Source organism: Ictalurus punctatus, chromosome 11 (assembly GCF_001660625.3).
Source record: "Ictalurus punctatus breed USDA103 chromosome 11, Coco_2.0, whole genome shotgun sequence".
Lineage (NCBI taxonomy): Eukaryota > Metazoa > Chordata > Actinopteri > Siluriformes > Ictaluridae > Ictalurus > Ictalurus punctatus.
The window spans coordinates 5791626-5863714 of NC_030426.2; the positions used below are offsets into that span (position 1 = coordinate 5791626).

Here is a 72089-nt window from a genome sequence, read left to right on the forward strand (position 1 = left end):
TATACATATTTATAATGTATGTGTGTATGTATATGTGTATGTATGTGATACAGTTATAACTAGAGATGCACTGATACATTTCTCAGCCGATACCGAAAACCGATTATTCAGAGTGATATCATCCGATACCGATACCAATAGTTCTGCCTTTTATGCCTTCTTCTAAATGAATAATAATAAATTCCATAATTCTGAAAGAAATGCAAATAAAAACTTTATTCTCTCCGTTTCAGCAGGTTGTTTCATGGTAACTGGCCTCATCAACAGAAAACACATTAATTAACATTAACACATGAACTCAATTCTGAAGATTAAAGTAAGATTATTAACTTATTGAATGTTATTAATTCATATTAACAGAATTAATTGACTGAATTCTAAAAAAACCTCCTGTTAGTCTCACATTCACTCACCACAAACAAAATCATTTCTACTTCATCACTGAACATCAAACTGGTCATATATAATATCAACTTTTTTTTATATATTAACATTAAATGGATATGAAATACACTACTCTACAAATATATGTTTCTGTGCAATATATATATACTTTTTCGTCAACTTGTCTTCATTTAAATCTTTCAACATTGTACTGGTGCTTTAATTCAGCTCGAGCAACGCGGCTAAATAAATTCTTCTAAATAAAGAATTTAGACTCGACGCAGAAACTCCCGCTTCACTGCTGTAGCGTCCGGTGTAAAATTTTATCAGGGCGGAGATTAGAGATTACAAACTGCAGTTTTGTCGTCATTCCACACAAGAGACATCTTCTTTTCACACAGCACGAATTCGATGTGTTTACCCGCCCTCTTTTGATTGACGGGATATAATCGGCCCTGATCGTCGGATGTTTTTAAACTATCGGCCGATAACGTGAAAAATTGCCTTTATCGGCCGATACCGATTATTGGTCAATACATCGGTGCATCTCGAGATATAACCCTGCTATGATATTCTTCGTTATCACATAATAGTAATTTTATGATTTTAAATGTTTCAGTCTGGCATTATGAGTTCATGATTTTTTTTTTTTCCTTCCAGGTGGTGACTAACAGGGAAACACAGGAAACTCTGCTTTGCATAGCATTTGTATTTGAAGTGTCGACGAGCGAACACGGGGCACAGTACCACGTCTACCGTCTCATTAAAGACTAGCCACTCTGCCAGAACGGGTTTTACCAACGGACATTCTGTCTTTTTGTCCAGACGTCAGAGCAATACACCAGCATGTAGCCAAGAGCGGAGGCATTATTTGTTTCCTTACTGTTCCGAGTAAAAGTGGATGGAGGCTCAAATAGAGGGCCACGCACAAACGGAAATTAGAAATGTAGTATTGCTCTGTTAAAGGACAGTGTTTTTTTTTTTTTTTTATACATATTTAAATGCCTTAAAAACAAAGTGGGTCTCACAGGTTTTATTGCATACAAATTCTAAATTTTTTTTTTTTTTTGTTTTTTTTTTTTGCTCTTTCTGTTTTACTGAGGGACTATGAATGTTGAAAATGTTGGCAGGAGGGTGAGGTTTTTGCATTGGAAGACAATGTGTGTCCTTAGTGCACAGTGCATATTAGAAGTAAGGACAAGGGCTCACAAAATCAATTTTTTTCAATAGGACAGGTCTGATGAAAAGATACTGCTACTGTTTCTCCTACACGGGAACAATATTGAGCAATAAATTGAACTTTGACATTAAGTAGGAAGAGCTACGGCCATTTTGTCTTTTAAGTAAAGGACAAACAGTTTCATATATAGTGAGCAATCTTAACAGGCAACACATTTGTTCCTGCACATTTAGAAAGTGAGAAACACTGCGACACATTTACATTGGCCTGTCCTTTATGTAACAAGGAGGTGTCAGAAGTAAGAAGGTTTACACGCCTACTGTATAAGTCAGTGAAAATTGCAAGTGCCTCTGTCCAAAGAACTCAGTGTGGGTGACAAGTGCCTTTTGACTACCTCTTGACATAAATCAATACAAATATTCGCTAGTGTTTTGATACTAAAGCATGATTGAGCATTTAAGCCTTTTAATCAAATTTCAGTTCAGTTTGTTTGTTACTTGTAACGAGTACATTGAAGCACGAGTAAGCATTCAAATGGCCTTGTTACAAATGGATAATGGCACATTGTACTAAAGAGAGGTTAACTAAGTGGATAAGTTCAGCATGTAGATGTGTTTCGTGTTAAATTATCTTCTAATACAAAGAAGATGGCTTAACTGTGTCTGCCTATGGGTAATTTTGTGATGGTAGTGGTACTTTACCCCTGATTCAAATGTATTTGTTTTGTTGTTGTTTTTGACAATGGAAAGTCCTGCCTTTTGTTATTGTGTTCTCTGGTGCTTTTGGATCCTTAGAGGAGATTCATCATTATAAAACTGTGCCTAATATGAGATTGGCTTCTCACTGACTTCAAACTGCTAAATGTATTTTAATCAGAAATAATAATTTTTTTAATGAAAAATTGACAAGTGATTTCATCCTTGCCATGTCATTTTACCCTTAGTCTACTTGGTACTTTATTAATATTAGGGTACTATATTGTCTGGCCCTTATAAAATATTAATTAAGTCTGGAAAATATCATACTGTGTTTAAACTGAAGTGCCACAAAATGTTCACTATTTGTCTCCCAGTATAAACTCCTGCTTTCACTGCAACAGAAGAGGGGCAAAACAATCAAATATACAGTTGCAGGGCTTTCTTGTGCTGACAGTATTTGTTGATTCATTTAATTCCTTGTGAAGGGGTTTGCATAAGCTTTAATTGAATTTACTGAAGATTGATTGAATGATTTTTAGAAATGAAATTTGTCCAGAAATCCATTCATCGATGCTATTTATGTTAAAAGGTACTTCATGGTAAACGGACTGTGACAGGCTTAAGCTGTCATTGGATTGGTACACTCTTAGCATATAAATGGTGGTGTCTGTGAACTTTGATGACCGCTTCCTCAATTGTACTTATTTTTTACAGGCTCCTGGTTTTTTTGTTTTGTTTTGTTTTTTTGTTTTTGTTTTTGTTTTTTTATTATTATTAATTATTAATTTTATGTTTGCTCTTCGACTTTCAGTTGATGCTGTTTGCATCAATTGAAAATTGTGTGTTACTGTTGAGATTTTATATAATAATCTAAATGGTGTTGGAGTTCCCCCCCCCCGATTACCCAGTAACGGTTCACTGTGACCTTGGTTACCAAATGTGCATTGAAGTCATTTATGTTATATACAATGTGAGGGTTTTGTACAATATTATCTAAACAACAATACCAATACAGCAATACCAATAAAAATGTCTTGGTTCCCCTTGGGACATTTGTGTGATGAAATACTGACTTGATAAACCTGTATTTTCGTACTCAAAACACTTCTCTGCTGTAGCCTCAAATTCAACTATTTTTGCAGCAATAGTCAGTGAGTAGTTCTAATGCAACGTAGTAGTTCTAAGCCTATATTCACTCATCCTTAGTATTATGAAGTGGGCTTTTATTAGACATCTGACTGACTAATTGACAGCTAAGTGATAGCTAAATGGCTAAAATAATAAACCTGTCACACTGTACAAACTTTACGAGATGTCCGTTTCCTATAAAAAAAATTTTCTTATGAAAGTATACAATTTTAGTCAACCTTCTAAGCAACATTTGGTATTTTTATTAGACTTTTCTGACCTCTGACAGTCTCAACCTAGTTTGAACAGTAGGGTACAGTATGCAACCATGATTCTACAATTAAGCAGTACTGAAAAATTGATTCTACAATTAAGCAGACTGCCAGTACTGAAAGTTTTCTTCTTGGAACTAGTAGAGTTTTCTTGCTGTTTGTACTAATAACAAAGTGTGTAGCCTATAAAAGGCTCCTCACTATGTCACACTATACTCTGCTCATTCTGGTCCATCTGAGAGATGCAGATGGCCTGGCTGTCCTCTTTGTAGTCATAGAATCATGGCAAGTTGGGACAGTATGGAAAATGCTAATAAAAACTAAGAGGAGTGATTTGTAAATGTACCTTGACTTGTATTGAAACAAAAAACGTATAAAGACAAGGTATTTCATGTTTTATCTAATCAACAGCATAGTTTTTTGAAGGTAAAGGTTTATTTTGAAATTGATGCATGCAACACGTTCCAAAAAAGTTGGGACAGCGGAATTTGGGACTAATAGCATGTGGGACAAGTTGGAATAAGAAGGTGATGTGAAACAGGTGAGCCAATTGTCTAATCATATTATATAAGGAGCCTCTAAAAAAGGCCTAGTCCTTCAAGAGCAAGGACGGGTCGAGGCTCGGCAATCTGCCAACAGATGCGTCAGAGAATAATCCAACACTTTGAGAACAACATTCCCCAAAGACAAATCAATAGGATTTGGGGCATTTCAACTTCTACGGTGCACAATGTAAATAAAAGATTTAAGGAATCCGGTCAAATATCACTGCGTAAAGGGCAAGGCCAAAAACCACTTCTGAATGTGTGTGTGATCTCCGATCCCTCAGATACCTTGCATTCACAGATGCAAGTTAAGACTTTACTATGCAAAGCAGAAGCCATACATCAACATTGTGCAGAAGTGCCACCGACTTCTCTGGGCTCCTTCTTGTCTGAGATGGACAGTAGCACAGTGGAATCGTGTTTTGTCGTCTGACGAGTCGACGTTTCAAATAGTTTTTGGAGAAAACAGCCGTCGTGTTCTCTAGACCAAAGAGGAAAAGGATCCTCCAAGCTGTTATCAGTGTCAGGTCCAAAAGCCAGCGTCTGTCATGGTATGTGCCCATGGCATGGGTAACTTGCACATCTGTGAGGGCATTATTAATGCAGAAAGATCTGTACACATTTTGGAGCAGCATATGCTGCCATCCAGAGCAGGACAACGCCAAACCACATTCTGCCCAGATTACAAGCCCATGGTTGCATAAGCAGAGAGTGCGGGTGCTAGCATAGCCTGCCTGCTGTCCTGACCTGTCTCTGATTGAGAATTTGTGGTGCATTATGAAGCTGAAAATAAGGCAACGAAGACCCTGTACATTTGCGTAGCTGAAGAAATGCATAATGGATGAATGGGGGAAAATTCCACTTGCTAAACTTAACCAGCTGGTGTCTTCAGTGTCCACACGCTTAATAAGTGTTATTAAAAGAAAAGATGATGTTACACAGTGTTAAACAGTCGACTGCCCCAAACTTTTTGCAGTGTGTTGCAGTCATCAGATTTGAAATGTGTATGTTTTCAAAAATAAATTAAATGTGTTAATAATGTGTTTTCAATATAGTAGAGGGTGAACTGAATTTTCAAATGATTCTTTTTGTTTGTTTGTTTTTGCATTTTCCCTACTGTCCCAATGTTTTTGGAATTGGGGTATATTAATCTATCGTTCTACTTCCTCATGTCATGGACCTCAAGGGCGGTATACATTCAGAACCATGCATTTCCAAGACAGTGCATTTCTTAGACAGTGCTTAATATAAGTCCTGATACCAAAGTACAAGTGCTGGATTGGGCAGACTTTTATCTGAAAGTGAGTCATTGACAAATATGAAATTTGAGAGGGCATATTTTAAAAATGAAAAGTCAAGCATAAATTTGGCAATTGTTAAATATTTGTGGTCACCTGACCAATCAGACCCATATGTGCTTGTCGACTAACCCATCCATCCATCCATCCATCTTATACCGCTTACTCCTTCTTCAGGGTCGCGGGGGAACCTGGAGCCTATCCCAGGGAGCATCGGGCACAAGGCGGGGTGTCGACTAACCCATTCCAGATTTTGTCCTCCATTTTGCAGTTATAATAACCTACACTCTTTTGGGAAGTATTTCCATAAGATTTTGGAATGTGGCTATGGGGAATTATACACATTCAACCACCAGTGCATTAGTGAGGTCAGGCACTGATGTCAGGTGAAAAGGCCTGGGGCGCAGTCGGTATTTCAGTTCATCCCACAGGTGTTCTATGCTATTGAGGTTCTGTACAGGCTAGTCAATTTTTTCCACACCAGCCATGGCTAAGTATATCTTAACAGAGCTCGCTTTGTGCACAGGGGCATTGTCATGCTGGAACAGGTTTGGGCCTCTTAGTTCCAGTGAAGGGAAATTGTAATTCTATAGCATACAAATACATTATCAACACTATTCAGTACATAGCAGTTGAGTGTCACCCTTTTATGTTCAAGTGATAAGGAATGTTTCATCCTAGGCTAGTTTTTTAATGGTGCACAATACTGGGCAGCCAATCATACTTCAAACCTTCCTTTTCTTCTAGCAAGATACTTAGATTTACTGTCAGAATTAACGTTTTTTTCCTTTGCTATTTAGTTTTATAATAGATTAATAAATACATTTTATCATGAAATTGTGCAAAATATAAACAACATATTCATCCACAAATATCAGCTTTAAATGTTGTAGAATTTGTAAATTTTTAATTAATCTGTAACAAAGAAATGCATGTATATAAATGATGAACTGAGTGTAAAAGCCCAGAAAGAGCCCATGGAAGACATAAAGACGGAGGTCGCACCACATGATATTTTTCGAGTTCACTCAAATTTAACAGGCACAGAATTGACCACTGAAGAAAAAACAGGACTTCATCCTACCAAATTAAATGAGATGCTTTTCCAAGCCTTTACTGCAGCCACCTTCGGTTGCTGCATGCTTGTGGGTCTTTCTGCCATCAGTTTTGTCTTCAGTAAGTGAAAAGCCTGCTCAGTTGGGTTGAGGTCATCGCACATTTGATTTGCCTTAAGAAGCTCCTGGGTTGCTTATGCGGTATATTTTGGGTCATTAACCATCTGTATTGTGAAGTGCCGTCCTATCAGTTTTGCAGCATTTGACTGAAAGTATAGCTCTATACACTTCAGAAATCATCCTGCTACTTCTACTAGCAGTCACATCATCAAGAAACACCAGTGACCCAGTTCCATTGGCAGCCATACATGCCCATGCCATAACACTTCCTCCACCATGTCTGACAGTTGATTTGGTACACTTTGGATCATGAGTCCTTTCTTTTCTTCTCCATACGCTTCTCTTCCCATCATTCAAGTCATGCAAGTTTTTCTTGAATCAGAACTAATATATATATAATTTTTTAGCAATGTCTAGTCTAATCTTCTTCTTACATCTTGAGGTAAGCCCGCTGTACATTCATGAAGGCATCTCTTGATTGTAGACTTTGACAGTGATACACCTACCTCCTCCAGAGTGTTCTTGACTTGGTTAGATGTAGTGAAGGAGTTTTTTCTTTGGCAAGGACAGAATTCTACCTTCATCCACTTTAGTTGTCTTCCGTGGTCTTCCAGGCCTTTTGGTGTTGCTGAACTCGCCAATGCATTCCTTCTTTTTAAGAATGTACCAAATTGTTGATTTGGCCACTCCTAAAGAACAGCTACCAAATGCAAATTCAACACTTCATCTATTCCAGATCTTTTACCCTAATTTTTCATGAAATAACAAGGAAACAGGCCACTCTTGTCCATGAAAATGCTTATCAGTCAATTGTCCAATTACTTTTGAGCCTGTGAAAATGAAGGAAAAAATAGGTTATAATTCCTAAATGGTTGATGCAATATTTTTGTTAAACCCTTTGAATTAAAGCTGAAAGTCTACACTTCAATCACATCTTGATTGCTTCATTTCAAATCCATGGTGGTGGTGTACAGAGGTGAAATGACGAAAATTGTGTCACTGTCCAAATACTTATGAACCTGACTGTACTTCTGACAACCCCCTTCTTTCTCCAAAGTGCTAGATGAGTATTTTTTTTTTTTTAACTTACATTTTTTAATAGCACATTTCAGCCAGAATATGAGTCACTGGAAGCTGCTGTAAACAGATATAAATTAAGTCTATCACACTTCACAAAAATATTTAACTCAGAATGTATTTTTGGAACTTAGTTTATATGAGTAATCTGCTTGAATAAAAAGATAATTGATTTGAAATCCAGGATTTTATGATTGACAGGTTTAGTCACATCCTGCATTGTAGTCATACACTGGTGTAAGGAGCGAAGAGAAATATTACCTGTAGCCCTACATGCAGTGGACACGTACTGTCTTAGTTTTGTCTGCAGTCAGAGAGAGCTCTAGAACCTTAACTTCAAAATAACTCAGCACTTTTAATTTTGACACTTAAGTGTACTACAAAGCTGGTACTTTTGTAATTAACTCAAGTAGAAATGTAAATAGAAGACCTCTACTTTCACTCAAGTAGCCTACAGGATTTTTGTACTTTGGCCACCACTAATACAAGTATTGGGTAAAGGAAGTGATGATATTATTTTAATTATATTATTTTAAATCAAATTGTCCGTAATGTTCATTCTGCATCTAAATGATTTGCATGATAGAGTACACTTTGTGTTAGGTGGTCAGTCAGGGGTTTGATGATTTACCAGTGTGCAGTCAAGGATGGTTTAATGAACAGCTCCACTGGGCACAGGCCCAGGGCCCCAAGGAGTCAGATGGTCCCAAAGACCATCCACTTAATTTCGCTCTTATTAATTACCCAGAGCCCAAAAGCTTCTCTGAAAAACTGAAGAAACAGCCTACACATTAACTTGGAAGATGTCACAAGAAAAAAACCATCATTACACTTTCAAAGTGAGTGTTTATCATTTTAGTTTTCTGTAGGAATTTGGGAGTTGAATCTTCTGTTAATGATGCCATTTAGTATGTTTTTGTGTGTCCGTGCTAAGGGGCCCATTGTCTATAATCTGGTGGCAGTACTCAGCACAATATAATAAAAAAAGGCATTATTTAAACACACGAATTGACTAATTTGATACTTGAACTTCCATGATGCATGATGTTTGAATCATTTAATGTCCTTTTCTTTGCATGTTACACCAAAGCTGTGACGCTGACTTGTTCATAATACTATGACCTATTCATTCCACTACTGACTTTTAACTCGTTAAAATCCTTGCAGAAATTTCATATATTGGCATTAATATACAGTTCTGCTTGAAAGTTTGTGATCCCTTTAGAATTTTCTACATTTCTAAATAAATGTGACCTAAAACATCATCCAAAACATAAACAATGACAAAGAGAACATAGTTAAACAAACGAGACAAAAATGGCTTATTATACGTGATGGATCCTACACCTAACTCTAATTTCACCTTCAAATTAACTGCTAAACATGACATTTGCTGCTAGGTTCACATACTTTTGCCATTCAGGGATATGTAATATTGGATCATTTTCCTCAAATAAATAAATGACTAAGTATAATATTTTTGTCTCATTTATTTAAGTGAAATGGGTTCACTTTATCTACTTTTAGAACTTGTGTGAAAATCTGGTGATATTTTAGATCATATTTATGCAGAAAAGTAGATAATTCTACTCACAAACTTCCAAGCACCACTGTACAGGACTATTTCTAAGCCAAGCAAGAACAAAAAAAAGACACACAAGGGGTAAAGAACTTGGGTTAGTTCGCCACCAAGTGGATGAAATGCTATCTATCTATCTACACAGCCTATCGTGCAAACACTGGTTCAGTAAACACATGGTGGTCTGGTGGCTAGCTGTGTAGTGGATGAAGTCTTGAATATCTTGGTGTTGCTGGAATTGAAAAATTAGAGCACCAGTCAGTGGACTTGCAGGTCCTGGACACCTTAGTTTGCTGCGAAATACACAGAGAAGTGATGAGACGAAGAATTATTCCAAGTGGAATAATATATGGATGGTCAGAAAATCATATTTCAGTAATACTGCTCTTGAGTTTTAAATATCCACTTACCAGGAAGTTCATGAAGGTGCATGACAAAGGTCATTCAGTGTAGATGTGTGCATTCAACTTTCAGATAGAGCAAAGGGAGTGTTTATCACAATTACTCAAAAAACTATTTTGGAAATGAGGAACAAAAGTGAAAAGAAGGGGGAAAAATGGCCCATTGTTGAAATTGATGTTGGCTTTACCTTGAGGCAGAGTTAATTAATTAATTAATCATCCTGCATCAAGGTAAAGCTAACTAAAGCCAATTAATTAATGCTATGTCTATCACTGTTCAAGTGTCTTGCCACAGAAAAGGAGAAATTCTTCATTCTGATGGTACGTAGGTGCTGAACAAAATGATCAGCTAGTCTCCTCTAGAGAGGTAGGTTGTGGAGAAGGAGCTCATCTACAGTCTTCCCTGCTGAAAACCCCCCAAAACAATAGAAAGCATTTTCTTTGGAATTTGTAATGGTTTTAATGGTTATAATGGGAATTGGATTGGTTTTAATGGAAACTGTAATGGTCCCTGTGAGTCTCTAAAGGTAATTTGTTGCATTCTATTGGTGGCATGTTATGTCTAGTGTATACTAGTAAGGACCAATAATGGTAATGGTTTTAATGGTTAGCTGTTGGTTTGTAATGGCATTTGTAGTGGAAACCCGTAGAATTTCTGTGAGGATTTCTGTTGTTATTTTCAGCGAGGTTGAAACTTTAGAACTCCATGGCATAAATAGCTGCGTCCCAGTTTGCCTACTGTTCGTCCTAAACAGTTTCTGAGATTATAATTTGTGTGTTCCAAATCATAGTATATTGAAATGAGTAGAGTATCCCAAAGGTACCCAGATGGTCTAGTACAGTGTTTTTCAAAATGGTTTTCAAAATTTCACTCAACAATTTGGTGTGAAAAATAAATAAATGTATGTTTTCTCTTTCTCACTCTCGGACAACCACACACACACACACACACACACACACACACACACACACACACACACACACAATCAATTCCTAATGTAATGTAAAGATGTAAGATGTAATTATTAAAAAAAAAACAAAAAAAAAAACGGGGATATATTCAGAAGTCTGTATTTTTAATGTGTTTTAAAGTCATCTTGCAAAAGGTAAAATGTCTACAGAACATTGTAACTAATAGTTTGGGAACCCCTGGTCTAGTATTTCCAGTAGATTTTCGAAGTGTGGCTCTATGGACACTTTTTCTGCTAATATTGCCCACAACTCCTTGTGTGATGGTTTGATCGACTTCAGCCTGGACGAGTGTGACATCTGTGATGTGCGTTTTAGAGAGGTGTAAATGAAGTGGAAAAATAAATAAAGGAAACGATCAATTCCATTATGTAGTATAAATTATATAAGGAATAATAAATGTAGAAAAGCTAGAGGGTTGTTTGTATTTATTTATTTACAGTGACAGTGTGCCTATCTAGGCAACAATGCTCTCTTCGGTTACACGACGTGTTAGTATGCCTCGATACTTGCATACTCTTTTGCTACACACTCAAACGTATGTACTTTTTCTTCACAAAATGAGTACATACTTGTAGAGCGTAGTATAAGTAGGCAAATTGGGACGAGACAAATGTCATGTTTTAAACACATCTATTACATCATGAAGCATTTCCAATACCAACTGGTTTCACCATAGCCTCAGAAGCACTGATGAAGTGCTCGTTCACAGCTGATGAAGGACTTTTTTTGCTCTGTTTTACTGGAAACTTGTGTACTATTCTGATATTTTACCACCTTTACTTGGATTATTTAATCCAAGTTTTTCACAACTCCACATATTTCATGTTACCAGACATTTATTTAGGCAGGTCAGTTCTAATTTGTTCACATCAGAGGACACGGTACTGATGTGGAAATAAGCAAAGTAACCCCGCCCCCCGTGCTGACGTCACCCAGACCCGGAAACTGCGTGGTAATGAATCGATGTAGTGTTACTCGTCTCTGACAGCCAGCACTACAGTACACAGCTGACGTGTATCTTACCACGTTAATTATTCTGGATACATTTCCCCACCCCAACGGATCTTTTTCACCGTAAACGCGTTAACGAGTCAATTAAAGGTAATCGTAAACTAACTGTGTTACCTTTAATCTGAACCGGCTGAAGTTATTCTGTAGCTAGCTAGCTTCAGCTACTCTATGAGTAGCCATGGATGGAGGATGGAGGTGTGTGACAGTTTTGTCAGCTCGCTTTCTAGATAGTTTTATCATTTTATTGATAAAATCACAGTTTGCCTGCGTATTTACTGACGTTTCGGGATCAATTGACTTATTAGTGAGAGGTAACGTTTCCACAGAGCTTCCTGTTGTAGCCGGAAAGAGTTGCACGTTTCCGTAAACAACTCTTCTGAACATGTCACGTGTAGCTTGGTGTAAATATTGTTTATAGTCTTATTGTTATATAAATATTGTTTATTTAGTCTAAGTGCTATTACTGATGTGAAAATATGCACAAAGCCACAAATGACCTGTGTGTAAAAAACACTTGTTGATTAGAGGTACAGGGTCTAATACCACCACCACCACCACCACCAACAACAACAACAACAACAATAATGCACAGGTTTACAATGTGTTTAATGTACAACTATCCTGTTTCCTGGTGAAAATTATTATATTATAGTTATTTCTGGCATTGGCAATTTGTAGCTTAAAGTTTGAGAAACACCTCTTTATACTGTTTCCACTCTTTACATAGCTGATGAGATCAGATAAGATAAGATAATACTTGATTAATCCCCAGATGGAGAAATTTGGGAAGCACAACTGCAGGATTTTATGTTCTTGGTAATGTGATGTGACTAAGCACCATGTTTTTCTTGCTGACCTTTTTCTTTCTCTGCTGATCTTGCACTTACTGCACAGGGGATCACGCTTCCCTCACGGTCCTGTGACGGCCAGCATGCCTGTAAGACTACGTATCTTCTCTCTCAACTGTTGGTGAGCATGCGTACAAATATCCCTTACACCGCTGCTTTCTATAGTGAACGGAAAAAGCACAACTAAGCTGCTTAAGGACAAAGAGAAATGCCTGAAGGGAATTTAATCAGCCTTAGATTTTGTCTCCTAAGTCTGACTACTTCTAGGGTAACCACTGAATAATTTAGACAAGGCCGCTATCGGGTTTATCACAGTGCTGTGCTAGAAAGGAGAGGTGTGGTGTTTTTGATAGAACACAATGCACCAGAAAGTCTTATCCTGTTCAGTTGTGTTACTTCCTCCTTGCTTTGATCTAATTTAATATTGGCTTGTCATACATGCATGGTAAATGTGTTTCGTCAGCAATGTGGTTTAATGTTCTGAGTGTCAGTATGTGTTTATATATATATAATGTGTGTATGTGTTTGTGGTTTTAGGGGAATTCGCTACATTAGTAAGCACCGTGCTCAGCGATATGCCATGATTGCAGATCTGCTAGTCAAGGAGCAGCATGATGTAGTATTGCTGCAGGAGGTGAGATACATACACACTGGCACAAACACTTTAGTCACTTAATTAAAAAAAGAAAATGTAGATTTTTACCCACTCAAATGTACATTGGAGGATTTTAGTGAATCAGAGCATGCAGGATTCATTGGCAGTAGAAAAATCAGAAGTAGAAGTGTGACTCAGGACTGGTTTCCCTCGGGACACAAACATCACCCTACCACCCCCCAACCCCGGAACGTTTTACTCGCAAGTGAACAGAACACAGATTGCAATTGAAAGAAAGGTGACTTGTTATGGAAGCCAACATGAAGCATATTATAATTGTTCTTTTTATGTCGTCATTTCCAAGTGACAGAATGCAATATAGCAAATGATAAACCAACCAGCGCCTGGGATCCTGCAGGACCCATCCTTCACCCTATCACTGGAGATCACGAGATTGAATTCTGTCGATGCCACAGCCATCCATGGCCTGGACTTAAAGAGAGCAGAATTGACCATGCTTTCTGGGTGCGAGAGATTGCATTACTCTCTCCCCTGTCAATTAATCACTGCAACACTAACCAATTGTGGGTCTCTGCGAGGTTATGAATATGTAAGAGGGTAGATATCACTTTCCTCAGAATGTGTTCAGCTGCCCTCTGATGTAGCACGAGAAGCAGTCTGAAAAGACGCAGTGACTGGCTTGACGTGTGGAACCTAGCTTGGGGTGGAAATTGGCAAAATGACCAAATTGGAAGAAAACTGTGTAAACCCCCCCCCCCCCCCCAAAAAAAAAACAAACAAAACAAACAAACAAAAAAAACAGCATTTGGGACTGGGATTTTTAAGAAATGCACGTACCATGAAAATGTACTGTACTTTGTAAAATGAAATACATATATAAATATTCATATATTAACTATTAATAAATATTAAGAAAGGAAGTAACGGATATATATCCTAACTGAACTAAAAAGTAACACTCCAAGTAACAAATAAAAATAGAGACGCCAAAATGAATAAAAAAAAAAAAACACTTCAAATACCACAACAAAATTAGTCAGTGATGGTTGTTAATTCGTCCACTCTTGTACTGTATAATGACAGCACACCCTTCTCAGCCGATCTCACAACACTACGCAACCAGGAAAAACTATCGGTGTGGATTTTTGCCGATAACCGATCTGATTTAAAACTGTTAGTTTGGTGTTCAGTAAATCTTTGATAAGCTGCATCGTTGGTGTTTGGTGTTCATGACTATGACAGACCAGTATGTCCTCCATTTATATGGTGGAATTTCTTTTGTTATAACTGAATGGCTATTTTTTATTTGTCTTAATTTATGGGTTTATGTTGGCTCGGTTTCTTTGTATTTTTTGGTATTCTTTAGTTAATGCCAATAATACAAAACAAATGGGTTTCATTTTACTCTACCTACAATCGTGACACTCCTGGACTGGCATGAGCATGTAAATCACTCTGGATTAGGGTGCCTAATAAGTGCTGTAAACGTAATAAAAAGAAGCAATTTAATCTCTACAGTTTAATCCACAATTTAAAAGTGAAATTTTCTATGCGATTTGAAGTCGATCAAGTCAGCATTTACATTAGTTAATCTTCTTATGTACAAACTTGCACACACAAGTAGTATATGAATGTCATGCCCCCCCCCCCTGAAATTCCAGGATTTTCCTGAATACCATATTTCTTGTGTAAATGCTCCTATGAGCAATTTACAAACAAAGCCCATTGTCAGCGAACACGAGTGAACAAGTTTTTAACTGTAGCCTTTTCCAGTAGTGTTGTAGCATGTAATGAATGTCTGAGCAGTAAGTTAGCTCTACCTGCACCCTAATGATAAGATTGTTGTTCCATTTCCATGAAATTTCTATTGGTTTGAAAGAGGTGGATAATCTGCTAAATGGAGGAATACTCATTGCTTTAACAATCAGATCAGTGTGCTGACCAACATGGACGGGTTTAAAAATTGGTTCGGTAAGGGCATGTTACTATATTACAAAGTTACTGGGGATACTTGGAAGGGGATGTGCTCCCAATTAATATAATGATGTGGAGAACAATGTTTTTTTCTTCACAGTCTGTATTTGGAACATGTTTCTCTGGGACTGACATAATTAATAACCCACTAATGGCCCTAAATATCTGGTGTGCACTCAATACAATAGTAAAGAGAAACAGAACTTTGGGAAAGCCGAAGCCCAGCTTGGGTGCACAATAGCATAAATGTTTGTCCATGTTTCTATCTTTATAGCTGGAAAGGTGATGGGTTTTATTGCTTTATGGCTCCATACTATAGCACAGCATACTCATTAAAGGCTGTGGAACATCGCCCATCTGTGTTTACAGAAACGACAACGTGTTATTGACACTATGGAATACTGAAGGGACCTTTCTTCTGACACGTTAAGGTTAATCAAGCTTTCCTGTATGATCTTTAGACTTTTAAGACTTTATACAGGTCACAAGCAGTGTATACTCAGTAATACGTAATGCATTGTTTGTTAGCCTAGGAGCTTCCCAAAGTGTTGCAGCATATCACTTAAAAGGATTTTAATGTTACTAATTCCATGCTTTCCGTACTGATTCACTTAGATTTCCAAGTGCAGAGTCCTTAGTGTTTCATTCTGAAGCATTCTGCAATGCTACAGTACATTTTTGTTTTTTTGGTACATGATAACCCATAGTACACTCTGCTATGATGCACATTTTTTGAGTAGACTAGATTCACCTGTCTTGAAGGAAGTAGTACAGTCATGTTATTCAGGAGAAATAAACTCTGAGATCGCAATTTGCTTCTTCTAATTCTGAACTGTGTTAGGTTTGGAGTGAAAAAGACTTCCACTTCTTGAAAACGAAACTTGGCAGCACACATCCTCACTCCCATTATTTTAAAAGGTAAGATCTAAACGTTGCATTCATGTATTTAATATTAGTTTACTATTATGCAGTACTGTGCAAAAGTTTTAAGCATCCTACTTTTTTTTGTACAAACTTTCTTATAGATTTTTATTTGATAACTTCTACATTATCGAGTCAGTACAAAAAGAACATGTTAGATTCCCAAACATTAGTTTTCCAGCACAAAAAGGAAATGTTACAGAAAAATGTGTGTATGTCAGTAAAGAAAGCAGGATATTAAGTCGTAAGAGACACTTTTCAGACAAAAAACATAATGATTGCTGCTGGATTTTACTGCAAAAATAAGAAGCAAGTGTGATAAAGTCTCCAGAAGAACTGTGGCTGGTTCTGCAAGATGCTCAGTAAATCTTAGTTAATTTCCTTATAAAAACGGCACTAATTCTACTGAGACTTTTTTTTTTTTTTTTTTTTTTTAAAGCAAAGGGTCATCACAACGAATATTGACTTTGTTTCAATTATTTCTGTTTACTGCTTTGTAGTATTTTTTTTTAAATGGAGAAACATTTAATTTAATTATTTTGAAGGCATCTTTACTCTAGCATTTCTTTGTATGTGCCTAAGACTTTTGCACAGTACTGTATGTTGTGTAAAAGGTAATTTTATTAATTAAATAGTTTTACTGGTTTACACCCAGGGGGCACGGTGGCCAAAATTTTCCAAAATTTGCGATGCAACTTGCTGAGTTTTTGTTCTTTTATTTTGCAGAAAACTGCATGAATTGGTGAAATTGCAATCGCACAAAATTGTTCCATGCTCTTTCGTGGTGATGCTTGTGGGTACATGTGACCTTTTAGTTGTACTCATCTTCGATGTGTTTGAGTAGAAGCGGGCATGTTGTGAGGACGTCACATGATGTCCCAAATCTGTGGAAAATCTGCAGTAATTTTGAAAAATTACAAGCTCCTCCAAATATTGCGGCATTTTCTTGATTTTGCGTTCATTTCTGCGATTGCAAAATCCTGGAGGGACTGTTTAGCGGTTAGAACGTTTGCCTCGCTCCTCCGGGGTTGGGGGTTCGATCCCCGCCTCTGCCCTGTGTGCACACAGTTTGTATGTTCTCCCCATGCTTCGGGGGTTTCCTTCAGGTACTCCGGTTTCCTCCCCCAGTCCAAAGACATGTGCTATATGCTGACTGGCATTTCCAAATAGTCTGTTCTGTTTGAATGTGTGTGCTGTTGTTCCCTGCAATGGTAAGGCCCGCTGTCAAGGGTGTCCGCTGCCTTGTGCCCTGGGTCCCCTGGGATAAGCTCCAGACTCCCTGCACCACTGTGTTGGATAAGCGATACAGGAAATGGATAGATGGTTTACAACCATATGCATTAAATTAGCATGAAAAAGGATGGCCACTCTTAAAGTTGCAAAAAGTTACAGATTAATTGTGATGAGAAATCAGAACCGTTATTATATTATAATATATATACTTATTTTGCTTTGAACCTCTGCTTCTCAGTGGATTTTTTGGGAGTGGATTGGCGGCCTTTTCCAGGCATAGAATCCATGATGTCTTTCTCTACAAATACTCCTTAAATGGTTATCCCTACATGGTGAGTACAGTCAGACTGTTTTCTGTCAAAAGTTCTTCTGACAAATACCAGTTTGGCAGATCCTTTAGATTAGACTGCTGCTGTTATCCAGACCAAAGCATTAATTCGAGGAGTGATCTCTTAAATACATTTTCTATAACAACATGGTCCTGACAGTAGTTCCAGCTGCAAGGCAAATCACATGTGAATAATTAATGGACTCTTTAAAGTAGGTCATAGTTTCTATAGTAACCGCTCACTCAAATGCACTTTTATGGCAGACACGCCACATAATGTAATAATAAACAGATTACAAAACATGTTTTTTTTAACAGAGAAAAACATTCATTGTTGATCTGGTGAAGCATTCTGCAAGGAGCTGTTTAGTGTGTCAGCAGTTTATAAAAGTCAGAGGTAAAGAGAGGGGGGAAAAAAGAGAAGCTGGTGAGGAATGAATGTTTATATCAGCTGTAGGTGATAACAGGGACTAACTTGTTTCCTGGAGAGTTCACATAATTAGATATAACTGTAAACTGATAGTTATTTTTAATGAATAAAAAAAATTTTGCCCGGCAAATTGCTATTGTACAAGAGTAATTAAACACTTTGGGATGTGGTGTTATTAATAAACTTTGGGATGGTAATCATCCCACTCTGTCATCTGTCATCTTCCTATGATAGCATGCCTCAAAGTGTTTTATTCCTTACATAAAGCCAGATTATAAATCTTCTAGCTGGGTGGATGAGTGACTGTCAAAGAGTACTCTCTTCTATGTCAGGCCCATCATGGAGACTGGTTCGGAGGCAAAGCTGTTGGGAAATTACTGCTGAATATCAGTGGGTTGATGGTGCATGTCTACGTCACTCATGTGAGTCCAAAAACAGTGTTTTGTTAATTGTGTAGGTGTGTGTTCAGTCCTGTGTTATAGCACTGTGTCTTTTCCCCAACAGCTACATGCTGAGTATTCCAGAGAGCAAGATTCCTATCTCCCTCACAGAGTGGTGCAGGCCTGGGAACTCCAAAACTTTATTCGGTATTAAACCACTCTCTGTTTTTAGACCAAGAGTGTCAAACTCATTTTAGGTAACAGTTCACATTACACTTAATCCAATGTCAAGTGGCCCACGCCAAAATAAGTCAGTTTAATAGACAATTATACATCAACAAGGTACATTCTGAATGTACTAGCAAATAAACAAAGGATATAAACAGACTGCAATTCATTACCAAACACACATTTTCCAAATTATAGTTTTACCATATAAATGAATGTTAGTAGAAGGCATTGTAAAATAGCCCATGATAAACTTGACATAATTAGCAAAATTATTTACATATAAGAACATGTAAAATTTGTGATTACATAAGTATTTACCCCCATTACTGTGAAATCAGCAAATAAATTATTATGGAAAGAGTCATATATTTGTCAATTGCAGGGCAACATGCAGACACACACATTCACACACTCATTCACATTTAGGGGCAAGTTAGCATTACCAGTCTACCAATACCTGCATGTTTTTGGACAGTGGGAGGAAACTGGGGAAACCCACACAAACACAGGGAGAACATGTGAACCTTCCACTGTGCAGTTGTAAATAAAAAAATACATCATTCTGCACACATTTTGCTGCCTTACATTGAGTACTACCAGGGCTGAAGCACAAATGTAATGTTTTTAGCTGTGTGCTCTATGTTCATGAGGAAATTAATCAGAGGTCCACATGCTTCCATGACTATATGTTCGAACATCACTAAAAAAAAAAACCTTATTGAATTAAAATACACATTCTTCTTTTTGAAACAAACATTGCAAACAGGATATACTGTTCATGTGATACAGCTAAGGATCTTATTTTGAAGTGAAGTCTGCATTTCCTCCCACTCAGGCACACATGTGCTGGGGCAGATGTAGTGATATTAGGGGGGGATTTAAACATGCATCCTGAAGACCTCGGTGTAAGATTGCTGTGCAGCTACAGTGGACTCCGGGACTGCTTCATTGAGGCAGCCAGTTTTGATGTGAGTACATAAACAGTAGTCATGTCAAATTTCTCAGACTGTCCAGTATATGATGTAAGATGTATGCGGAATTAAATTTGTGCCAAAAGTATCGAATGTAACTTTTCAAGAAACGAACATAAATATACAATGAGAGAGACGAAAAACACTCTGAACTCAGTGGCAAAAAATTCACATGGTCTTCAGATAAACAGTGTTCTTTGTTAACTGTTTTTTAAGCTTAGTTTTTGCTAATCATGGTTCATGAATTCGCCGGCAGAGTTTTCATTTACGCTTCTTGTTTACGCTCTGCAAGTTTATGTTCGCCATTCTGGCACAAATATCTAGTGTGGGTGGGGCTTAATCACACTTTACTGTCATCAGCTAGTGAGATTTGGATGGATAGCTCCCTGACCTCAAAGTAGAGACTTCAGTGGCGTGAATTTTGGGGTGTTTATAGTGTTTGTATTTTGTAGTGGAAATTAATTACTTACTTACTTACTTAGTCAGTATATTAGTTCGTAATTAATATTTGAGGTTTGGGTTGTCTCATACAGTATGACTGTTTTTTCGAGTTGAGCTCTCAGGATCGGCACGGAGTGGTGTGGTTGTCATCATCGAGGTCATCCTCCTCCTCCTCAGCTTTTAGGTTACATTCGATACTTTTGGCACAAATTTAATGCCAGGCAGTCTGTTTTAATGTAACGGTGACTCAGTTGTTAACACTGTCTTTACACTGTGTTGAATTTTCAGGGATGTGCACAGGGATTCACCCATATAACAGACAACCCCTTCACAAACACTCATGAACTTCTTCCGTTTGGAGAAGGAATCCGTATCGACTACATCTTATTCAAGGTTACTGCTTGATTATACTGTTGGACAGATCACATCAATATTGCACCTACATTCATTAGCCCTTTTTTCAGGCACACCCACCATACCTTAGGTGTATTTTCTAGGTATACTTATATTAGTGATTGTAACCCGTCTGTTGCTGCACATTATGCCTACCCACAGCACTGACGCCGACATGGAGCAGTGAATTCTTAGTGGGTCTTGTGCCGGTACGGGTGTTTCAGACACAACAGGAATTAAACAGTGAAAGTGCTGATATTTAGCAGGTTTTCCTGATAAATTAAAACTGAGTGCAGATAAAATTGAGGCGTACATAATAAACTGACAACTAAGTGTATTATTGTATGGAAGCAAAATGAATATGTTTTAAACTTCAGTTAGTATAACATGATATATGTTTGCACTCTTCCACAGTTTGGCTAACTTGTACAGTATTTACATGAAGATTAAAATGTTTAAGATTTCAGTCTTATGACTAACAAAGAAAATCGCAAATAGCATTTGTTTTTTATTAACAGGGATCAGGGAGAGTGGATGTGAGCTGTGAATCTCTGTCCACTACTAAGGGCTCTGTTCCTGGCTATGAATTCCCTTACTCAGACCATGAAGCTCTCAGCACTGAACTGCTGCTTTGCCCTTTGAAAGACGAGAAGGGAGAAAAAGATTGCACTGCAGGTAATTAAGTGTAACTTTAGAAAATGTTTTTTTTTTTTTTTTTTGTATATTTATTTACTAAATCCTCCTTAGTCATCCTGTCAAATGCTTTCTCTGTTTCCCGTTTTACTGTTTATTAGTTAGTCTTTCTGGGCTGATAAACACTGTGACTGAGGCTCGTACAGAGGTGAAGGTGGGACTGCATTGTGCTGAGCGCATGCGCTACACGGCTGCACGCACAGGGTTTATGGGCCTGGCCTTGCTGCTGCTGGAGATAGCCATAGCTGCTGTACCTATATTCTCCCTGGGAGTTGAACAGCCTTTCCCCAAAGCTTCCTTCTACCTACTAGGGGCGCTGTGCTTCGCCATCCTTCTCTCTGCCGCCTTCCTGTACATCTTTTACAGCATGGAGGTGAAGTCCCTACAAGGAGCAGAGGACCACATGAGGCTTGCAGTAGGCAGCCTGCAAGAACGTCTGAAGGGGTTACCTAAGGTTATAGACGAGAACCATTCTCAAAGCGAGCCTGACACTTTGGAACCGGAAGACTGAACAACCAGGATTCAAGGCAGTGAACACTGCTGAACCACTTAATTAAATTAGTGGGATGTTTCCTTGCTTCTTACAAGTTGACATGTCTGCTTATTTCATAGTCTTTAAACAAGGCTTTGCTGAACCACTCTCCAGACCGGTCTGGTTGAATCTGCCTCGTTTTAGATGGATCAAATCTGCCTCATGGACCTGATTCTCTTTATGGGCCCGTTCAAACCTGGTATAAACATGCATCCTGGATGGACAGCGCTAAGTACAGCTGTGAACTCAACCACATTTGGAGGTGATCTGGGACGCATATCCCTTTTTTAGTGTGAATGCAAATGCGTCTCGATGCTTCCCAAGAGCACACCAATCATGTTTTATCCCTTACTAACTCTACACTTCCATGCCTCATTAGAAAAATGGACCAGTTACTCCTCTTATTTAATGCTATTTCAACTTATTTTTTGTAGTCATTAAGGCGTATATGCGTTTAACGTTGGCATTATGCATGTTTACAGATCTTACAAAAGACTTGTATTTATCAGCCACAGTAGAAATCGCTTTTTTTTTTTATTTTTATTTTTTTTTTTTAAACCAGACTGATCTCAATCCTGCAGGGCAGGTTACTTTAATAACCACTCATTTCTCTTACATTAGTTTAATTTCCTCCTTAAATCAGATGTTTCCTGCAAATGTATTTGAATGTAGACAAATAGTATTAGATAAAAATCACACATTTCTATTTTATGTCTGTTAATAGCATCTACACTCAACTCTGTACTGTAATCATTCACTCCTATTTAATCACACACATTAATATTTACTGTATACATGTGTTATGAATGTTGAATGCAGAAACAGGTTTTGTTTGTTTTTTTGACCAAGGACTTAAGTAAAGCTAACACAATGCCAGTTTCATGTATCTATGCATTTATACCTCATACAGTACATCTCAGTACATCTCAGTAAAAATAAACTGCTGTCTACTCTCTGTAAACCCTGTATGCATTAAATTTTACTCACTTGTCCGTGTGTGTGTGTGTGTGTGTGTGTGTGTGTGTGTGTGTGTAAACTTAAATGACTCAATGAATTAAGATTTAAGCCAAAATGATTTTACTTGTGAAATTGAATTACTGTGAACTATCAAACATCCTTTGATGCGAATAATGTACCTTTTAAAAACTTAAACTTAAAAACACTTAATACTGACAAGCCACTATCTGTCTTCAAACCAAAACTTGAGTGCAAACACCATCAAGCCCGACATTAACAAGCTTAACTCTCTTGAACGTTGTACCATTATGATTGAAGTTAACTAATAATATTGTAACTGACAGTGTTAAAACATTGTACTTACACTGGCCAGAATTTTGATTTAGTAACCGTGTCGACTTTTCCTATACTAACAACACAAATTTCCACAAGAGCATCGTGAACAGAAGTGTCACTAACACCTAGTGGTGGGAGTGAAGCGTAGCAGATGATTCTCCTTGTAAATAAATGAAAAGTTCAATCATGAGAGACCGGTGAATTAAGTAATGAGAATTGTTTATTGAACAAATGATGATTTGATTTGTCTTGAAAGTCTTCGGCAATTCGACTCTAAAAGGGTGCTCACTCCGGGGAGATTTGCGCCTATAAGTCAATATCTAATATTTTAAAAACGGGAGCAGCACAAACGAAAATTTTTACGGCACAAACCAGAACAAACGAATCACAAACGATTGAGACTATTTTGCCGACGTTCTGCATTGGGTTGTGGGCCAACTTCACGCAGGTCGCAGACGTTAGGGTTGCTGCCTCACAGCACCATGGTACCTGGGGTACCCGTGTTACTCTCTGTGTGGCTGTTCTCCAAATATGTTCTCTCTGTCCCTGTGTGTGTTTCTTCTGCTTTCTCCAGTTTCCTCCAATCTCCCAAAAACAACTTGCAAGTCCTTCCTTCCTAGATACCTACCTTTGCCTAGTGCTACCTTGGGCCCCCAGAAGCCAAGAGCCCCCTAAAAATGCAAATTATATATATATATATATATATATATATATATATATATATATATATATATATATATATATATATATAAATTCCTAGTTCTAAATAATGAATGCTGAAATATTTTAATATTGATGATAAAAGACTGAATAGGACCCCATTCCTATATTTTGCCCAGGGCCCCCAAATCACTGAATCTGCCCCAATCTCAAATCTCTCCTATGAATGAGTTTATGAAAGTGTCTCTGCATGGTGTAACCTGGCATCCCTTCCACTCAGTTTTCCTGGGACAGGCCCAGGATTCACTGACACACTGACCAGTATAAAGCACTTTCAGAAAGCGTGAGAATAACTAATTGCACCAAAACACTTACGCCACAAGAGTGCAGTCCTAGTATTCAGATGGTTTCTGGTTCAACCAGATTTGAAACTTGATTTTAAGCCTCATCAAAACATCATTTAAGCACGTTTACAGGAGACATGTATAATGCTAAGGTTGGCAGGTGTGCCAATTACCCAAGGTAATTGTGAAACTCATGGCCCCATACCGAATAGTCTGATGAATAGGAAAATGATGTAAATCATGTGTTATGGATGTCACAATCTCAACCTAAACGAACACATACAAGAGATTTATGACAGGTGTGTTAGACAGTACTTTCCATCCCTATCATCGAAAGTGTTATATCAGAAGGAACATCTTTTGGAAACGTGATGTTCATCCCTCCAGTACAGTTCCAGAGACTTGTAGAAGGTGCATTTAAGCTGTTCTGGTGGCTTGGAGAGTCCCAAACGAGTTTCTTTCCCATTCATACAAGTCACACACTTGTGTGAACATAAACCTTAATAAAGCATAATGGTGTCTACATTAGTCTGAATATCTTCTTTCCCACGCTTATTCACGAAGTCTCTTCTCACATTTCCTTATTCTGCTGAATGTGTCACGGACATGTTGTAACATGGAGGCTGCTTCACTGAGGCCCCATTTGCTCAGAGGACCGCGCCCTACAGTAGAGTAAATCAACACAGTCCGCCGACGTGCCCTAGTGTGTGGTTTTGGACAAGGCCCTGGCCCTACCCATGGGTGTGGCGGAATCTTCTGGATGTTTACCTCTGGGATTTCCTGCTCTTTATTATCAACCAAGCCCAAGCCTGTCTAGTGAGAAACGTACTGTCTTGACATTAAGGCAAAATAAGACCCCCCTTTTTTGGTGTGAAATATTCTAAATGTGAGCAGTTTTATAAAAATTAGTCATTTTTAACACCTAACCTACTACATGTCCTTCGTCAGGAAAACAACAAAACAACAACAACCCGCTTAATTACACCTAACACCTGTTAAGCGAATAAATATCTTTCCTTTTTTTTTCCTCCCCTGATGATCACAGAGCCCCAGACCGGGTCGTTTTATTTAGTATAATCTTTAGTTGCTAAAAGAAGTCCGTTAAATCGGTTAAGTTTGAAAATGGTGGCGCTGCTGACTGAGCTGTGTCGGGGAGGAGGAGGGTGGGGGTGAATCTATGCAGGGAGGGAACAGGTAAGCATTAGGTTACTTTAGTCAGTCAGTGGATCATCAGGGACGTGCAAGCACACCCGCGTTTGACTGTCGTTTGCTACGAGTATCCAAAAATGACACTGGAACCCTTGAGGTCGGCTTTATCTTATGGGGACATCGGAGAGACGTCGCTGGCGCTTCCGTCAGACGGAGCTTCCCACTCGGGCCAGAGGCGCGTCATGGAGCAGGTTACCACCATGAGGAAGAGCAAGAGCAAGTACACCAACAGAGGATCAGCAGGAACACTGTCCCCCACCAGTAAGCGCCTTCACTCATCATCCCAAACACCACGACTTAGAACTCTTTGTATCTCTTTATATAGCCCACTACAACTCCTTATATACTAGACCTCTTTATACACTACAACTCTTTATATACAAGAACTCTTTATACACTAAACTCTTTATATACTAGAACTCTTTATATACTAGAACTCTTTATACACTACAACACTTTATATACTAGAACTCTTTATATACTAGAGCTCTTTATACACTACAACACTTTATATACTAGAACTCGTTATATACTACAACTCTTTATACAATAGAACTCTTTATATACTAGAATTCCTCATATCTCTTTATATAGCCCACTACAACTCTTTATACACTACAACTCTTTATTCACTACAACTCTTTATACACTAGAACTCGTTATATACGACAACTCTTTATACACTAGAACTCTTTATACACTTGGACTCGTTATATACTACAACTCTTTATACACTAGAACTCTTTATACGCTAGACCTCTTTATATACGACAACTCTTTATACACTTGAACTCTTTATATACAAGAACTCTTTATACACTAGAACACTTTATACACTAGAACTCTTTATATACTAGAACTCTTTATACGCTAGACCTCTTTATATACGACAACTCTTTATACACTTGAACTCTTTATACACTTGAACTCTTTATACACTAGAACTCTTTATATACAAGAACTCTTTATACACTAGAACTCTTTATACACTAGAACTCTTTATATACTAGAACTCTTTATACACTAGAACTCTTTATACAATAGAATTCTTTATATACTAGAGCTCGTTATATACTCAGGTGGTTTGCAATGTGTGTTTGCCACAAGAGGTACACTGATAAACACGCAGTGCTTATTACAGTGTAACAACAACAACAACATTACTTAGCTCTATTCACAAACACTTTGTTTTCCTGTACGTATGTGGGTTTTAAAAAAACAAAACAAACAAACAAAAAAACAACAAAAATAGCACATAGTCCAGAACCAACACAGCTGAGTTGAGTGCGCAGCTCAGCGACACCGAGTTGTCATAAACTGTTTCTCTGATAATGCCTCGTGATAATGCCACTTTGTGTTCCTCACGGGAAATGGTGAGCACTTACTAAGGTACTCCTCTCAGCAACAATGCATTATTGTAAGCTATATATGAACTAAAATAATTAGAATGTTTATAAAAAATGATTTAAACACAATTAAGACCCGGTTCCATTTGTAGCCGCAATCTGTCTGATGTGTAAACACAAATTTGACTATAGTAGAGGTTTATAACTCTATAACCCCGGTATATAACTCTATAACCCCGGTGTACAACTCTATAACCTAGGTGTATAAGTCTGTAATCCCGGTGTATAACTCTATAACCCCAGTGTATAAGTCTATAACCCCACTGTATAATTCTGTAACCCCGATGTACAACTCTATAACCCTGGTGTATAAGTCTATAACCCCGGTGTATAACTCTATAACCCCAGTGTATAATTCTGTATCCCCAGCATATAACTCTATAACCCCAGTGTATAACTCTATAACCTGGGCCGGATTATCCAATGGACATTATGGGCATTATGGGCAGGGGCCCATGCACACTTGGGGCCCAAGCAAGGGGAAGAAAAAATTATTTTCTTTTCATTTCTAACAACAATTTGCACTTATTGCAAAGAACCGCTACTATTATATAGTGTAAATAGAATATATCGCTATTTATTTTCACTTAGTGTAAATAGCATATCGTTAAGAAAATTCTGCTAATTTCACTTAGTGCAAATAGCTGCTGCCTTCAGATAATGACACCATGTATAACCATTAAAAAGCACGGTGGGGGGATGGGCTACAAGACATTGTGCCCAGGGGGTTATAGACATACCTGGAAATCTTAATCCAGGTATGTCTATAACCCTGGCGTATAACTCTTTAACCCCAATATGTAACTTTATAACCCCAGTATATAACTCTATAACCCCTGTGTATAACTCTATAACCCCAGTGTATAACTCTGTAACCCCAGTATATAACTCTATAACCCCAGTGTATAACTCTATAACCCCTGTGTATAACTCTATAACCCCAGTGTATAACTCTGTAACCCCAGTATATAACTCTATAACCCCAGTGTATAACTCTATAACCCCTGTGTATAACTCTATAACCCCAGTGTATAACTCTGTAACCCCAGTATATAACTCTATAACCCCAGTGTATAACTCTATAACCCCTGTGTATAACTCTATAACCCCAGTGTATAACTCTGTAACCCCAGTATATAACTCTATAACCCCAGTGTATAACTCTATAACCCCTGTGTATAACTCTATAACCCCAGTGTATAACTCTGTAACCCCAGTATATAACTCTATAACCCCAGTGTATAACTCTATGACCCTGGCGTATAACTCTTTAACCTCACTATATAATTCTATAACCACAGTGTATAACTCTATAAACCTGGTGTATAACCCTATAACCCCAGTATATAATGCTATAACTCCAATATATAACAGTATATGACTCTATAACCCCAGTGTATAACATGCAGGATTAATATGGTCTTCAGTCTTTAGGCTGAAACAAAGAAAACCTGAGACTACAGAGAAAATTAACCGTATATTTGTAGATAATATGTACATCTGCAGCTTTATTGGTATATGTGTATGTATTTGTTATTTTATTTCTATTTCCGCAAATACCATACTAATATACTTCTGCTAATATTTCCACTAGGTTTCTGTAATGGACCTAGATATTTAGACATGTGTGTGTGTATATATATATATATATATATATATATATATATATATATATATATATATATATATATAAAACATTGCTGTGTGTGCACATAAATTGCAGCAGAGTTTCCAAAGAAAATGTCCTCCATTGTCTGTGGATAATATTATATAATTAGATTTATAGATTGAATACCCTTTTACTTATCCAAACATTTAGGTCCATTACAGGAAACCTTTTTATTTTATTTGATCAGTTACAAAAAAAAATAAAAAATACTACGGTTGTGTCACATGAGTTTGTCTTTGTTGACTGCAACCTACTGCAGCACTACCGCATATCACATAGGCCAAAACACTAATTACATTATGTCAGGTGTTGTTTGTTAAAGCAAGCCAACGATTAACGATGCGCTAACGTGTTTTATTATTCAACCTAAGTATCTAACTATCTGTATGAAGTGTGCCGTGCCACACCTCTTAAAATATAATGTTCTGCCTCCATCTTATGGGGCATTCTCCTGTGTGAGATCAAGTGCCGTTGTTGAGTTCATTATTGTGTATGTGTATGAGAACTTTATAGTGCATAATATAATTCCAGAAATGATTTAACCTATTAAAAAATATCTATAAACAACTTCACTAACTTCTGCAATCTCCTCTCTAATTAGGCCCCAAGAGTGACAGTGTGTTTTATGAATACAAGTTCCCCTCCTCTAATCTAAATGGATCGGACTTTGCGTATGAAGGCACCTCGGCAAATGGACACACAAGAACGGTAAGCTTCATTTTTGTACTTAATAAATACCCTTCATGCTACTTTTGTTTTATTACAGGATAATTAACATATGTCCTAACTAAACGTTAGGTATATGTAAGGGCTGAGCTTGTATTTCAGTGTGCAAGTCTGAGCATATACAGAACTTTTTTGGTTATATAATTACTCTTTCCACACATACATCGATTGAACTATATTACTGCCACGTATACATAAACTCTCATTTCATGTCCATTAGCTCTGGCTTAACAGTTTATTTAAAAGGTTAATAGCGTAAACCTTTATTGTGCTATGGTATGCAGCGCTAGTGCTGTGCAGTAAAATTCTACTAAATTAATAGTATTTTCAATGAGTTGAATGATTTTAGGGAAAGTAACATTGCAAAATGCTGAGAGCTAAAAGATTAAAAATTAATTATATATATAATTATATAATTATATATATATATATATATATATATATATATATATATATATATATATAATAAAAGACCATGACATAAGAAGGTGTTTATATATCAGATATATTTGTATCAAATTTAAGCATAAAATACAGTTCATAAGCTTGAGTCTTTATAACGAGAAGGAAAGGGTTAAAAAGAAGTACATTCCGTCGGAGTGGGATGATCAGTGAAAGGTGAGTCATGATCATGAGATATAAACCTCAGCCTTTAAAACTTGAATCAGATTTATTTATTTTGAATACATATATGTATATATTTTAACCAAATAATTTTTATGCACATTTAGAGATACAAACAACATTCGATGGATCATGTCAACATGTTACTGTATAATTATGCTGCGTTCGGGGCTTCCTCGGGTCCTTAACGTCTTAAAATGTCTTAAATTCCTTAATGTGAAAATAAGATCTTAATTAGCACGTTTCAAAGGTCTTAAAAATGCAACTGTACCGACACCGTAAAGCAGATTTTATTTTGGCTTGTTGCTTTTTGAAATGGTAAACCAGTGTGACTGTGTCGCACTCAGACTGTGTGTGTGGCGCCTCTGTGTTTCGGAGCGGCTCGGTTCACAGAAAATTCCACGCCACACCAGTTTCATCTCTGTCTGCGCTGTGAGTTTGAGTCGCTTATCACATGCATTTAGACACGACACGCTCAAGATTCACTTTGGTTTTACGTTAGTGTAATCTCAACATTTTTGTGGGCAGAGGTTTACAGCATTTCACCCGACTGGTAATGAGAAGTTTAAAAAAAAATAAATAAATAAAAAAAAACTCTCGCCAACTAAAAGGAGGTCTTCCTGCTGTTTTCTGACTAAATAAAATCCACAAGGTCTAACGCATGAAAGTGAATTAAGTCAGAAATATATTACTATTGTTATATTACTATTTGTACCCCAAATAAAATATTATTATTATTATTATTATAATTATTATTATTATTATTATTATTATTATTATTATTCATTGCAATAGTAATATTACAAAATATGAAAGGGCTTTTTTATAAAAAAAAATTTTTAATTACAATAAAACTTCTGAACACTGCTGCGAGGGGATTTCTAATACAGCTGCTGAGGGAGCGATGGTAAATTTTATATCTTTTTCTCTTCTGACTGCCGTAATCCATCTCTCTGTAGTTTTTTTTCCCCCTTTCTTGGAAAGTCATGGGAAGGAAATACTTGATTTTTTTTTTCTTTCACTGTTGGAGCATAATGGTAATGCAGAACGCTCTGCCATATACCTCTATAGAAGTTTACCCTGCTATAATTTACTTAAACCCAGAAATGGATGTATGTGCATGAACACAATCAATTATAGCTGATGTATCCTGCAGCATGATTGAAGTGACGTGCCGGTCTTAAAATATTTTGAAATGTCTTTAATATGGTATTAAAAAATACCATAAATTTGAAGTTCTGACACCTGCGGATACCCTACTGTGTTCTACATCTCTTTGTGCGTTTGTCACGAAAATGCTTAACAGTCTGTCAGACGTAAACTCCTGATAATGATGGATTGTGTCTGTTTTTGTGTGAACGTAGTTGGTGCTTATGTAATGTCACCCTCAGTGTGAAAAAAAAAGATGAGACTGTAGTGAAGTATACAGAAATCACTCATTAGTCTGTGGTGGCATGTCTGGCAGATCTTGCCCTGTATGTGAACTCCCATTAATCTTATTCAGGAAACATTTGTGGATAAAAGCTAAACTGGTAGAATTGATCAACTTGTAGATACTTGTAGAGAGATAGAATGAGACATATGACTAGGGCTGGGCGATAATTTGATAATGATAATTATCAAGATATAATTGTCCTCCATATAATTTTAACAAAAGTTTGATATATGTTTACGCATCGCGCGTGATATGCGCACAAAATACTGCACGAGTGCGCGTGCATGTTGCAGACTAGGCAGCTAACATGGTGTTGTTTACCGACACGGTGGTGGCTGACAGGACTGTAGTTAGAGTGGAGAAATGAGCGACATTGAAGCAAATGTAATGCTGCCAACGACCAGCTTGAATGTCGATGATAACGTCAACAGATAAGGTCATTCAACTTTTTTTAATTTGGAGATATTTTGACATAAAACAGAGCAGCGTGCACTGCAAACTGTGCTGCAGATCCGTGCCAGCAAAGACAGGCAACACGTCAAACCTATTTCATTTAAAACAACATCACCCATTAGAACACGCAGAACGTAAAAAATTACAGTCACAAACCAGTGTTGTTAGTGGAATTGGACCATCTACAAGCACCAGGCCAGTATTCAGTGTGGCTACACAGCAGCAAACAATCATAGCATCATTTTCGAGCACTTTCGAGTACCTTACGACAAAAAAAAAACAACAACAAAAAGACACGAAGACATCACAAACGCAGTTGCATATTGCACTGCGAATGGCATGCTTCCCATTAACACTATCGAAAATGAGATATTCAAGAAGCTTGTCAGAGTCTTTGACCTCAGATACAAGCTACCTGGTCGGAAACATTTTGCACTGACTGCACTTCCTCGGCTGTATGTGAGCGTAGGGAGACAGTAGAGCGGCAGCTGCAAACGGCACCATTCTTTGCCCCACTACTTCTGATATGTGGTCTAGTGTAATCTGAGCCTTATATGAGCCTCACTATTCACTTTATAGACAAACACTGGAATCAAGTTTTAAATGGCTTTGCTTGTTTAAAACTTGAACAGAAAATACTGACCACACTTGAGATTTTTCTGTTGTCTGTTTATTTTATTTGCATTGTCAACTATATTGCCCAGACCTACACATGAAACCCCTCACATGTCTCTCTTCTTTAAACAAAATCCAGTTATGCTATGATTTTTGGGGTAATTTCTAAGTGCACAGCAGGCATTGAGCTCCTGATATGTTGTATTGTGCAGACTGTTGTGGGAAGTGATATGTGCAAACGAACAATCATTGAGAACCTGCACTACAACAACCTTGTTGTTGTTGTTGTTTTCTTCTTCTTCTTTGTATTATTATTATTATTATTATTATTATTATTATTATTATTATTATTATTATTATTATTATTATTATTATTATTATTATTATTATTATTATTATTATTATTATTATTATCGGGGCGCACGGGGGCTTAGTGGTTAGCACGTTCGCCTCACACCTCCGGGGTTGGGGGTTCGATTCCCGCCGTGCCCTGTGTGTGTGGAGTTTGCATGTTCTCCCCGTGCTGCGGGGGTGTCCTCCGGTTTCCTCCCCCAGTCCAAAGACATGCATGGTAGGCTGATTGGCATGTCCAAAGTGTCCATAGTGTATGAATGGGTGTGTGTGTATGTGATTGTGCCCTGTGATGGATTGGCACCCTGTCCAGGGTGTACCCCGCCTTGTGCCCGATGCTCCCTGGGATTGGCTCCAGGTTCCCCGCGACCCAAAAAGATAAGCGGTATCGAAAATGGATGAATGGATGGATGTGGAGAAACATCATTTTCTGCCTATACACTGGACTGCACATATATACACATTTCTGTTCCTCTCCAGAGGAAAAACATTTGTATTTTGCTATCTTATTCCCTTTATAGTATTGCAGTTTTTGGTGAACAGTAATTGTTACATGTCTGTTCCCACACATTTCTCCTGGACAGCCACGTATTCATATTTCTTGTCTGTTCATTTTCCAGAGGAAACAGAAGCAGAGCATAATGCAAAGGAGCGTCAGCACCAGGTCAGGTAACTATCACAGGATCCAAAATAACAACATGTTACCAAGCAGCCTTCCTGCTCTAAGCCAACCCAGTCCCTACATGGACCTCTACACCACTCAAATGGGCAGTAAGAATAACACCACCCATTGGAGCCAGAGGTACAAGCAGTCAAAAATCCTGGACAAGAGTCACAGCCATCCTCCACTCACCAGTCCTGTTCAAATGATAGCAGGCAACAGCTTTCACAGCACCGGCAATCAGTTCTCTGGCAGCAATACCCTCAACAGGCGACCTCCTTCTGCCCACTCAAACTCTGAGCCCAAGCTCTCAGTGGCCAGCAGGAAGAGTGAGATGAACGGGTGAGTCGAAAGACCTGATGTCCATGATTAGGTTGCTCCCATTTTAGTGATCTCTGGCATATTGTACTGAATGGTCAAATACATAACTGAGGATTTCTCTGGTATTGATTATCAGAATGAATGGAGAGGCAAACATGTCTGATATCACATTATCAGAGGCGATATACTGGATCAGCCAGAGTGACGAAAGGTATAAGCTGCATGGAGCTTCCGTTATTCAGCACAGCACATACACGGATGACAATGCCAAAGAAGAGGTGAGCGAAGAACATTTGAATCAAGCTCATATTTGTATTTGACAGATGTTATTTACAGAAATGATGAACTGTAATATCAAACACACAGCGAAAGCTTTACTGAAACAGCTTTACTGTGGTCAGATGTTGTTTACAATTCAAATCTTTGTGTAAAGTAAAGTTTATTACTGATGCCGAGTATAGAATGAACATGTTTTTGTGAGCACAGTGGTAAGGCATGTTTATAAAAATGAGATATGTGCATATATACTCTCTAAACCAGTGAATCAAAGCACAAAAGTAAATGAGAAGTAGTACCGAGCGACAGCTGATCAATTCTGGTGTAAATGGGCTTAATCTGCAAACCGTGCACTGCCGTGACCTCTCTTGAACACCACCACAGTGCTGCTCTCTACATCAAAATACTACCAGGACTTCAGTCTCGTATTTTTATTTTCACCATCTAAATTGCATATTCCCTCTGTCTTAGGTACGGAAGCTAAAAGGCATTGCTCCATTGGTGTCCTTGCTTAGCAGCTCAAACCCTCAGATCCAGCTGACGTCGGCCTCCGCCCTGCGTAACCTTGTCTTCAAGAATTCAGCCAACAAGGAGGAGGTGCGGCGCACAGGAGGGTTGACCGCGGCTTTGCAGCTACTCCGAGACACTAACTCGGCTGAAACTCAGAAACATGTGACCGGTAAGCAACTGCACGCCTGTTTACCTTGCAGTTTTGGGGATCTGAGAGACGTTTAATCCAAAACTAGGATGCTGCACATGCTGGCTTGGTCTAACATACTATTAAATACAGGAGTATAACCCAATAGTCGTCAGAGGGGGATTAAGCTGGAGCCTTCCTCCTGCACCAGTGAATACAAATACTATCCTGATCAGTCTACGGTGCTTATTAGGTAGGAAGTAGGTAGCAATCTTAAAACAGCCGTCAATGACTCAACTTTGTTTAATGCAGTCAGGCCTTTCATAAACTACAATCCAGACTTGTGGTGGGTCTTTCTGGTGAATAATATTTTATTCACCATTAATGTTATATATAATATATTAGTATAGTAAAATAATATTTAATACCCAAAGCTGAATTTTATCTTAATATAGTCAGGTCCATAAGTATTTGGACAGCGACACAATTTTCGTCATTTTGCCTCTGTACACCACCACAGTGGATTTGAAATGAAGCAATCAAGATGTGATTGAAGTGTAGACTTTCAGCTTTAATTCAAAGGGTTTAACAAAAATATTGCATCAACCATTTAGGAATTACAGACATTTTTTTTTTTTTTTTTTACAGTCCCCCCATTTTCACAGGCTCAAAAGTAATTGGACAATTGACTGATTTGTGGCCTTCGTTTGTTTTTGACCTTGTTATTTCATGATGGATTAAGGAGTTAAAAAGTCTGGAGTTGATTCCAAGCGTTGAATTTGCATTTGGTAGCGGTTCATGGGAACTCTCGATATGTTGCCCAAAGAGGTGTCAATGCAAGTGAAGGGGGCCATCATTAAGCTGTAAAAAAAAACAAAACAGACCTATCAGAGAGATAGCAGAAACTTTAGGAGTGGCCAAATCAACAATTTGGTACATTCTTAAAAAGAAGGAATGCATTGACGAGTTCAGCAACACCCAAAGGCAAGAAGACCACAGAAGACAACTAAAGTGGATGAATGCAGAATTCTTTACAAACCACTTTACAATATCTAGCCAAGTCAAGAACACACTATAGGAGGTGGCTTTATCATTGTCAAAGTCTATCAAGAGACACCTTCATGAATGTAAATACAGATGGTTTACCTTAACATGCATTGGAACAGAAGAACAGAAAGGTCAGATTAGACTTTGCTAAAAAAAAAAAAAAAAAATGATTTCAAGTCTGGAAAAAAAAGGCCAGTTCTGGTACAAGATAAACTTGTAGACTTTTAAACTTCTAGACAAAATAAACTTGTACCAGAATGATGGGAAGAGAAGAGTATGAAGAAGGAAAGGAAGGACTCAACCAAAACAAACCATATCTTCTATCAAATTTGGTGAAGACGTGTTATGGCATGGGCATGTATGGCTCACAGTGGAACTGGGTCACCATTGTTTACTGATGATGTGACAGCTGATAGAAGTACAAGGATGAATTCTGACTTATATACATCTATACTTTCTGCTCAGATTCAGTCAAATGCTACAAAACTGATTTTTTTTGGCACTTCACAGTATAGGTGGATAATGACCCAAAACATCCTGTGAAAGAAACCCAAGGCTTCTTAAGGCAAAGAAATTAAACGTTCTTAAATACCTGATGACCTCAACCCAGTTGAGCCTGCTTTTCAATTAGTGAAGACAAAACTGAAGGAAGAAAGACCAACAAACAAGCAGCAACTGAAGGCGGCTGCAGTAAAGGCCTGGCAAAGCATCTCAGCAGGGGAAACTCAGCATTTGGTGATGTTCCAGACTTCAGCCAGTCATTTGCATCCAAGTATTAAAAGTAGTTCTAATATTTATGATTGGTAGCTGTCCAATTACTTATGAACCCGTGTAATGGTGGGACAAATGGCTGTAATTCCTGAACGGTTAATGCAATATTTTTTGTTAAACCCCTTGAGTTACATCACATCTTGATTACTTCATTTCAAATCCATTTCAAACTGTGGTGGTGTACAGAGGCAAAATGATGAAAATTGTGTCGCTGTCCAAATACTTATGGACCTGGCTGTATCTGATCAGGTCCTTGACGCTATAAATAACTAAATAAATGTAATGCTAATCTGTTTTGAGCATAATAACCCCCTGTCTAAAGAGAATGTCTCTTTGGAAGATGAGATGTTTTCTTCCTCAGTGTAGTGTCTGAAGTCTAAAATAGTAAATGATCTGCTTCTTCCTTGAACACATGCACTGCAGATCCAAACCCTGTCCTGGTTTATTTTTCCACAAATATAACTTTACTTGATAGTAGATCAAATCCACACATTATTTTCCTCTTGCGTTTGGATTATTCAACTTTGCTGTGTCTCTGTGTTGAACCAGGACTTCTGTGGAACCTGTCCTCAGAGGAAAGCATTCAACCCGATCTGCTACGTCAGGCTCTACCTGTCCTCACAGAGACGGTGCTGCAGCCGAACGCAGACACCTCAGCCTTGGCGTCTGATGTTGAACCACGTATTGAGAGCTTCTGCAACGCCACAGCATGTCTACGGTGAGTAGAACTCACTGCTCTTAATGTTATTGAACGTGGCAGTGTGAACAAATGGTTTTGAGAAGATCATAGTGGATGATTTGTATTTATTATCATATTTGTTTTTATTAACTTGTTTTTATATAGTGTTCAGGTTTTTATTTTTTTATTTTTATTTTTTTTATAAAGTTTGTCATGGTGCCATGCAAAACAAAGATAGAATAGAAGACACAGATATGAAAATTTGAAAATGTACTCAAGAAAACAGATGTCATAATAATTAGTACAAGTAATAGAGTAAATATTTCATTGAACATCCAATGTTTAAAAAAAAAAAAAAAAAAAAACAATTTGGCAGAGTCTGTATTTGCCAAAATGCGTCAGATTTTGGCGGCTGTCGTATGTTAATGTCTCATGAGGGAGAAGAGTGTGGCAATTTGGGAAAGCTGTAAGTTTAGTCTATGGAGGCAATAAGAGTCATTTGTTTTTGAAATAAAGAATAAACATGTGCTAGCACGTGGTCAAAATATATTCCAGTTGGCAGCAAGTAAATATAGTTTAGTGCACAGTTAAAACTGTATATTAAAATTTCTTCAGTTAGAGAATGTATATATTTTTTCCTCGTGCCTCCTTATGTGATTGGCATTTAAAACGTATATTGGATCTGTCTTCTGAAAATTCCTTAGTTTATGTTGAGTTTTTTGTGATTAGAAAACGTTTTAAAGACTGTAATTTCACTGGCAATCTGACACATTACACCCCCCCTGCTCAATGCATGTTATGGACACGGTAGTTAGTTTCTTAGGGGAAATGGGGGAAATTTTCCCAGGGGGAAAATAATCCAGAGAAGCAGAGATAAATGTTTCATTTCCTCTATTGAAAAAAACAAGTACTGCTTTGATTATAGGTATGAATGTGCAACTGCGTTTCATTTGTATCATTGGATTCTCTATGACACTTGTCCTGCTCTTGTGAGAACAGAAAAGAGTCTGGCACGCCTGTCACATTATCAGAATTACGAGACTGAGCATGAGTCATTACATGCATTTCGCAAACAGATGGGCATTCCTTATCAAGTTTGACATCCCGGGGCTGTACTGAGGGCGTAGCTGCATTAGTTCACACCAGCCATGTCAACAACGATGTCTTATCTCTAGTCTGACAAAACCAGTGATTAGGTCTGATTGTGTCCAGTGGGATATACAACCCAACAAACATATCATCAAAAAAATATACAATGTCAGAGCAAAAAAAAGTGCCACACTACTGTTATATTAGCTGGATGTTTGGGTGAACCGTGGACAGTTATGATTAAACCAGTGTTTATCATTCTGGCTGTGATTGCTGCTGCTTGTTTTTCGGCCTAATAAGTGAGATCTACTTTATGACACTAAACGTTCTTTCCCACAGCATTTGAACGTGGGAACACATGCTCGTTACATCAAAGGAAATTAATCTGCCAACAAAGCAGGCTGAAACAACGAACATACTTTCCGTTCAGTCCGACGTGCACGTATTTTTTAACTCCTTCAAGAGGACCACTTCATGAGTAGATGCAAAATCAGCTACCGTACGGCCTGTAGAGGATCGGTCAGTTAAGAAAAAAAAAAAGTGTAATTTAATGTTATTGAAAACGGTAGTAGAGATTTCAGGTTTCAAATTTTCGTAGGAGTGACAGCAGGCAGTGTTTATAATCCGTGAGAACCGTTGTGTTGCTAGGTTGCGGTTTTAATCACGTTAAGCAATATTGAGCTGTTTCCTTGTAATGGCAACACATGATGTAAAACTGTTCTTGAGAAGTTGGTGTATATCGGTTTGGTCGATTAAGCCACATTAGGCTAAGCAATTTAGGTTGCTTTCATTAAGAACTCTGTGTGAACATGTTAGTTCACTGGGCCTAGCTAAAGAGATTAAGAAAATCTAGAAGAAGAAAAAAGAGAAATTGTTGTTGTGTAATTGCAGCCTGTTTACTCTCCTTACCAACAGAAATCTGAGTTCTGGCAAACTGGCAAACCGTCAAGCCTTGCGCAACTGTGAGGGCCTGATTGACTCACTAGTCACACACATGCAGTCTTGTGTGGACAATGGCAATCAGGATGATAAGGTATTATCCTCTGTTAACCGGGACCTAGTCTCCATTGTCAATAATGCTAAATGGTGTTTTTTTTTTTACTGATATACGGCTAAGAGGATAAGGCAAAGCAAGATAAGAGGATGAAATTTAACTGACAGAAATTTAGGTTTTCAGCAAGAAGGAGAGCTTTTAGATGATCTGTTTAATCATTGCACTGATGACAACATTTTACTGGTAGATTAGTTACAGCTTTCCATAAAAATTCATTATGACCCTCAGTATTTGTAGTCATTATAATGATACACATAGCCTGAATTGTCACTAACATACATAAAGTGGTAAACGTTTTTCGTGCCCTAACAGGTGTTAATTGTTCTGCTATTTGCCCGCAGTCTGTGGAGAACTGTGTGTGTGCTCTGCACAATCTCACCTATCAGCTGGAAAGCGAGGTGCCTGCTGTGTTTAGCAAGATACAAACGCTGGCTACGGCTTCTGAAAGCCGCAATAACGTGGCTGACACCGGCCCTATCGGCTGCTTTAGCAACCAGAGCCGCAAGATCCAGCAAGAGGTCAGTTTACTGTCAGCAACGTTTACCGTTCACTCAAGCATTTTGGAAAAAGAGTGCCACTTTTCATTTCTGAAAAAATCTGATTTATAATTCTGGAATAATTACACTACTTGTTGTTGTTATTGTTGTTGTTGTTGTTTTAACCCTTATGTTTGTTTCACGTCAAAATAATGTATTTGACATTTTTATTTAAAGGAAAACAAAATAATCTTTTGCAGCATGAATATCCATATGTTTAGCTTAATTTGACTATAATTTTAAAATCATATTTATATTTGTATAGGTTTTTTTTTTAGTTCCTTTCACATGACCTCTTATTTCCGTTCCTACTTGTACTTGGCTGTCATCAAGAGGATCCTCAAGCATATGAAGGGGCAATTTTTATTTGTTTAGGAACATTATGAAATATCATTTATATTGCTAATAATAACAGCCAAGAGTACAATATAAGTAAAGTGGATATTATGAATCAGTACCATGTCTTATAAGTAGTCTGTTGTGCTTTTGCTGTCTTGAAGAGCAACTCCGAATACCCATTGATGGATGATTTCAATCCCAAAGGCAAGAGCCAGCTTATTCACTCAAAGACACTGCAGTTGTATCTGAATCTGCTTGGCTCCACTCAGAACACAAACACCCAGGAGGCATGCTGTGGAGCACTGCACAACCTCACCGCCAAGAAGGGCATCGTAAGATCTGTTTTTTTAACCCTTCTGCTTGCTTACCGCCTAGCTATTAACGCATTGTTTTGCCTGGTCCCACCCCTCTTCATTTTATAACACTATAGATTACACAATTAGGGACAGCCGTGTGTTGGGGTTGAAAAATTGGTACATTCAGTATTTGGCCAAATGAGAAATATTTTGACCAGTAAGAGCACGTCTCTGATCAACTGGTCATGTGGAGTACAACAGAAAACCTCACGGGTTTTTATGTCTACGTTTGGGATGGCGAAATCCGTTTGAGTAAATTCCGAGCTGTTTTTCTGTTTGTTGCCATGTTGTCTATCACTACATGAACTGAGCACCATTTTGAATGGCACAGTAATTAACAGGTTATTATTAACAGGATATCACAAATATAAATTTAAGTGTGGAGTACAGCCTGTATATCTATTTGTGTGATCAAAATCCTTAAGTGGGACAAAACAAATTATTGTTATCGTTTCATAGCAAATTATTCAGCAAGTTACAGTAAGCTTACTTAAGTTTAAAAGGTACAGAAGTATTTCTCTGTATTCAGAGTCCGCTTACGCAGGTGCTTAAATTGATTTTCTGGACCGCCAATTCAGATTATTAAAATTACTGTGGCCTCCAGTACTGTGGCATTAAAATATTGTGGTTACAACACATGTGTCTGTTAGTTAGGAACTGGACCTAACACTACTACTCACTTGTGCAAATATCGCACAAAATAATGGCTTAAGTTCAATGTCAGAATTGTGTGTCACCGAGACACACCTATGTTTTCGGCTGAACTCCTCCACATGCACGCAACTCATGCGCAATAATCAGTTAAGAGTAGTGCTTAAGTCACGTCTGTAATTTAATAAAAAGTGTTAGTTTCCCCTATGTATTTAGACTTTTGGGACACCCTGTATGTGTGTGTGTGTGAGTATATATATATATATATATATATATATATATATATATGTATATACTCACACACACACACATACAGTCATATGAAAAGATAAATACACGCCATGGAAATTGTTGGCTTTCGCATATTTAGTACAAACTTTGTTATAGATTTTCATTTTATGACTTAAGTGTTAATATGCTGCTTTTCAGACAAAAAACATCCAGTGCAATAAAGTCTCCAGAAGAACTGTGTCTGGTTCTGCAAGATGCTCAATAAAATTTACAGCTCATTTCCTTATAAAACTGCACTAAGTCTAGCTGAGACTACTTTTTTTTTTTTTTTTTAAAAGCAAAGGGTCGTAACACCAAATACTCCCTTTGTTTCATTTCTTACTGTTTACTGCTCTGTGTAGTATTTTTTTAAATAGAGAAACATTTAATTTAATTATTTTTGAAGGCATCTTTGCTCTACTGTACATAATGGGTTTATATAAACGCACCGTTTCACAAGGGGAAAAATGAAAAATGACTTTTTTTTCCCCCATCAAGTTGTCTCTGATCATATAATGCTTCATGTTAGCAAAACAATTTTTTGGCTCAAAGATAACATGGCTGACATTTAATCAAATGCAGTTCAAGCTTCAGTAATTCCACTGAAAATCTACAGGAAGCCATTACTGAGTATGTAAGACTTTAAGTAAAGTATTTAGATTATATGAACGCATAAGTATTTGTGAGGAACTTGATAATGTGCTTTATCCTGTGCGTATGTTTTAGGTGTCAGATGTGTTGAGTCACACCATCGTTCAGAGGCTGAATGGTCTGCAGAACCTCTCTCCACAGCTACAGTCACCGAATCTTGCCCTGAAGAACAGCATCATTACACTGATTGGGAACCTGTCTCGACCGCCACAGCTGCACAGAACTCTGGGTAAATTGACTGTACTTTTACTTTTACTGCATTTGGCATCCTTATCCAGCGTGACTTACAGGTCTATTTCATTGTCTACGTGGAAAAAAAAACAAACATATCTTACGCTAGAGCAGATCAGAATGAGTGTAAAGAAAGCAGCAAGACGAGGCACCGTCAAATACTGTCTGTCTACATGCAAGACTTGACGATTACCATGAAATTGGGAGGGACTACAGCTTTGTTGCATTAGTGTTTAAGACTAATGCAGACAGCTAGACAGTGAAAGGGAAAAACATGGCAGAGGAGTATCAGTCACACACAATGCACATTTCTTTTGGTGCAATCATGCCTGTGATTTATTAAGTAATGATCAAACATTCAGAGCTGGTTTAACTTGTGGCGTAGCACACTCTTAGCTTCCCATTTTACGGGTGTGTGTGTGTGTGTGTGTGTGTGTGTGTGTGTGTGTGTGTGTGTGAATGTTGCTGGTAATAATTTGTGCTGTGCAATAGTAGTTTGGCTTGTGCTGCATTGCTAGTTGCTGGTGAGATTTCATGGTTGCATTATAAATTTTTTGTCTGTTAATGGATTTTTGTCTGTTTTATACAATTTTAGTCTGCCATGTGTTCTTACATTGCTATATCTTGATACTTGCTGGTTGTGGCTAATGTGTGTTGCTGGTAAATAGCTGTATATGGAGTTTGATAGTATAAGTGTGTGGTGTGTTATGTTGTTGATTGTGAAATATTATTTTAATATGCCAAGGTTTTGTTTTTTGGTTTTTTTATTGCTGGCCATGTTGCACTATGCTGCTGATAAAGGCTTGTGTTGTGTAACATTAATCTTTTGTATGTTAAATTGTTAGTCAAACTGTTTGCTTGGTTGCATATGATTGCTGATTGTGCTATGTGTAATTGCACGGCAGCGCGTCAGGCTCTTCCTGGTCTCGTCAAGAGCTTGACAACTGACCTTACTCCAGAGTCTGATAGCGCCATGGCGGTGGCCTGCCACACAGCAAACAACCTGATGAGGGCAGAACCTGAGATGGGGAAGAAATTGCTAAGCAGTGCCATGATGAATTCACTCAATAACATGAGTCAAAACATGTGAGTGTCTTATTCTGAAAAACACACACACACACAAAAAAAAATTGTGCTACTGGTAGTGAGTAAATATACAGATATGTGTTCTCATGTGTTCTGTTTTTCACAGAGCCATGCCGAAGACCAGTAAGGCAGCAGGAGCTCTCCTTCATAGCCTCTGGTCTGACAAGAATATTCAGAGTTTCCTCAAGAAGGTGAGGTGTTCAGTCAGTGCTTTAAATCTAATAATGCTTTTGCACCGTTCTTCTACCATAAATTTCTGTTCTACCTTCTTTCTTTTTCCTTCCTTCCTTCCTCCCATCCTTCCTTCTTTCCTTTCCATTTCGTTTATTTAAACCAGAGCTACTGCTCAAAAACTCAAAAATAATGTTTTTCCCTACAAGACTAAACAGGCCTAGTCATCAACTATGCATCATGTCTCATGCAAATGGATCCACGATAGGGAATTAAAGTTGTATCAGTGTACTGTATCACAGCGCCAACAAAATCCATATTATCCACGTTGTGATGTACCCCATGACATATGTCTCATGTGTGCGTACTTCAATGATTACATGATTAAAAATCATAGAGTTGCATAGTGTCAGACTCGGTGAGTGGTAAGCTCTGCGGGTGCAGAAAAAGATTCTATGGCAGAATAATGTAGTATCTAATTGCTATCTATATTCCTTGCATTATTTTGCTGTTAACACACGACAACATCAGACAAGATATGGTGCTATTGGAGTTAAATTAGCCATACCCAGCAAATAAACTGGAATTCTATTGATGAAGCCAAATATATTAATGTCTCAATGATACACTTAAAAAATGACCTTGGATCAAAATAAAATAATATTGTTCGAACTTTTCTCAGCTGAACCTTTTTTTGTTCTGTTTTTATATGTTCTATATGTTAAAGAATTACCTACAACAAGTTTTTTTTTCTCTTCAGTGTATTAATCATTTACTGGAAGAGAGAAATTATGTCCAAAAAAATTTTTTTTTAAAGTGTTGTTTAAGAAAGTAAAATGTATAATTGTCAACACGGAGGCATTTTTTAGGAGACATTTATGTAACATTTATTAAAGGAGTCTCAGCTGTAAGCACTCTGTAACAGTCAGAGGAGTTTATGCTTTCCCGTTTCTCGGTATAATGACAAGCTGCTTTATTTGAGAGTGAGAGAAGGAGAGAGGAGTTGAGTACAGGAACTTACTTGTCTCTCGGATGTTCCACGACATTAACAATGAGATAATAAAAAGCACGGTGCCATTCATAAAGAACTTGAACATTGTAATCGTTGGCATATCGCGGCGGTATAAGTGTAGGAACACGACCCAGACCAAATATTTATACCAAAATAATGCACTTCGGGGGTAGCATAACTCTGCTTATGCATAATGGCGCATCACACACAACCAGGAGGCATGCATTATTTTTGTGTAACAGCATGGTCTGGAGTGTGTTATTCCTCACATAATCAATAATAGGCTGCAAATAAAGGTGCCGTTTTTTGTTGACTAGATCTCCAACAACAGTGTAATGAACAGCAGCTGTTTCTCAACATTTCAGTGCTTTCTATGCATGGAAGTTTTTAAAAATTTTTATTTAATCCCTGCTAACAATGTTTCAAGGTGCAGAGAATACATGTAAACTATTGGGTTTACATGTAATTGTTGTGACATGGTTAGGTAAAACCATGGCATGAGAAAACCTTTTTAAAGGGTGTCGATATTTATGGAAAGAGACAGATAAAAGGCTCCAGAGAATGCTTTTTTTTATTGCTCCATGAGGACAAGAGGTAATATAATATTCTGAGGAACTTTGATAAGGAGTGTTTGTGTTATAAGTACGAGCCTCCTTCACACATAAAATAAGACACACACAGAACAGGGTGACTTGTATGTTTGTATTCGTGTGTTCAATTGTCCTGTCACGCACCCGTGTTCCTGATGGACTATTTGACATCCAATAAGAGAAAAATGTGAATTTCCTCGTCACGAGCATGGATATTTAGTAGTATTGTTTGAATGACAACTAACTTTGGAAAAAAATCTATTATTAATACTGAATACTTGTTTCATTTGAATACATGCCTCACTCCTGACCCTGACAGACTATTTCTAAGTGGCAGGTGGTATTTGTTGGACATTTAGAACATGCAGCACTTTTAATGAATTATTTCGGAGTGAGTAAACATGCCAGAACTGTCCTATAATTTAATGACAGGATGATTGACATTGGGTCTACATACTGCCAGCGTCTAGGTCCAGATTCTAACGTCACCAACGCTCTGATGGATTTCTTTGAAAGGCAGCAACGGGATATAACTTTAACTCAATTTTTTTGGAGACCCACACTATAACAAATCCTACCACCTTCTCTATAATTGGCTAGCAGTTCTTTCTCTATCTTCCGGCCAACTTTACATTTGAGAAGTTGTTCACATCCCCATAGCAATCGTAGCAAAGCAGTGGAACTTGAGGAGCATTGCACTTTCCCACCATACCTGCTTGACAAATATCTTTTGCTGAAACTTTTAAACACTGCCTTGGGTTTAAATATGTTCAAAGATGTAGTATAATGCACGTATGCATGAGAGATCCATGACAGTGAAGCACTGTACACAAATATACTCAGATGGGCAGGACAAAACTGTAAAATGTCTGGAGGCTGTTCACGTACACAAACTCAGAGTTTTATTTCTCTCTATAGATAAATATGCACATGATTGCTGTCTATACTGTTGACAGTCTGGTAATTAATGCCAGTTGATTTTCTGACAGTCTTGACAGCACTGATCTGTTTACTGTAGTGTAGCAGATCTTAGCGTGTAGCTGCAGAGACGGGGTGGAGGTGAGAGTATATTATGGCTGGGAGTGGAAAGGTGGATAGGTTTGGGTGTGTGACTTCTGCTTTCAGTTTAAAGCTGTTTGCATGTTGCCAAGCTAGTAACAAGGAGAGGCTGGGTGAAAGTGGGTGTGCTCAAGTCCATGTTTCAGTGAAAGGACCTTTGTTTGTGATAAAGAAGCAATAGTTAAAACGTCAATACCATGCTTGAAAAATAGGTTTTTACAGGGTTTTGTTTCTGGTTGTGTTATTTAAAAAAACAAACACTTTTGATTCAATTGAAAAGGCTGTTATAACTGCTTTATAATGACTTTTTGGTGCAAAATTGTTTTGTTTTATCTTCTTTTATTACCATGTTGTTATCATTATTTATGGAAAACCAGACAAAAATCCTCAGTGGGGATTTCACTTTTACAGTTGTGTTCACTTGATTTTATAATCATATAAGTTATTATCATATAAGTTTTAATTCAACGTTGGGGATTTTTGCATCGGTTTAAGAATTAGAGATTGTTTGGTTGTTTAAATTCAGATGTAACTTTTCTTGACATATTTTTGTGGTTAAATTAGTCACATGCCTGTTTTGTAGAAAACATTTTTACATAAAACTGTGTCATGTAATAGACTATGTATGTTTTGTAATAACGTTTTTTTCGTTTGTTTGTTTGCTTCATTTCCAGCAAGGGATGAATAAGACATTCTTTGTGAATGAGACAACTTCAGCTGCCCTCAGGTCTCTTCAGATCATTGAATAATTTGATTAACCCATTGTTAACCGCAGTAGTCCAATTCTACGGAACAGCTACAGAAAGTGACTTGCTATACCTTTACTTATCCAATAAAATCATATATTCCTGTCCGCTTTAAGTATAAAGAACTGCAGAGGTAATGAAAAAGCAGTTGAGTTTGCACAGAACTGGAAAAAAAAAATGTCTATTTCTTTATCTTTGTAATTTCACATTAATTTTGTGTTGCATGGAGGCACCGTAATGGAAACTTATTACATTTATATTGCAATTTTTGAGAAAATAGCTTCACATTTTCTATCTATTTGATGTATTGCTATTGTGAGTATGATGTCTAACATGAATAGAAAAGGAATGATGCCTGCCTACACGAGAAGGGATAAACTGCTATTTTTCATGGCTTTTTATTTGGAATATGCTTGTGTTAAAATATAAAAAAAAACAGTGCAAAGATTTGGGTTCTGGTTCCTGCCAAACCATTACAGTTAGCATTAGGGTGAGGTATAAGACACCAAGGTATTATTATGAATATTAATGTTTTTTTGTTTTTTTTTCCCTGATGCATTGCCTTTTAATAATTTTTCACTTTTTCTTAAGAATTGAATAGGGTTCCTTTGTAGTTGGTCATTTCATTTGAGTCTCATGTTTGAGTTGTTAATATCTTTATTTCCCAGCAGAAACCAAATAAAGCTTTTTGCAGTGGTATTTTGTGTTTCGTTTATGCTTGAAAAATCCACCCTGAGACATGTTAAACATGTTCATATTGAGTGCTAAAAGCATTCTGGTGCTAAGAAGTTAGCAGTTGCACTGATGCCACAGGAGAACATTGCTGGAGCAGTTACAATGGTGTTTAACAGGAAAATAAAATAGTCATCTCAAAAAAATCACGAGTCAGATTTTGCTGTTAGTAAAAAATAAAGAGCATCTTTTCTTACCAATTTTCAATGTCATATTAAAGAGAAATCCATTGTAGAATTAGGGAAGGCAATAAAGGTTGGACTCAAAGTTCCAGAATGCAAATGCTACTATACAACGCAGCTGTTCTGAGTTATGGAAAAGACCTGACCTGGCTTGTTAGCGAGCTGTGAAATGACAAGCATGATAGCTTTGACACGGTTATTAGCTGACTGAGAATTCTGGGATATGGTGTTTGTGGTTGTTCACTGTGATGTGGCTTACTGAGGATTCTGGGAGTTGATGTTTATGACAGTAGACAGACAATGTGAAGTACACCGACAGCCATAACATTAAAACCACTGACAGATGATGTACAGTGACACCTGTCAAGGGGTGGGATATATTTGGCAGCAAGTGAAGAGTTAGTTCTCAAAGTTGATGTGTTGGAGGCAGGAAAAATGGTAAGCGTAAGTATCTGAGCGACTTGGACAAGGTCCAAAGTGTATGGCTAGATGACTGGGTCAGAACATCTCCAAAACATCTCATGTTCCCGGTATGCAGTGGTTAGTACCTACAAAAAGTGGTCCAAGGAAGGAAAACCAGTGAACCAGCAACAGGGTCATGGGCGGCTCAGGAATGGTTTGATGAACATGACAAAAAGTTCAAGGTGTTGACTTGTCCTCCAGATTCCCCAGATCTCTATCATATCGAGCATCTGGGGGATGTGCTGGACAAACAAGTCCAATCCACGGAGGCCCCACCTTGTAACTTAAAGGACTTAAAGGATCTGCTGCTAACGTCTTGGTGCCAGATACCCCAGCACACCTTCAGAGGTCTTGTGGAGTCCATGCTTTGACAGGTCAGAGCGTTTTAACGGCACAACATGGACCTACACAATATTAGACAGGTGGTTTTAATGTTAAGACTGATTGGTGAATATTAGAGTTTAGGTAGGTCGAGCCAGTACATGACTTTATTGTTTGATTTAACCACCTTGAAGGAACTGTGTTTACTTTCTCTCAAGTCTCCTACAAACTTGCTTAATCAGAGGTCTCTGGTGGATGGCCGCACTCTGTCCCCAGGTTTGTACACAGGAGTTTAGCCCTATGTCAGGCCACCATTCTCTTGGTTTATAGGGTCACCTGTTCTACTTCATATGTGCTCTGCCACACCTGTTCACTCCAACAGTAGTAATTAATGGTAATGGATGCGATCCAGCGGAAAAGATGTGGCTGGTAGCCCAGAACACACTGGAATAAGGTCAGTTTGTTGTCCGAGTGCCTTAAACAATTCTGGGAGTACCCAGCCAATGAACTAGTCCTCCTGATTGTTAGGGAAGAAAGTGCAAAATAAAAAAAGGCTTGTTTTCTGATTGGTCCTCTCCACATGGCCTTTAGCTTGGGGAGTTATATCCCAATGTTAAGCTCACCAAAACTCCCACTGTCCTCAAAAAGTAGTCCCACACTTAGGCCCCCGATTAGAAACTATATCCTCTGGAATTCCAAAATACCTGAACAGCAGTGACCATGATTGAACAACAACTACGCAGTCTGAAAGGTGATGGGTAGGGCTGGCAAGTGAATCAGTCAGAGGGACTTATAAAACCAATCAGCGAACACCAGAATTTTAGTCCACAGCCAAGTGGGACCATGGATGTTGGAGGACAGCTGATCTGCTGGAAAAGAGTGATCCTAGGTGATTAATTTATCAAGGTGTTGAGGTGGTATTAATCGACAAAATATATCAAATTTGATAAAAATTTTGTCACCTTTTAGTCTATGTTATAAAGCTTGCTGTGGCATGCATTACATCACTTCATTTAGACTAAGAGTTTTGATGGGACATGGAGAACGTTACAACAGAGGAAACAGTAAGAGTGTTAGAATTACTAGCGTTTTGATGTTTGGAATAATTTGACTTGATCATCCATTCGTGTACATCATGAGAAACAGTGGGAATGCAATGTCCAGGCTTGGACCATGCTTATTAACCGCCGGGTGTTCTGTTGAGTTGTTTCTACCCTATCAATAAGCATTATCATGTGCATTCTGGCCAAAAGGTTAGAAGTTTGTGTAACAACATGACCAATTCAAAATGACTGAACATGCTCTTGAATGATAAATTTACAAACATTTCACTTCAAGTATCTTCACGTCAAGATACAACTCATGTCATGAAGCAGAACGTATTTACATTTTGTTCCTTTTATTTGAATTATGCATACTGTGTATGATTCATAATCAGTGTCCTGTTAATATTAATATGTCCAGTGTTAATATAACGCATTTATGTGGAGCAGAATGTGCATTATGCAGTGTTGGGCAGTAGTGTGACCTCTTTGAATCAGTTGGCTTGTAAGTAGGTAAACCTTTTTTTTTTTTTGACACAGTAGCATGGAGAACTGTGACCCTATGTTAGTTAGTGTTGATTGGTGCTAAACAGGTTCATTTTCATAACATACACTATAAATATCAGTTTCTGGGAGTCACATCTGAAAAAAGCATTGAAAGCTAAGAATCCACCCCAAAGCAAGAACATATACACACACACACACACACACACACACACACACACACACACACACACACACACACACACACACACATATATATATATATATATATATATATATATATATATATATATATATATATATATATATATAAAATTTTATTCTTTTTTCGAATCAGACAATCAAACTTGTGTATGATTATAGTGTTTTATATACATATATATATATATATATATATATATATATATATATATATATATATATATATATACACACACACACACACACACATATATATATATATATATGTATGTCTGTGCGTGTGTGTGTGTGTGTGTGTGTATATATATATATATATATATATATATATATATATATATATATATATATATATATATATATATAAAACACTATAATCATACACAAGTTTGATTGTCTGATTCGAAAAAAGAATAAAATTCGATATAAACACTTGATAATATTCTTTTGCCATGACAGATAAGTGACAGTCTGATAAATGTCACATATTGAATTATAATTACTTTTTATTTAATTTGACCTAGTTAGGAGTTCTGTAGTAGTATTAGTTATGCAGTATTTAAAAATAAATATGTTTTAGTATTTTGTTTATTTTTTCTTCTTTAAAACAAAGATAAAAGATTGCACATTTAACTTGTTGGGTTGCTTAGCCAGCTTTATTCGACATTTTTGAGGGCTGTGAGAAGGACCGGGGGTGCTTTGCTTTCTCTGGCCAGTGGAGCCACTCTAAGCATCATGCAGCACCCTCAAGGTGCTTCTGAGTCTCCAGTGTTACAGTGTGGCATTAATAAGCTATTTCAGAGCTGAGGAGACTAAGGGCAGTGGATAACGGCACTTGACAGTGAGCTTGTTTAGTCCTCTGTAATCAGTACATGGCCTGAGTCACCATTCCTTCTCCTGCACAAAGAAGAGTCTGGCCAAGGCAGTAGTGTTGGCCTTGATTCTGATGGCCAAGAGAAGATAGACTCTAAACCTAGGTGGGGTTGTATGCATGATTAATAATCAGTGGATTGTGAATTGTGATAGGGGTAATATTCTTACTCAGATGATATGGTATGTAGTGCATGAACAGACTGAGAATTCTGTGATATGAAGTTCATGGTAGTTTGTGGTGCTGGTTGTGACATGACTCAGTGAGGAATCACACATTTTCAAAAAATAATATTAAATGTAAAATAACACTGCAATGTTATCATAAGCAAGTAAGAAATTATTTGGCTCTAGCGTCTGTTAGGTTGCTTTTCCAGTGAACATATGAGGGTCATTCTTAGACCAGAAGAAAATCTATTTTCACTATGATGTTTTTTTTTGCATCAATATCTACAGTAAAAGCCAATAATGTATAACAATACTGTATAATAATTTCAGATTTCTTAATCCTGGTATACTGTGCATGATAGAATTCCACTGAACTTGCTAATAGTAAATAGTCAGCTATTGTTTGAGAAACAGACAACAACTTTAATCATGATTTATTGGTTTACAATGTGCAACTGAGGTTATGGATGTGTAGATACTAATGTGAATATGGTCACATTTGTCACACTAGTGATGTTCTTGACACGTTACGTTGTAACGTTGACACGTTAAAACCTTCCGCTGGTGATGGCCGTCTATTTTCTCAAACCTCTCTTGCTCCTGGGCCCTTTGGTACTAAAAGACCAGACAAGTATAGCAAGAAGAAAATAACTGATAAGGCACATAAAAAAGAGCATTGTCCAAACTCTTGTTCAGATGTTAGCAAAAATCTAAAATGTTAGCAAGGAGTAGTGCAGTCAATAAAATAATATAATCCTTACTGACATCAACTTTCCAACTTACAAATTGTTCAATATGATTACTGTTTTTGAAGAATGATTTGATGTACATAGCATCCTGCACTATGTTGTTTTGTCAAAAAAAAAAGGGGGAAATGCAAAAATACAGTTGTGTAGTGTTTAATATTATTAAAGGGAAAGTTTATTATTTACTTTATAACGATAATGCTCTATTGTTAATTTTTTTTTTTTTTTTTTTTTTTTTTTTTTTTTACAAATTCCCAATCCTTCTAATCTTTGCCACACCCTCCAGCTAAAATATTAGCATACGCCCCACTTCTGTCTGATCTCAGCAATAAAATAAAAAAAAGGAAGGACCACACCCTTGACCTTTGACTACACACCCAGATTGCAGATCTTGTGTACAGACTGTGAAAAACTAGATAACAAAGTGACTTAAAACAATTAGAGGATTGCTATTAAATTTCCAGTGGGGGAAATGAAGCTGACCGAAAATCAACATTGATTCACTGTTTGTCTTTTAAACACTGAAAAGCAACGAATGATCAACATCGAGAATATTATTTAGCACTGACTATTCAACCTCAACCAAAATGATGATTCTGATGGAATTTCAACATTTAATCAGTCACCTTGCTAGTTATCTCTGACTTCAAGATGACAGCTGCTGTCATCTCTGTCTCTCTCTCTCTCTCTCTCTCTCTCTCTCTCAATCACTCACTCATCAACCTGCCCTGTGCCAGCCTGCCTACAACAGGCTCTAGGTTCTCTCACATTTCTGATCTACCTCTGACACATATCCCTGAAAAAGAGAAGAATATGAGCATGACAGAGATCATTTGTACCATGGGAGAGGCCTAAAGAAACATCTTAATCCTCTTTGAAGTTGGGATTTGTACCAAGGTCATCCAACATGGAGCAGAATATAAGTGGAATTTTTTAGCAGCTCCTCCTGAGACCCAAACAATAGGCAACAGAGTCATTATTAGGTAAGGGAAGAAACGGGATGAACCAGACATTATTTAGTAAATTAGTGGTGACTACACACACGTCACCTTTGCAAGCAGACACAGATCTGTTATGAGTCAAGTACATTTGTCAATTTCATATATAAAAATGGAAATGACAATGTTCACGGCGGTATCACCCAGCATGACATCCTGCCTTCATGGGTCATGTCATGAAAAAATACACACCTGTGCATTGACACTTGCAAATTGTTACCTTTGTGTTAGGGACATTGACTGGGTGTCCAGCTGATTTAGAGGACTTGGTGTTTTGAATGCCAGTTCTGTGGTTTATTTTGCACTACTGGTTGGTATAATTATACTGCCTGACTTCACACACGGCTTAGTGTGGCTTCTCAGCTGTCTTTCCTCTCTGTCTTTCCCTTGCAATTGTATCCACCCAGGTTGAATGTCTCTCTGTGTGTTCCATGCCGTGTTTCTTTTTTGAGACACCTTTATTTAACACCGTGCTTGTGTGTAGTTAGTCCCGATGGGCCTAGTTCAGAGGTCGTGGCATAATGAACGCCAGCTGTTACTTCAAACAGAATGTTCGGGAACATGGCAAACACAAAGAGACAGAAGAAGAGCCTTAACACTTCCAGGGCCTGTCTTTAACTGTCACTGTATAGCTTGTTTGCACATGACATCACGTCATTGCTGTGGCGCGAAATGCAGACAGAGGGCAGGAAGTGATTTTCTACAAATAAGCACTATCACAAACTTAAAGGTAAGTTTATACAACTTACATATGCTATGTTTATGTTTACGTAACATTAGCTGTTTCTGTACTTTGTAAAGTTAAAGTAATTGTTTTTTCTTGTCCTTGTTTGAGTTTGTATTCCTGTAACTGAACAGTTGCTTATATCTACCACCTCGATTGAGGCAAGTATTTCAATTCAGTCGAATAGTCGCTCCTCTTCATAACATGAGGATCACGTCCATCCTATGTTGTGATTTTCTGTTTATACCTTTCTCTTGTAATAGTATCTAAACCAGTACAGTACGGACTTTCCTCCATCTCGTCCATTCTACTTTTCCCATCCTGCTCTTCATCTGAATTTCGCGCATCATCAGAATCACGTGACTGCAAACAAGCTATTGAAGGAAACCAATTGGGAAATGGTTTCTGTTGGAAGTCAGTGCATTACTCTAAGTGAGGAGATATCTTTTTGTTTGATTAAAGAATGACGAAAACACTATGAAACGTAAGTACTCACGTTATCTGGTGGTCACTGATCCTGTTTCTCAGAACAGTGACCTACAGACAGAATCAGAGATATGACACTGAAACAGAGATATGGCACATAGCCTCTACACAAAGTATGCACGTCTCTTTAAAATAGCTGGGAAGCAATCCAGGGACTAGATATACAGCAGAACCAGGTAGTCCTGCCAAGTCTGGCTTAGGTGTGAATGCCACAGCCTGCATGAGTTATGCTTTAATAACGCTGTCAACAGACGTTCATGTGAAAATTAGCAAAAGAGGTTGCAGTAACTGCCTTACATGGCTAACAACTTTGTTGAGTGTGCCTTTTAAATTTGTTATATTAGATTTACTTTCACAGCCAGTCGATTACCTCATATTTCTGACGTATATATTTGTACTGCAGTTCAAATTTCTCTGCCTCCAGTTGATACATCCACTTCCAAAGTTCGTTGGCTTTCTCTCTGTATGACATGACACATGATAAACAGGATGAACCAGTCACTGATATGACCTTGTAGTTTTGTCTGCGGCTTTTTACAGCATTTATACATTTTTTTTTAAAGATGCATTATCAGCAAAATTGTGAATTATTTCTTTTGAAGCCAGTTGGACATTTGTAGTGTACCTGAGCTTCTCAGCATTCAGGTCTTCAACATTGAGCTCTTTACGCCGTTCACTAAGAATCTTTCTCTTCTTCTCTCTCTCCGTTTGTTTCCTCGGTGCTCCCCGTCTGTCTGTCTGTTAGCAAATCAAGACAATGATCAAGATCGGCCAGGTGAAAGTCACTTAGCTACACCCAAAAATGAGAGGATTAACGAGCATTACCTTCTGCAGGTACCCGGTGAACTGTAAACCTGTCAGAACCTTCTTTTTCTTGGCATCTTCTTCAGCTTTTTTCTTTGCCTCCTCCTCCTCTTTCCGTGCCTTTTCTTCCTAAAGTATACACATCATATTAGTTTTCTGTGGCTAAACTCTTGATTATTGAACTGATCAAAAGTGTTGACTCACCGCCAGCCTGTTCTGACGTTCTCTCTCTTTTTCTGCACGGATTCTCTGCTGCTCTGCTCTTTCTGCCCGTCGTTTTTCCTCATTTTCAGAATAAAATACAAGTGTCAGTCAACATTTAAAAAAAAAAAAGTTTTTACTACAGAATAATAAAGCCCTTCAGTGGGCAGCGGCTGAATAATTAATGATAATGATTCATTCATTCATCTTCAGTAACTACTTTATCCTGGTCAGGGTCATGGTGAGCCTATTACACAAAACATTGGGTGTGAGGCAGGAACACACCCTGGATGGGGCGCCAGTCCATCACAGGGCACCATACAGACACATACACCGATCCACACAGTTACACCTAGGGGCGATTAAGCATATTCACCAACTGGCATGATTTTAGGAAGTGGGAGGAAATTGGAAACTCACGTAGACAAAGGGAGAAAATCCGAAACTCCACAACTTGTTGAAAACTTGTTGAACCTTTGAACATTTTTACCTGTTTTAGATTATGATGATATTTTGTTCATGCATGTTTCAAATGCCGCTTTGAAGACACTGGATACTGGCTACCATATGAACTTTAAGGTTCATAAAAATGCCTGAACCTACAGTATACTGATCATAGTCGCGTCTCAAATGAGTGATTACCGTCTGCTTTCAATGCACAGACGGCTAACGCTGGAGTATGTTTGTATATCAGGTCATTCTTGGTGAACTATTCATCTGTATTGCTACCAAAAAAAACATGACGTATAATTGACATTTTTATAGTTACATTCGTTTTTATGTTCCATCGATGACATCGTACTTTGGTAAAGCAGGTTTTAGTTACAGCATTCCATCATCATAGAATGACATACAGAAACTTCTTTAAGTAATCTCATGAATAGAATTTAAGATATTTATAAGAAAGACCTTACTATGACTGAAATATTCGTTTTAGTGTCACAGATGCTGTTATCAGTATTATTTGTTAGGTTCTGTGGCAGCATGTTGTTTGTAGTACTTATTGTGCTTGACTTGGCCAGGGCTCACATGTTAAAAGAACCTGAGCTCAGTATTTTACCAGGGATCCTTCAGCAACCCTGTTGTAAGCAGTCCATTAGCACTGGGCAACTGTGGCTTGGGTGGTAGAGCGGGTTGTACGCTAATCGTAGGGTTGACGGTTCAATTCCAGCCCACGTGCCTCCACATGTTGAAGTGTCCTTGGGCAAGACACTGAACCCCAAGTTGCTCCTGATGGCAAGCTAGTGCCTTGCATGGCAGCTCTGCTACCGTGTGTGTGTGTGTGTGAATGGGTCAGTGAGAAGCAATGTAAAGCACTTTGTAGAACCACTAAGGTTAAAAAAAAAAAAGCACTATATAAGTGCAGACCATTTGACTTTAAATGTTTCATCCCCTAATTTTTTCCTGACTTGAAATAAAATACATCTTTCTGTAACTCACCATTCTACTGGATAGGGAAATTAATTCCTCCTCCTCTTTTTTGCGGCTCTCGAAGTGTGCCTCAATTAGGGACTGTAGCTCTGTCAGATCCTTCTCCATGCGCTTACGGTGGATATCCTGCACAACCAATACCAGAACATTATTTATTAGTTTTACACTAATACAGTATTAGAAACAGTACTATCTGCTCTAAACTGTCAAAATTGTCCAATTTTTTGAATAGTATTTTTTGTTTACACATTTATACCAAGGAACTGAAAAGTGGCAATCACACCATGACTAGAAAGAATGAAATGTTCAGTCATGCTTCAACCTGTACTCACATCAAAGTCAACTTTCTCCCCATCAGGTATTTTGGGAGGGACCATGGGTGGCAGAAAAGATCTGAAAATCATAAAATAACAATAAACAAGTTTTTTCACCCCCCTAAAACATTTGAAATTTGAATGTTTCTGTCACACAGTCACTCACTTTGGCTTTGGTTTTGCATCCTCTGTGCCACCCAGCGATTATGCAGAAGAAAGATATAGAAAAGAAAGTCTGAAAACCGAGGTATCCATTAAAAAAACATAAAAGTGTAAAATTCATTTGCTTTCCTAACCTTCCTCTCCCTGTTCCATGGCCACACCTACAGAAAGAGAAAGGCTCTAGGTAATGTTTTCTCATAACTATGTGAGGACAAGACCAACACAGGCCCAACAGTGAGGTAATAAAACGCTGTAAGTAGCTTTGATCAAGAATAATGTGCTCATATAATTGACTCAAAGGGAAGAGGCAGAGGTTTTCATTACCGTTAAAACAAATGTTTACTGTTGTGACGACTGGGGGAAAAGATTAGAGGCTTACCGCTGGCTGTGCTGTTGGGAGCTGTTAGACACACACATATAATATATTAACAACTAGATAGACAGACAGACAGATAGATAGATAGACAGATAGATAGATAGATAGATAGATAGATAGATAGATAGATAGATAGATAGATAGATAGGCTCAGACTGTAAACTAGGTGTAATTTTTGCAAGGACAGGTTATAAAAGTAATCACAGCATGAATATCCACCTATAAATTTCCTACAAGAAGTCATGGTTATTATTTGTAATCCATTTTTTTTTTTTTTTTTTTTAGCTCAAGCATGATCCTTTAAAATGTGTATGTTTGCATATATCCAGCCTTTTGTAATAATGCTATTTCAAAGACCAATGCTGTAATAACAATTAGCAGATCATTTATCATAGGTCAAAGAAATAAGCAGGAATATCTAACAAATCGTTCTAGAGTTTCTTACCTTAAAAAGTTTTAATATAAGGATAAAAATAACTGCTTGAAAAAGCAATTTGAACTACATACTTAAAAAAAACAACAATACCTTTTTTATTTCTGTAACAGATGAATGGCATGCATAGAACCATACAAAGATCTTGGGCAAAAGTGCTATCTACCCTCTTCCACATACATGCCTGCAATTGGCTATTGTCACTGTGATTGACAGGGCACAGCCAATTTTGCTCTCTTGGACTCCCAAGATTGATGGATTTCTGGATTTCTGATGGATTTCTTTTGCAGCAATTACCAAATATTCGTTTTCAAACATGAAATTTAGGTAGGAATTTTGATGTTGATGTTGATTAAAAAAAAAAAAGTAAAAAGGTGTAGAAATTTCAAAGTAAATAAAGTTCATATCATTTTTTTAATAGTAATTAAAGATCTTTTCTACACCTCCGGTTATTCAATAATTTGTGCGTCTTTAAATAAATATATAGGAAAAAGGTCACTGTTTAAATTTAGCATGCTGCCACTGGGGGTTGTTTCATTACCTTTTGCTAGCCTCTAATTCATATAGCCACTGCTGTGAAATCGCTGTTTTCTAGAAAATCACAGCTACAGTGGTTGTGTTCAAAAAATAAGACAGGAATTAAAATGAGATTCATGTAGTTTGCTAAATCCTTTTCAGTTCTCTTTAATACGAGAAAATTAGACAGCTAGCAAAGTACACATCTTAGCTAAATAATGTTAACACCGGCAAATCCTACCGGTAATCCTTTCAGTTCTCTTAAAAGTTTCTTCCTAAAAGCAAGCGATTCTGAGCAGCCTAATCGAGACAGTGAAGAACAAGTCGAGGTAACAGAGACACAGAAAGGTAATATTTTTATTAGTGGAAAGTTATCTTGTTCTTGGCTATTTGTTGTGTTAATAGGTTTGATTTGTATATTTAAATGTTGACTGTGTGCAAAAAAAAGAAAAAAAAGAAAAAAGAATTCAACCTTCATTCAATACTTGATACCGTCATTCCTGTATAGCCTGAAATGTCTGTGTTTTCTCGCAGCAGTAGTGATTAACCTGTGACTGGAATTGTCCTGTAAATTGCATCATTTCTGTACACCATGACTTGCACCAAAAATTCCTATGCTTCTACTTGGCATTCTTTTTCAATTTAATACAAAGGTTTTCATTACAAATGGTATTATCAGCACATTGATTGAAAAGTAGAATCTTAAAAATATTTACATGAATTTCAGAGTTTCATAGTATTTATCCGCTTTTTGACACAGACTCCACAAGTTTGTATAAAACCTGATGATCCTTGTTAGATCAAATCCATCTGCGTGTCGTCTGAACACGCGCTTCAGTGGAAGGGATAAGACTCACTGAAAATCAGACATATAAATTGTGCACCATCTTGGATATTGAATACTCAAGATGTTGTACATTTCCTTTTTTGTTTAAGAATTTTCAAATTTCTAAACTTTTCTTTTTATTGTATGTTTAATTTTTTTTCTTTTAATGCCAGATTTTCAATGTGGTCTCCGACTTTTGGACTCCACTGTATATACATTCCCCTCCAAAAGTATTGGAACAGCCAATTATTTTGCTTTTGCTATACACTGAAGACATTTGGGTTTAAGACCAAAAGATGAATATGAGATGATAGATCAGAATTTCAACTTTAATTTACTGATATTTACATCTAGATGTGTTAAACAGCTTAGAACATGGCACCCTTTGTTTGAACCCACCCATAATTCAAGAGATAAAAAAATTATGGAACAGGTGACTGATAGGTGTTTCTTATTGCCCAGGTGTGCCCTGTTAGATTGTTCATACAATTAATAGCTCTGAATGCTTACTCATGATTTGAGCCCTGGATTACACTTGTGAAGGCTCCATTTGTCGTTAAAAAGGATAAACCAACATGAAGATCAAAGAGCTGTCTATGGTTGAAATGAAAGCTATTTTGAAGCTGAGAAAAGAAGAAAAATTGATTAGAGCCACTGCATAAGTTTTGGGAATAGCCAATACAACAATTTGGAATGTTCTGAAAAAAAAAAAAAAAAAAAAAAAAAAACACTGGTGTAGTAACAACCAGACATGTTAAGGCCAGATTGGAATTCACAAAGAAATACAGAGATGACCCACAAAAGTTGTGGAACTAAGATTAACCTCTACCAAAGTGATGGCTGCTTCCGGAACAGGCTCACTAATCTTTATTGATAATGTAACTCATGATGATAGCAGCAGAAGTTTACAGAAGCATTCTGTCTGCCAATGTACAGAGAAATTAATCCAAATTAATCGGGAGGAACGCCATCGTGCAGCAAGACAGTGATCTACAGTAAAACACACTGCCAACTCAAGAAAGGACTTTATCAGGGAGAAAAAGTGGAAGGTTTTAAAGTGGCCAAGTCAATCACCAGACCTTAGCCCAATTGAGCAGCATTTTACCTTCAGACGAGACTTAAGGGAGAACTACCCCCAACTTCCCCCAAAACAAACAACAAATGAAAGAAGCTGCTGTCAAAGCCTGGAAAAGCAACACAAAAGAAAAATGCACTGGTTTGGTGCTGTCAGTGGGTCACCGGCTTAATGCAGTTATTGTAAGCAAGGGACATGCAACCAAATATTGTGTTATTTACTTTCATTTACTTGATTTACTTAATTTAATTTTCCAAAGGTGCCATGTTATAAGTTGTTTAACACATCTAGTTGTAAACATCAGGAAATAAAAATCTGAACTTTTGAGCTATAGTCTTTTTTATCTCAAACCCAAATGTGTTCAATATATAGCACAAACAAGAGAATTGTACCAAATGAGCACCACAGATTTTCCACTCATCAGCCAGGTTATGACCTGCACTGTGCAGGTTCATTCTTTCAGTTGTTTGTACATTCCTTCAGTTGTTTGTACATTCTTTCAGTTGTTTGTGACAATCCTCAGAGCTTTACAGCTTTCTGATCATTGTTTGAATTAGTAAAGCCATTGCTTCATTAGCATTAGCTAAAGCTGCTCTACCTTCCTCCTCCTCCTCCTGCTCCACCTCCTGCTCCTCCTCCTCTGTGCAAAAAAGCAGATATGAGCAGATATGAGCACAATGAGACATTAGCCATCCTTTACAGCCAGAAAATTCAGCCAGTCCTGCTCATACACACCCAACAAATTTATACACTTAATGCACACACCTACACACACAAGGCAACAAATTGACAATGAAGCTCAGCATTATGCGGCAGAATTCTGTTGAAAAATGTTAAGTAATGAAGTAATGCATTTTGTACTGTATATTGCTATAAGTTACAGACAACACACACTCACACACAAAAATATTACTATAATGCCACAAAATGCATACAAATCAACTCATGTCTAAGAGAACAGCAAAAGCTGAATATTATGTGCTAGCGTACAATTTACTTAGAAACTTATTCATATGACACAGTTATTCCAGACAGGAGACAAAAGACTGAAAAGTCTACTCTGAAAGCCTTCTACTGAAGGAGAAAGTGGGCAGTAGCCATGAGCTTGTCTACAGAGAATTGAAAGCAGGAGATGGATTGAGATTAGCATTGTGCAACTAACAACAGCACCTCTCTCTAGAGCCCTCGGCTAGCTCGGCCTCTTTCTCCCAACACAAAGCTGCTTTTCTCACTAACCAGAGCAGAACGGTTACAATTACATTCTCCTCTGGATTGCCACTGTGTGCCAAGAAGAAAATGGCAACTGGATAGCTTAGTGACCTTAACATGGTTTCTCTGGGTAACAAGAAACAACTTCGAAAGAGCAAAGGCGTTAGAAAAGAGTCTGAAGACTTGTATAAATGGTCATAAGTGTTTTGTTACAGATGAGTGGGAAAACGTATTTATTATGTAAATTGTAGATTTTTGTGGCATAGTTAGGATTGTTATGATTCATTACAGTCGAGAAAGTCGTGAAGATACACTCCTTACTCAGAAACAACTCTGAGCTCAGAAATAGCATGAGGAAAAAACACAGATCACGTATGGTAACACAATGCTTCATTCCTGTGTGTTTGTTCATTTGCCAAAACCTGCAGCAATTCCTGACTGGGCTGAGCCGACATTGCCCAAACAAAACCACACCCATGCAAAAAAGCTCAGTCTTTTCTAACAGACATTGTGGAAAGTGTAGTCCACGTGTGATCCAGTGGGTGCGGTGTTCTATCATGGATGTTGTCTGAAGGTCCTGTTGTGGCAGGATTACAAAGCTGTCTGCCAGATTATTATCCATGCTTAAAGGAAACCAGTGATATGATAAACAGATACAGTATCCCAACCCTATTTTCCTGCTGTATCAGCTTTATTTGTCTGTCTTGATCGGTCACATTGTATTCAATGCATTCTGCTCTGATTAAGATATATATAGCGCTTGCAACATGTGATGTTGTATCAATGATATTGCAGTAGCTTCTTACCCTCATTCTCCCTGAAAAATCAGAAACAAATGAGAAAATAATTTTTTTTTAGATTAGCTGCCACACACTGTAGTAATATCCATTATTGGTTACAGTTAATAATCAATAACTCTGCGTGGATATTTAAGAACTACAACAACATTCTGAAATAGTTCATTAGTACTTACTCGTATAGAACTTCTTCTGTATTGGACATATTTGGACTAAGACCTGTTTCACATAAAGATAAATAGTTTGCTTTTCTTTTCCTCAGCAAGTTTCCATATTATTACATTACTTTTATAGTTTACCACAGCAACAAAAACAACAACAACAACAACAACAACAACAACGATTATCAGCAACATGGAAACTTTTATACCATCAAAAAAATTCCAATTACTTAAATGATATTTGATTTGTATGACCTGTACAAAGTTTTCATGCATTTAAAGCCACAGTAATTAGGAATAAAGACAACTGAATCTGGTTTTACCTGCCTTTGTGTTCTGTAGATCTAGGGGATCCTTTAAAAGGTTACAATACCCCCTGACTCAGTCTGAATGCTGAATCAAATCTGAAATGGTTTATAAACAGTCCTTGTATCACATGACCAACATTAGGGCTTTACATAGTTAGTAAAACACTCTGTAGTATGAGTGCATACATGCCTCAGTACGGAAACAATAGCAATCCAATGTGTCTATTTATACATCTTATGCACAGCTTGCCAGCAATGAACTAATCCACCTAGCATGGCTCTCTGTCTCAGCTCTGCTCTGAAGAGGGTTAGAGGGGAAGATATGAAGTGTGGATGGCTGATTTGAAGCTACAGTACATATGGCTCTTGGGGGTTCTATCAGTTCTATCAGGGGAGGCTGGGAGATTGTGAGCTTAGGCCACATGGCTACTTGACGCCACTCCAAAACCTCTGATCTGTCACTGGACACAGTGATGACAGTCCACAGCTCACAGTAGCCTCATATACAAGAAGAATGAAGTACTTAGACCACAAGCTTGTTTAATTTAATTTACAAGCTAAAAGAAAGTGCCATGAAAAATGCAAATGGCTTCCTGTCCTGATTCACAGATGTTGTCAAAACTGGGTGGGTGAAATAATCAAATAGGAAGGGAATTTTATATTTTAAGCATGTAAAGTGCTGTCATTTGTTGCGCAAATAACCTAATGGTTGTTTTTAACATACATTTATACAGTATATACATTAACAAAAGTACAGTGTATACACATGCACAAACATTGATACAGGCTAATGGTTGAAATTTATTCATTTTGATTCTATATTACAATATGATTTTTTTCAGTTTCACCCCAGTGCTCTGTAGGTTAGTCTGTTTCGGGTTAACCTGCAGTGTGAGAGCTGAGAGTTTGAGAATGCTCTATATCCCCAGGTGCAAAGGTTTCAGTGACAACTGTTTTGTCACAATCCAGCAATGCAACCCTGATGAGTCACTAATGTGGACTGATCCTATCCGATAAAGGAGCCCTTATCACTGCCCTAAATCTATGAATACTACATGGGTTTTCTATAAATAAACAATTCCAGGCCACAAACCAATAATTAGAATTTTCCATTTATCACCTTTAACACCTTACTGATGACCTGTTTGTGAAAATATAATTAAACATGTGTAAGACAACTTTCCATCCTGCACAAATAAACAAATTCTTATCTGATGTAACAAAGATGCTGAAAGAATTTAATCTGAAAAGTAGTCTATCAAAATAAATAAAACTGTGCCTAAGTGTTTTAGTCTTTAAAGTTATGAAACTTAGTCTTCTAGAATTATTATGTAACTTATTATTATGTATTTATGATGTAAATCCAGTAGGAGGAATCATTGAGCATTGAGTGGAGCAACCAGGTCCAGGCTCTAGTGTGAGTAGCCCATCCCTGCAAAAAAAAAAAAAACAAAACCTACAGGAATCCTGCAGGATTATTATTATTATTATTATTATTATTGTTATTATTATTATTATTATTATTATTATTATTATTATTATTATTATTATTTCTGCCGGATACCAGCAATCATCCTGCAGATGTGATGAAATCCTTGCAGGACCCATTGACAAACTGTTCAGGATATTCCTATAGGTTTTAGAATGGAGCCTTCAAGGAAAAATACTGCAGGACTGCTGCACACCTCTGGCAGAAATAAAATAAAGGTCCCAAGTACTTCTTGCAGGTTATTTAGTCGACAAAATGAATTTAAAAAACGGCAGATCTGCTTTGAGTGGGAAAAACACGCTGCTTAAACACTCTATTTTCACCGCTATTAGGCATGCTCATTTTAGGATAAAACAACTCAGTTTTAAAGAATCAGTTCAATGAGTCATTCTCAACACACAATAAAGACACAAAGGGGAGGTAAATGTATATTTTTTCAGAAAAGATTCAATTCACTGAGATGACGTCACTCTGGAAGCCCAAGACACTCAAATGGACAGAGGATGCCAATCAGGTCTTCAGCAATCTCAAAGAGTGGGTTATGAGTGTTCCACCATCCTGATCCCTCACGCCTGTTAATGGTTGAAGTGGATGCATCAGAGATTAGTATACGTGTGGTGCTCTCCCAACAGCATGGCAACTAAATGAAGCTCCACCCATGTGCATTCTTCTCAAAGAAGCTATCGCCTGCCAAGTGAAACTATGACTTCGGGAACCAGAAGCTCTTGGTTATTAAATGGGAATTCAAGGAATGGTGTCACTAGCTTGAGAAAGATGAACACTTATTCCTTATCCTAACTGATAATAAAAACCTGGAGTATGTCAAGTCTGAAAAGAGGCTAAGCCCATGCCAAGCCAGGTGGGTGCTCTTATTTTAATTTATTATTTATTTTTACGTTTTAATTTTATTTTGACCTATAGAAAACATGAAAGCCATTGTATTCTCAACTGTATGACTGTGCTCACGTAAATACTGTTCCTGATCCTATCCTCCCTGAGTCATGTATTGTTCCTATACATTGGGATATCATGGAGGACATCCACTGGGCTCAAGAAGGAGATCAAGCACCTCCTGAATGTTCTCCTGAAAAACTGTATGTGCCATCTGACTTGATGGAGACTGTAATCTAGTGGGTTCATACATCCCTCAGTTCCAGATACTCTGGCATCCAAAAAACTAGACGTTTGGTAGAAAAAATTTTCTGGTGGCCATATTTTAATTCCAATGTTTAAAGGTTTGTTAAGGCCTGTTCTGTATGAGTCCAAGTCCGTGCTAATAGACAACTCATACTAACCAACCAAAATCAACAGGTTCCCTAAGGCATGCCATTTGCTATAGTACTTCTCCCCAAATTTCCCACAGCCATGAGGACAGAGGAGATCATGTTCACTGAAGTGTTTTGGTATGATGGCCTTCCAAAGATTGATCAGGGAGTTCTGTTCACCTCCCGGGTATGGCAAGCCTTTTGTTCTCGACTGAACATCAATGCCATTCTGTCTCAGCTAATGGCCAAGCCAAATGCCTAAACCAGGAGACTTCCAGGTGCCCAAGAACATACTGTTCCAATAACTAAAACAGATTCAAGCGGCTACCTCCCCTGGACCATGTATGCTCAAAGCCTCACTTACTGTAACCACTCATCCACAGGTCTCATTCTATTTTCCACTGGCCGGGGGAGCCCTCCAATTTCCCAACAGTCAACAACTAGATAAGAAGGTTCAAACAGACCTGGGAATTTGCACCTGCCCATCTTCAATGAGCAATTAATCAGCAGAAGGATGACACAGACAGATGTCCCCACCCACACATTCCACTACAACCTGGTCAGCTGGTTTGGTTGTCCACACAGGACCTGAAATTGAAATGTCCTCATTTTATTGGTTCAAGATGGTTAAACAAGGCCATGTAGTAGCATATAAGTTAGAGTTACAACCATACTATAGAATGTCTCACTGCTAAAGCAACCAGCTTCTTGAGTCCAAGCAGCAGGGCAATGTACTCTATCGCAGGTCCCAGCGAGGGACATGACGCATCAATTATAGAGAATTTCCACAAAGAACAACCAGAGTGCCCTGGTCTCAGACCTTGCAGGGGTGGTTTGGCTTTGGGACCCTATAAAGGAGGTTATGTCAATATATTTTTCTGTTTGTAAAGTATATAAAGCACATTAAAACTAGACCAGGTATGAAGCCTTGCCGATTGATCTTTCATGTGAGTTCTGAGCTGTTATCGCTGAATGTTATCCCGTGTATGATCTCTAGACAGGGATGCCATAAAGGGGGTTAGATTAGGATGTTTCAGACAGGGGGCCCAGCAGAACCCCATAATTTCCTGTATGATTTTGGTATTTAAATGACCTCTTTGCACAATAATCTATTAAGAATCAGGCTATAATGAATGCCCTCAGACTGTGCCAAGTGCGTGTGTGTGTCCCTGACGTTCGCGGATTATTCAGAAACACGGCATTCACAGTTGTGAGTCATTACAGGTAGAGAGGCAAGTGATGGTGCAGACAAAATACTAAAAGAGGAAAGAAAAACATGAAAAAGAGGAAAAAATTGAATCTAATCATTTAAATCTGTTTTAATTGTCCCGAGTGAGTTTATGAGAGAAGCGTTGTAAGGATGTCTGATTCATGAGTGAATTGTTTACTTGAGAAATTTCCGCATTTCTTTCTGGAGCTGCTGGTGTGTGAAAATTATTATTCCCCCAATGAATAATAATAATAATAATAATAATAATAATAATAATAATAATAATAATAATAGTAAAGTTACTTGTTCATTGTTCATTAGTACTTCGGGAATGAGTAATTACAAGTTTATATATATATATATATATATATATATATATATATATATATATATATATATATATATATATATATATATAGTTATTTGTATATAGTTATAAAATGCATAATTTCAGCTAATTTTATAAACTGTTCAAATTGATTTCTTTATAGTCTCTTATTGAATATGCAATAATTGTTATGCTTATTGATAATGATTGTTTTTACATGTTGCGATAAGAAAAGATAATTGTGGGGTGGGGGCTTGGGGCCCGGAGTACAAATTAGCCAGCGGGCCCAGAAACCCTAGTGGTGCCCCATCTCTGGATCTGTTCCTGGTTTTCTTGAGCCTTAGATTAGCCAGGATTCTGGTTAATACCTTGCCTTTGTTACCTTGTCTGTTTACTACATTTTGGATTTGCAGTGATTGCTTTATTGTGTTCCTTTACTGTGAATAACTTTGGACTGTTTTGGATTTGATTTACCAATAAACTAATAAACCGCTTGCACGTGGAACACTCCCTCTGAATCCTGAGTGTTACAGAAGGGATATAATGGATGCATTAATGGAGGTATGAAACAACTAAATCTATGGTTCTATGATGCACTGATGGATTTTATGTGCAATAAATTGTGTTTTTATGAAAACTCTTAAGAAGCAAGGGAATAAGGTAGACTGGGAAATATAGCATGTTACTTAGGTCTACTATTTAGTACGTTGAGTTTTTCACTTAGTGTACTATGTTCATATAATTTTTTAGAGATTACTGCTGATGTTTTTTTTGTTTTTTTAAATCCTGTGTTATGTTTATGCTGCTACTGCAAGCATTTTTAGAAATGACTGGTTAGGAATGTATCTATGGTGAATAATGGGCAATATGTCTTGTAAAATGTAAGTAGTCTACCCTGTCATGTAATACATCTGTCAAAAGTGTCTTCTCCCTCCGGCTGTTAAGATAACTGCAACCAGACCCGACCTCAACTGCTAAACTACGCATGGCTGCTATGTCCTAATGTTACAAAACTGGTCTGAACTAAACCACAGTAAAGACACACAAAGATCTGAGAAAATAAGCAACTGAAGAATAAAGTAGAAGTAGTAAGCCATGCAATATTCAGATTTTTTTTTTTTTTGATTGATTAAATGGTTCTTCTGTTTTTTAGTCTTGGAAAACCCTTAAAAGGGGAATCCCTTGAATAACCCTACAACAGGGGATTTTCCTCTTGCAAATGGATCATTTAGCTTGTTAGAATCATTAACTCTACAAAGATCCCTTATAGAGAAGCCCTTTTGTCTTAAAATTATTATCATGTGAACATGTCATGTTTAATTGATGATCTAATACACTGTTGTTGTTTTTTTTTTTTTTTTTTTTTTTTGCTTTCTTTAAGATATACAAAATACTGAATAAGTACAATATGCTGAAAGGTTAGCCATCAAGAAAAGCACAAAAATTGTAGGCTTTATGTAAAATTGGAGAATGCCATTCTGTGATATCCCTTCTCTAAGACACGTACTAAACGTGTTCATTAAACTGGCCAGTTGCACTCCGCTCAACTATGCAAATTATTGTATATTGTATGTGGACAAATGAAAATGCTTTAATACAATGCAAAACATGCTACCTATATGTTATTTTAATTATATTAAAATTTAATTTCCTTTGGACATATTGTTGCATCTAGTCTTGTATATATTTCATTTACCCTGAAAATGCTGTTTCATATTAGTACTTTCCAAGATTTTCAAAATATGTTTCATATTACCTCTTCTCTTTCCTCTTCTTCTTCTTCTTCTTCTTCTACTACTACTACTACTACTACTACTACTACTACTACTACTAATACTAATAATAATAATAATAATAATAATAATAATAAGATTGATGTAGTTATATAATGTAGATGCACTGAGTATAGTGGATATGTACTAAAGTTTTGAGTTTTGAGCAGGTACTGTATATAGACTCAGCCCATTTTCAAATGAATGTAAGTGCACTTGAGGAAGGCATTGCTCAGCACAACAAGAAAACAAAATTTAAATTAAAGAAATCCTTTTTCTAAATATTTTGTTGTTATTAGTATAGTATTGAACTGCTCCCACAATTTCCAAAAAGGTCACAAACTATCTTTAAACTGCTGCATTAGCCAATAATGTTGATATATTACCATAGTAGTAGTTTGTAGTAATAAATCACTATATGTAAACCACTATTCCTGTTAGAATCATATAGGTGAGGGATTTTTAACAACAACAACAACACTAATAAAATAATAATAATAATAATAATAATAATAATAATAATAATAATAATAATAGTTATTATTATTATTATTATTATTATTATTATTATTATTATTGTTATTATATTTATTTTTTTTAATTGCACTAAATTAAAAGCATGATAAATTAAAGATTCAACATTCCCATCCTCTGATTTATCAAAGTTTTCAGATGGAAGAGTTAACACCCCTCACTTCTGAGGAATTATTCACTGAGCTAATTGCAACACCTTTCAAACATCAATTGTTTGTTTAATTGTGACAAGGGTGTGTCTTCTGCATTTCATCAGAATGTTGACTGTGACTGTTTGTCCACAGTGCCATCTAGCATCCACAGTGCCATCTAGTGCCATGTAGTAACAGCTTGTGTGCTGTCTGATCACTTGATTTACATGCATATGTTTACTTATGAACACTGTAAACAGCATGTATAGACCTGTGTAGGTTCAGTAGCTGTAACAAGACAATGTTCCAGCTTAATCGCTTCTCTTTATGCTGGTCAGGATGGGAATACACCACTGCAACAGACCATGCACACAGACATTCACACCTTGGGCAGTTTAAAGTAGCCAATGGCTTTGGAATGTAGGAGGAAAGCAGAAAACCTCACACAGACAGTAACCCAAGCTCAGAATCAAACCAGGGACCCTGGGGCTGTAAAGCGACAACCATACCTTCTGCACCACCGTGCTGTCTGGGATGAAGTCTATTCATTCATCCATCTTTAGTAACGTTTCTTCCTGGTCAAGTTTCCTGGTGTGGGCTATAGTTTAAAATGTAAATTCATTTTCTGTTTGGATAAATAGTGTCCCAACCCAACTAGTGGACATAATTTACCACCACTATACATATCTACACCTTAACATACTGTACTGTAAAACATAAGGATCAAACTCTACTGATAGATGACAGCAAAACAAACTGGCCAGTATCCTGGTGAGATAAATAACGAAATAATGAACTTCTGAAGTGTTGTTTAATATATCATTTTTCAGTTTTTACAATGACTTTTATACAGTGAGGCAGAACAGAAATGTTTCCCAAATTACAATGTCCCTATCTGATATTTAATGATTGACATTTATTCTCCAAGCTTTAAATTAAAAAATATATATATATTTTAAATCTTATGCCACAATGACTTCACATATCAGGGAGTGTAATCCAGTTCTTTACAAACATAATATTGTCTAGCGTCAGAGTGAGAACTCGGCTCTGTTCTGAGTGTTGTTTTAGTAGCACGCTTTATGATATGATATGATATGCTTCATTCAGAATAAGCATATTTATTGTTTTCATTATGTTAAGCATTTCCTAGAAGGTAACTGCTTGAATGGAATAATACCTAATGCACGTTGCCTTTTCCTGATAATAATGCCCTTTTGATGTAATGTTAATTGTGTGACCCATTTTCTTGGTTTATGAGCCTGCTGATAAATGTAAGTATGCAATTATAAAATGAAGTATGAACGAGCTTCTGTGTGAGCTGCTGTATTATCCTTCACCCACCAGACGCGGCGGTATGAAGTAAGCAGTAGAGCTTTGCAGCATATTTATTCAGTCTATAAAATAGCTCTTATTAGATTAGAGCTTTTTTAGGGCCTCAACAACACATTCAATCATGAGTTTCAACTTTATTGTCAATCACATGACTAACGGGATTCTTTTTTTTAAATTTTTTTTTTTTAAAGGACTGCACACACAACAAGAAAAACACAAGAAGATTGTTTATAGAAATGAAATAGAATTTATTGAGAAGGTTATTATCGAACAAAAATGTGTCTATGGTCTGACAATCCAGTGTTGTGCAACCATGGTTGTGGTCAACTCTGACTGAACGGGAATATATATTTTTGTCAGTTGAATTGCTTTTATATTGTGGTGGACATGTACTTCTGCTAAACCTTAGAGAAGGTTATCAAGTCACTTTAGACTGGACAGGCTATACGGCAGAGCAATGGCCATTAAGAGGCATTTCTGAGACTTAAACTGACACATAATCTGATATAACATACGGTAAGTTACTTAGGAATTGAGAATACATATACATTAAATGACGTGCGTATAAAAAAAAAACATTATATGTAATATAGGCTATAGACAGTATGCCTATTACAAACCTATAATGTAATGTTTGACTTGAATTGATTAAGCAGAAGTCAGCATTGCCACCTCTTCACTCTCAACTGAGCCCACGTGCTGATAAAAGAAAAAGAAAAACGTGTTGATTATTATATAAGGAAGCACCAAAACATTTCTAATATGTCAGAAGCATCACTGAATAGAAAAACTGATTCTAAATTGAATTAAGAAACTAAAACACAACCTATGTACTATCTTCCTCATGAAACATTTCTAACCGCTTTGCTCCTTATATGATAATGAGGGGGCATGTCCAAACCTTTCTGTGTGTTAAAATGGTCTAGGTATTTTGGGTCTGATATCAGCGCTTAATACAGACTAAATCATTCGAAAGTGTCAGTGTCGACCGGATTATCTGTCTGAGCTACTGCAGATTAGAGTACAATTTAACAGCTTCAAGACGAAACCATGCTCTCATCAATGTCATTGTTATTTAAAGACAAGATATTAAATATTTTCAGAATGAATGTCAGCCTGATTCTAAATGTTAAGACACAATAAATGTTTGCCTCTCAATTTTGAACAGCAACAATTCATTCTTTTCAAATACTCTTCAGATTTTAATTCACATTTTCCCCTCACTGTCAGACTGTGAATTATACAAAGT

At 37.3% G+C, this 72089-nt stretch overlaps 5 protein-coding genes across 17 annotated transcripts in view; 3 read left to right on the forward strand and 2 right to left on the reverse strand.

The window, feature by feature from the left end:
• tead3b (TEA domain family member 3 b) overlaps positions 1-3312 on the forward strand; it is a 34800-nt gene extending 31488 nt beyond the window's left edge. For all 7 annotated transcript variants that reach the window (XM_017479763.3, XM_047158664.2, XM_017479765.3 and 4 more), the window contains one exon: positions 1045-3312. In XM_017479763.3, the coding sequence (XP_017335252.1) occupies positions 1045-1158 (114 nt within the window). In that variant the 3' untranslated portion in view covers positions 1159-3312. The remainder of the gene's footprint in view (positions 1-1044) is intronic.
• Positions 3313-11636: 8324 nt separating this feature from the next.
• smpd2b (sphingomyelin phosphodiesterase 2b) lies at positions 11637-22707 on the forward strand. 2 transcript variants are annotated; one of them, XM_047158663.2, is made up of 11 exons: positions 11637-11810; positions 12615-12689; positions 13106-13202; positions 16000-16076; positions 17551-17644; positions 18403-18492; positions 18575-18657; positions 19517-19649; positions 20382-20486; positions 21005-21161; positions 21281-22707. In XM_047158663.2, exons 2-11 carry the CDS (start codon positions 12652-12654, stop codon positions 21688-21690), a joined length of 1284 nt encoding a protein of 427 aa, XP_047014619.2. In that variant the 5' UTR covers positions 11637-11810; positions 12615-12651; the 3' UTR covers positions 21691-22707. The 2 variants fall into 2 exon arrangements, with proteins under 2 accessions (XP_047014619.2, XP_047014618.2); XM_047158662.2 differs by lacking the exon at positions 11637-11810 and adding an exon at positions 11831-11915.
• A 2500-nt stretch (positions 22708-25207) lies between these two features.
• Positions 25208-47428, forward strand: pkp1b (plakophilin 1b). The gene is made up of 13 exons (XM_017479761.3): positions 25208-25478; positions 28894-29000; positions 33117-33499; positions 33615-33756; positions 34226-34433; positions 36759-36927; positions 38893-39010; positions 39373-39549; positions 40068-40238; positions 41910-42063; positions 42971-43151; positions 43258-43342; positions 46658-47428. The coding sequence occupies exons 1-13, from the start codon at positions 25295-25297 to the stop codon at positions 46730-46732; spliced, it is 2154 nt and encodes a 717-aa protein (XP_017335250.2). The 5' UTR covers positions 25208-25294; the 3' UTR covers positions 46733-47428.
• A 4180-nt stretch (positions 47429-51608) lies between these two features.
• tnnt2b (troponin T type 2b (cardiac)) lies at positions 51609-62859 on the reverse strand. 6 transcript variants are annotated; one of them, XM_017480613.3, is made up of 15 exons: positions 62792-62859; positions 62484-62526; positions 62317-62327; positions 60900-60941; positions 57455-57475; positions 57210-57236; positions 57080-57101; positions 56932-56992; positions 56609-56725; positions 55172-55249; positions 54989-55096; positions 54789-54901; positions 54534-54624; positions 54174-54214; positions 51609-51824 (listed from the first exon to the last, which is right to left on the reverse strand). In XM_017480613.3, the coding sequence occupies exons 2-15, from the start codon at positions 62510-62512 to the stop codon at positions 51785-51787; spliced, it is 801 nt and encodes a 266-aa protein (XP_017336102.1). In that variant the 5' UTR covers positions 62513-62526; positions 62792-62859; the 3' UTR covers positions 51609-51784. The 6 variants fall into 6 exon arrangements, with proteins under 6 accessions (XP_017336102.1, XP_017336103.1, XP_053539688.1 ...); XM_017480614.3 differs by having other exon boundaries at positions 62796-62832; XM_053683713.1 differs by lacking the exon at positions 57455-57475.
• An 8205-nt stretch (positions 62860-71064) lies between these two features.
• tnni1b (troponin I type 1b (skeletal, slow)) overlaps positions 71065-72089 on the reverse strand; it is a 3381-nt gene continuing 2356 nt past the window's right edge. Inside the window, exon 6 of the mRNA XM_017480305.3 lies at positions 71065-71539. The gene's annotated coding sequence lies outside the window, so the exon portion shown is untranslated. The remainder of the gene's footprint in view (positions 71540-72089) is intronic.

Bases quoted from the DNA above. Each gene is read 5' to 3' on its own strand.
- smpd2b (XM_047158662.2), top strand. The intron at 16,077-17,550 runs GTAAGATCTAAA...TCTGCTTCTCAG, and splicing joins CACTCCCATTATTTTAAAAG to TGGATTTTTTGGGAGTGGAT. The intron at 17,645-18,402 runs GTGAGTACAGTC...CTTCTATGTCAG, and splicing joins TAAATGGTTATCCCTACATG to GCCCATCATGGAGACTGGTT.
- pkp1b (XM_017479761.3), top strand. From the start codon at position 25,295: ATGACACTGGAACCCTTGAGGTCGGCTTTATCTTATGGGGACATCGGA. The intron at 25,479-28,893 runs GTAAGCGCCTTC...CTCTCTAATTAG, and splicing joins AGGAACACTGTCCCCCACCA to GCCCCAAGAGTGACAGTGTG. The intron at 43,152-43,257 runs GTGAGTGTCTTA...TGTTTTTCACAG, and splicing joins AATAACATGAGTCAAAACAT to AGCCATGCCGAAGACCAGTA.
- tnnt2b (XM_053683711.1), bottom strand. From the start codon at position 60,987: ATGTCTCATTGTGCTCATATCTGCTCATATCTGCTTTTTTGCACAGAG. The intron at 56,993-57,079 runs GTGAGTGACTGT...TATGATTTTCAG, and splicing joins GATGCAAAACCAAAGCCAAA to ATCTTTTCTGCCACCCATGG. The intron at 54,902-54,988 runs GTAATGCTCGTT...ATTTGCTAACAG, and splicing joins TCACCGGGTACCTGCAGAAG to ACAGACAGACGGGGAGCACC.